We start from the raw sequence: 72,089 nt of genomic DNA, 5'->3' as shown, positions 1-72,089 counted from the left end.
GCCAAAGCAATCTTTTGTTGAAACACAAATGAAAATCACGGTAAAAAACACAAGCACTAATCAGCAGTCCATCGGATAAACTGAAGCTGGCCATACACTTGTGCAATGTTGCGTGATTTCATCAGATTTGATGCATCGGGCCGATAAATCGGATGAAAAGTGGCAAATGCCGAGGCTAAAGCCCAGGGTTATCCCTGGCACCCCTGGTCGGTGGGTGCCAAGTTGATAGCATTGATGTGTAAAAGTAGATTAAATATTGTGTTTGACTGTAGAACTATAAGTACCAGCAAGCCTCTCCCACATGTTAATAATTGGAGAACCACAAGTACCAGCATGCGGGCATTAAAGGGCCTGCTGGTACTTGTAGTTCCACAGTCAAACAATTATTCACATAAATACACATACACACCTTGCAAGTAACAGTTTATTTATCACTCGTACACACATACAAACAACAGAAAACGGTAAAGTCCCAAGGCGCAACCAGAATCCCTGCTGCCGCACCACAAATGAGGACCACAGGAAATCCTCCAACAAATCAACGTAAGGGGTAGGAAGCGGTGAGTGGCGCTGGATTCAATTCTCAAGTTTTTTTCTTCAATGTAGTTCTCACGAATATTTTCGGAGTGGTGGTGCGTGTAAAAAAATCAAAACAAACAGTAGTGAGACAGTGCTCAGATGAAAACGTGTCAAATAATCGGAGGAATAGGTGGGCATACCCAACTCACCAGAAGCGGGCTGAAGATAAGTGCATAAAGTTTTCTTTTACAGGACACCTACAGGTAGGTGATAAGGTGAGTGAAGATTACCAATTTTCTAAGAGATGTTTAGTCAGGTGCGTACCATACTCACACAGCGTTAAGACGCGGTCCTCTCATAAAGGTATCTTTATTTTTCTATTTCTCCTTAGGATATGTTTTCTCCGATAAAGGTTGAGCGGATCGATGAAACCATAGAATGTAAAAGTATTTTCTATATTAGAGTGCTTAATATGAAGAGATAAATAAGGTGACCCTGCTTAAAAAGAGATGCGTACCCTACTCACAAAAAGTGGGGACGTGGATCAACATATAAAGGTATCTTTGATTATCTTTAAAAAACATCACAGGGAAGGTGGATATAACAAATCAGAGGGTTTGGATATTCTCAAAATGTGTACCGTACTCACATAGTACAGGGTGTAGATCCTCACATCAAGGTATCTTTAGAGATCCATCCCAGGTTTTTCTCTTTACTCTCAATGGAGTGAACGTATAGACCAGGGGTCTTCAACCTTTAAGACAGTGTGGGCCACATTAAAAAATTCAACGAAGCCCGAGGGCCACTAAGCTCTACTGTGGTATTTAGCACAGCTCTTAATAGATAGACAGCACAGCCCCCGCATAGATAGTTGGCACAGCTGCCCATACACATAAACCCTGCCCCCAATATATAGTCTGCGCCAGGGCTATTTCTAAACAATTAGGGTCCCAGTGTGAACAGAATAAAAATGCAGCCCCCCCATACATAATTTGGTATTTAATAAATTGCGAGCGGTGTAGGCGTGCGCTCCCAAATGGGGTGTGGCCTAATTATAAGGAATGTGGTCTAATTATGAGTGTGAATTACCTGACACCTCACTTTTGCAACCTGCATGACCAGACATTGGTTAAGGCAGGAATGGTTGTTGTCCTTCCACGCTTAAGTTGGCTGTCTAAAGGCCGCACAGTGACATATAAACATGAAGGCCCATTACACCATGATGCCCATTGCACATTATGCCACACACTGTGATGCCCATTGCACAATATGCCACACATTGTGATGCCCATTGCACAATATGCCACACACCGTGATGCCCATTGCACATTATGCCACTCACCGTGATGCCCATTGCACATTATGCCCCAAACCGTGATGCCCATTACACATTATGCCACACAGTGATGCCATTGCACCTTGCACTATAAGGTCCCTAATACTCCTGCTTATGCATATGATGCCCCCAGCAGTGCCTCTAACAAAATGCCACCAGTAGTGTCGCTCATAAAATGCCCTAGTATTGCTCTCCATAGTCAGCACTGCATTGCACAGCATGCCAGCCCTCCCTTAGTCAGCACCACATTGCACTGCCAGCCCCCCTCCCCCTTAGTCAGCACCACATTGCACTGCCAGCCCCCCTCCCCCCTAGTCAGCACCACGGTAGCTAGCCGGTATCACCCTCTCCTGAGACACTTGCCTTAGTGTCCCTTGCAGAGGCCTCCTTCAAAGGGCTGCTGCTGCTGGCGGCTGTCTTAACAGCCAAGGACCAGGCAGGGACAGGTGCGCGGCTGCCGGCGGTTGTCACACTCACTAACAAAGAAAAATAAAACCTGGGTGTGGTGAAAAAGTGGCCACTTACTACTGCCCAAGATGTCTCACAAGATGGTGGACAGGATATCAGTCAATCACTCCTCGTCAACATGTTCCAACAGCAACTGCTGTCTTTATGTGTGTGTAAGTGTGGCGGCCTTGATACTTACCTATATTGACTCGTGGCCATTGCCCTGTAGAATTCTAGGTGTACCTGCAAAAAGAAAATAATCACCTAAATCCAGTGTAGATTGGTCCTCTTCAGTCCATGTAAAAAAAAAATCCACAATAAATCTGAATTATCCAAACAGATGTTCCCTTTCCCTGGGTGACTTCTCTCCGTGTACCTTACAGCCAATCCGGGAGCACAAGGTAGTATCGCTCGCCTGATTGTCTGAGTCCCCTGTCAGTCAATACAGAGCTCACTGTACACTAAGGACACTTACTACCCTTATTCTGTTAGAGTCGGACGGCTGATGTTTTGTGTTTGCGCATGTACAGAGGCGTTTCTGCGTATGTGCGAATGCCGCGCACGTCTGAATATGGCATGACGTCCGTGCAGAAAACGATCGGTCAGAACTGTCCGAGCAGGGGGTGGAGATGGGGCGTGAAGGGCTGTTTGGGCTCATTACCATATGCGTATGTTCCGAGTTTCATGGGCGTACACATGGTAATCTGGCCGTGACGCACGTGTGGGGGGCGGACATATGACATAGCCAAATGCCAGCGGCCCTCCCATATCCCTGCTTTCGCACGGAGAACTGTCCGAGTGGTCTGGAGCACTCGGGGCTGTCTGACCACTCTGTCCAGCATTCAATGGTCGGTGACCATCGGAGAATGGGGGAGGTTCCCACAGATGGGGGAGGTGTTCACATGAAACATCCACTCGTGGTCCGTTCGCTCGGCGTCTTACCGCATTCGGACGGTGTGAGCGATCCGTACGGTAGGCGGGGCTAAGAACACTCTGTGGCCGTCCGAAATACGCATCCACCCGAGTCAACTACAATAAGGGCCAATGTGTGGGGAATGTTCTGGATTGCTTTAATTACAAAGGTTAGGTATGTGATCTGACCCCAATGTCAATTAGGTCTGGGCTGACTAGTTGGGGGGGGGTTATGCCACAGCGACCAGTATAAATGTGTCCCCAGGCTGTGGTTATTACCATCGATGGTTATCCCGGTTCTTTTAGTGAATTGCATGCAAGCCAATCACAGACTGTCGCTTTGTGGGTGTTGGGGGCGGAGCTATGCTCAGTGTCCTGGCACCGTGAGAAAAAAAACAATTGCTTATTCTGAGCCATCGATGGAGGGAAAACATCTGGTTCTCACACCGATGGCAAATGCATTTGACATCGGTCATAAATCATTGATGGTCGATGGTTGTCCTTAATCTGGAGAGCTGACTCACTGACGGCGGGGAAGGCTGGGGTGCCTGGACCTAACAAATACCTCAGGTCTGATGTCAGTTCATCACACTGCTCCTCCGTGATGTGGGGACACCTCACCTGGGCAGAGCCGGCCTTAGGCATAGGCAGACTAGGCAATTGCCTAGGGCATTTGGAATGCATAGGGGCATCAGCAGCTTCTGCTGATTAAAATGATATGCAGCATGCCAATATTCTGTGTGTGAGTGAGGCTGTATCTGCATATGAAATAGTGTATTCATGGAAATCACTGTAACATAGCATTCTGTATGCAGGTACAGACACAGTCGCACACAAAATATATTCATGCCACATATCATTTTAATCATTGGAAGCTCCTTGTGTGTCCTGGTCACATAACAATGCAAATAAGACGTATTTTCAGCAAAAAATGCACCCAACGTTAGCAGAACTGGCCAGGAGCTGTATGACCTATTGAAGCAAGATGTATGAGGAAACATCTGTATCCAAGCAGAGGCAGAGGTCACAGTGTTAGCGGCTGTGCGAGTGCTGTCTGCGGGTGGGTTGGTTGTGCAATAGTGTTCGGCATATGTGTAAGGGGCATTATGTGTGTCATGTATAAATGCATCAATAATGTGTGACATATGTGTAACAGGCATTATGTGTGTCATGTGTATAAGGGCATTAATAATGTGCGACATATGTGTAATGGGCATTATGTGTGTCATGTGTATAAAGGCATTACTAATGTGCAACATATGTGTAATGGGCATTATGTGTTTCATGTGTATAAGGGCATTAATAATGTGCAACATATGTGTAAGGGGCATTATGTGTGTCATTATGTGTATGAAGGGCATTAATAAAGGTTGGCATAATGTGTAAGGGGCATTATGGTTATAAGGACATTAGTAATGTGTGTCATGTGTAAGGGGCATTACTGTGTGGTATTATCAGGGATGCCGAGAGAAAGGGGTAGGGGTACAAATTACCCAGGCCAACGTCTGATGGAAGGGCCCAGTGGGGGCCCCGGGCCCCCTCCCCTTAAGTGACAGCAGCAGCTGCAGCTCTTCTCCTCTGCCCAGCACACACTGCTTTGTGCTGGGTTGCAGTGTGTCCATGGAGGTGCTTAAAATACAATATTTTCTCAGGATTTTTTTCTAAGGGTATAATGTGAATAATGTGAGGAGTAATGTACATAAGGTAAAGTGGTACTACTGTGTGATGTAACGTGAATAAGGGACACCATCGCATGATATAATGTGAATAAAGTGGCACTACTGTGTGTCATAATTTGAATTGGGGGTACTATTGGGTGGCCATGCCCCTTCCCAGCAAGAACACACCCCTGTTTGGGCTGCGCACCGAATGTGTGCACTGTTTCTATTTAAAATATTGCGGGTAGGAGCACCAAAATGATGACTATGATGAGGGTTGATGGTGCTGGAAAAGGGGAGCAGGGCCATAGGCGGAACTAGTGGCGGTGCTAGGGGGCACCAGCCAAAATCTTGCCTAGGGCGTCATTTAGGCTAGGGCCGGCTCTGCACCTGGGAGGCGGCTCCATGACAGAACCATCGCTCAGCTGTTTCTCCAGCGTTTGGAGCGACCAAGCACCCTGACTGCCTCCTCTGCACTCGTGACACCTCTCACTCAGCAAGATGTACTAAGGCCTTGAAAAGTGATAAAATGGAGAGTGATAAACCACCAGCCAATCAGCTCTTACCTGACATTTTCCAAACACAGCCTGTGACATGGCAGGTAGGATCTGATTGGCTGATGGTTTATCACTCTCCATTTTATCACCTTTCAAGCTTAGTACATCTGGCCCTCTCTCTGTACGAGCACTTGCTGTGGTTTCCCTAAAGGAAGGGACTCGGCACTCTGCTCCCGCTGTCTTCCAGGTTTCTCTGCTCGGCGTCTCCTCTGTGCACATCTATCAGCTCCGCCTCCATCACATACACTCGGTCACATCACCGCAGCTGTCCCATCACACCTCAGTTTAGTTATCCTCTAACTCCGCCCCTGAATTTCTCCCCATACTCCTGGTGTATTCGACCAAGCGCCCTGGGTCCTAGTGTCCGTTGGGTTACTGTTCTTTGGCTACTTATGTTGCCTAGTATTTGGCATACCTTACAACTTATGGTTAGTTAAAATCGGGACCTCCCGCGTTGAAGGCGTGACTGGCCCAAATGAGGGCGGATCTGTGAGTCAGGTAGGCATGGTCCCAGATAGAGGGGGTGTGGTCTAGCGTTATGACCCCTGTTTTTGCCCAGCGCTCCCCGAGCAGCTAGAAATGACCCCGGCTCCCTCCCCGCACTAAGGAGATGCTTGTACGCGGCCTCTCTCCAGCAATCACCGGCTGCTCAGTAGCAAAGATCCCTGGATCCCCCCCCCCCCCCCCAGAGGACATTGCCAGCTGCGGGAGGGGCAGCAGGACAGTCTCCAGTAGCAGGAGTGTCCCACTGTAATCAGGACAGTTGGGAGGTATTGGGAAAGGGAAATGAACTCCCGCAGTCCCAGGACATTTATACTTCATAGTCAGTGTTTTCTGTAGATAATGGGGGAATTCAGGGGTGGTTTACCACATACATCCCATATAACAACAACAAAATAAAGATATACGGTTTGTCCTTTAATCTTTTAATTCATGTGGCTTGGCCCAGTGGCACAGCGCTTGTGATGTCATGCCATGATGAGGTACTACTGCTGTGGGCATTACGTGTAAGGGGCACTATTACTGTAGACATTGTGTATAAGCAACACTACCAGTGGTGGCACCAGACATGGGGCTGCAGCACAGTTCAAAATTCAAAAAGGAGAGCCACACCAACTGCCAGGAGAGCCACACCAACTGCCAGGAGAGCCACACCAACTGCCAGGGAGTCATATTTACAATCTGACGGCAGACATTCCCTTATATAACCCTGATGTTACTAATGCCAAATAAAATATACAATATAGAATTTTATAAACCTTTTATGAATGACTGACGTTCTATATCCCCTTGGTGCACAGCCCCAAGATGCAGATTACTCAGATATATTACTGGACATCTCTTAGGTGTAATTATAATTCATCTCTCCTGCCCGGATCCCCGGAGAGGCTGCCGCAGCCTTATAGTGAGGCCTAGGCTCGTGTCGCAGACTAACGGCTGCGTGTCCTGCGCTCTCTGATGGATCAGACTCAGATATGAACTATAATTACACCTCAGAGATGTCCAGTAATATCTCTCTCCTGCCCGGAACCCCGGAGACCCTGCCGCAGCCTTATAATAAGGCCTAGGCTCGTGTCGCGGACTAACGGCTGCTCTCTGATGGATCGGAACCCGGGTGAGCTCTGACAGCTGGTGTCATTGTCACATCAGAGGACTCATTACATTGTAAGTGTTAGTGCACGCTAGGCTCAGAAGTCATTTTTACTGAAATTATTTATTTATTAGGATTGAAATAATTTTTTTTAAAAATTCCCTGTAACTTTTTGTAAACTGAGCTTCACAAAATGGAATCTCTTTTATTTTTGCTGTATAACAGTATTAGGGGATAGAGGTGATATCTGTCTGCAGACTGTACCCAGCTTCACCTCTGCTGGGTACACACCGGACGATGATATATCATTAACCATATGGATGATATTGTTAACAATAGTGCAAATAATCCAATGTTTGCGCTCAATGTCGTTAAGGATACTTGTGCCGCTCATCATTAACGACCCTCATTAACGTCGGTACATGCAGCTCAATATGTAGTTGATGGGTGACATCACTGATCGTTATTATTACCGATATCGGTCACGATATCGCACTATATAGTCACCCACTGCAGCAGGGGCTGGGAATCACCCATCATAAGAACATAGAGATTATCACTATACTGCTTTCACATTGCATTGCTAGGTCCGACCCGGGATCTGGATCCGCCCCAGTTCCGGCACTTTCACATTTATCTCAGGTTGTTTAACCCTTCTTAACCCAGGTCGAATTGCCGGGTTGGTTGACCTGGCACCGAACTGGCAATAAGAGGGTTTACGGTGCGGTGTGAAGGGGTATAATGCAGTGGTTCCCAAAATGGCTGCCTAGGGTGATACGGATGGTAAGGCAACAATATCTAGGTTGACACCATGTGATCAACAGGGTCAAAAGGTCGACAAAAGCAAAATACCAACATGGCTACGGTGAGCACATGAAAAAAGTCGACATGAGGTGTTTTTGTTGGACTTTTTCATATTTAAGGATCCATGTGGACTACGATTGGGAACGGTAAAGTGTTAGCGGCACGAGGCACCATGGTGTGTGAAGCGAGGCATTGAGTAGTATACGATATGCTAATTGTGGGTCCCCATGCGCAGTGTCAACATGGACACTAAAAAGAAGTGAAAAGTTCATGTCGACCTTTTTCCATTGCGACCTCTGGCTTGTGTCAACGTTTCTTTACTGTGCATGCCAACCTTTCATTGCCGAGCTAGACATTGTTGCCCTACTGTAATATACCACACCCGTATCTAGTTACCAGGGGCGGCAACACAAATCTGATGTCACCAATGTGTGACATGAGTCATGATATCACACGTTCCCATCGTTATGTCGGCAATGCACAGGACACAGAAACCATGTCACTAATACAGTACTTAAATGGCAGCAGTGCACAAAAAACATACAAAAACCACAGACACTTGACACCAATGAAAAAGTCACAATACCATGCTACAAAAGTGAGTAAACAGAAATAAACTGAAAATTAGAAAAAATAGGAGAAATGGGAAGAGAGGGGGAGAAGGAGGGAGGAAGGAGAGACTGAGAAAGAGGGTGCAGGAGAGGAAGAGAGAGAGTGGGGGAGATGGGCGGGAGAGAGGAAGAGAGTATATACGTGATGGAGGGAGAGAGTGGGGGAGATGGGCGGGAGAGAGGAAGAGAGTATATACGTGATGGAGGGAGAGAGAGGGGGAGAGGGGAGGGAGAGAGGGGGAAAGAGAGAGAGAGAGTGTGTGTGATTAAGGGAGAGAGTGGATGAGAGAGAGAGGGGGAGGGAGAGAGTAGACACGTGATGGAGGGAGTAAATGGGTAGGAGAGGGAGACGGAGAGAGGGGGTGTGATGGAAGGAGAGTGGTAGAGAGAGAGGGGAAATTAGAGATTGACAAAGAGTGATGGAAATACAGAGGGGGTGGGGGGGGGGGTGGAAGACAGTGAGAGAGAGAGAGAGAGAGAGAGAGAGAGAGAGAGAGAGAGAGAGGGATGGAGGGTGTCCCCAGCTTGTGTTGGGCTATTGGCAAGAGTCACACAAAGTGGAAAACTTTTTATTTTTAATTGCGTGCAGACAGGGCCGGGGCTAGGGTGTTTGGCGCCCTCCTGCGAAATATAAATTTGCGCCCTTGCAACAACAACAAAAAAACTTGGGGGTTTATTCTAGTTCATTCTTTCTGACAAAATCCTTCTTAGATGGACAAAACCATGTGCACTGCAGGGGGGCAGATGTAACATGTGCAGAGAATTAGATTTGGGTGAGTTATTTTGTTTCTGTGCAGGGAAAATACTGACTGCATGATTTTAAACTTCAATATAGATCTCACTTTGAAGAAAAACCCCACCAAAATCTAATTCTCTCTGCACAAGTTACATCTGCCCCACCCGCAGTGCACATGGTTTTGTCCATCTAAGAAGGATTTTGTCAGAAAGAATGGACTAGAATAACCCCCTCGATCTTTTTTAAAGTATGCAACACAGATCTCTCATGCACACACACACACACATAGGGGGTCATTCTGATTTAATTGGTCCCCTGCGCATTCGCACAGGAGAATGATTTTTAGCGTATGCACTGTGAGAGTGGACCAACTGCATTTTTGCGCCCCCGCTCACACCTAGCAGTGCGGGCGGGGGGGGGGGGGGGGGGGGGGGGGGCGTGGCACAGCCCATGGGAATGCCCAGCGTTCCCATGGTAATGGCCCGGAGAGGCATGTCAGCAAATATTAGCTGCCTGTCCACTTCCTGCTCAGGGTGCTCAGAGATCTGAGACACCACAGAGGTATCTGAAATCTGCAAGTGCTGGAAAAATCATTCGATGGTCACCGACCATCGAATGATTTGTACCCTGCACAAAAGGCTGCAAATGGATGTTTATGCAAATCATCCATTTGCAGCCCTGCGGGGGATCGCGGTGTGAAAAGGGGGGATGGGCAGCCATGTGGGTGATATATAGGACTCGCAAGGCTGCAAAATTCACCTTGCGAGTCAACCAGAATAAGGTCTATAATCCACACACACACTAAACAAGGAATTAACAGCACCAACACCCCCCCCCCCCCACACACACACACACACACACACACACGGAGCAATGACCATGTATTTTTAAACACACACATTTAATGAAGAAAACAACAGACCCTACCCACATATGTACAGTATGCAAGTTACACATAGATTTTTACACAGACATTACTGCACTTCACCCCACCCCCAGCACTATGTTTATAACATAACCATTATGGGCTATCCCCACTCATGTCTCCTCTTATAACTAAAGCACTCACCCAGACCAGCCCGGCAGCTCTTATAATGGGTGGAGAAGGGACTGGGAGGGAGCAGCAGGTTAAGCTGCCCGGGAGGAGAGAAGTGGAGGAGCCGAGGTCGTGACTCGTGAGTGACACAGGAGGGGAGGGGCCAGCCTGCATGGGAGCTCAGCTCATTGGTGGCTGGTCCCAGGGAAAGGGCTGGCTGGCCACAACAACAATCATCCCGGACTACAGCTGCTATGTAGGTTCTGGACTCTGGCGTCTTGGCTGCGACTGAGTGCACTTACTGTGACTCTGACGTGACCTGACTGCTTCAGCCCTAAGCGGCTGTGACAGCAGTCAGGAGCACATGCTGCAATACTTCCCAGGCAGCCACAGGTATGTGTCAGCACAGCACGGCCCCAAACAGTTACATTGCACTGGCTTTGGATGGAGCCGACAGAGAGGGGGAACCACTATTGAAGCTGCCGCCTGCGCTGAGCTGTCAGTCATACAAGTTTACAGGCGCAGCGCGGGCAGAAGTGCACAGCAGCAGGGTCAGCAGAGCAGGGAGAGGCTGGCAGCGCCTCTCCAGCCGGGCGCCTCCCTGCCTTGCAGGCTCCGCTGAGCGGCTAGCGCCGGCCCTGCGTGCAGATTCCCTGGTAAATCTAATTACAACCAACTTCACCCGAATCACCCTGCTCTCATTTCACTAATAAAACCCTCAATCCTCTTCTCCTCCGCTCCCTGGACCCCGCCTCCAACCTTACAGCCATGGCCACGCCACCTCACCTGTCCTCACACCTGGCGCCAGATCCAGGACTTCTCCTGCTGCCTGCAGATTAGAAAAGACGGCCAGGGCGTGAAACAGATGTCCGGGAGCCGGCCGGGAGCGCGTGTAGTACAGGCAGCCGGGAGCAGTCCAGACAGACGAGATTGCGGCCGGGAGCACGCACAGCCACAGCACAGACAGTATACAGCTGAGTGAGCCGGCCCCGGCACAGACAATCACACGCCGCAGCTGGGCACAGACGGGCGGCCGGGGGCATACTACAGATAGAGCACATCATTTCCGCCGCAGCCATGCTCTGCCTCTGGGGCCCTTAAGATCACCAGGGCCTGTCACAGTTGTCCCCCTTGAAACCCCCCCCTGTCGCCGGGCCTGCTAGTTACCCCCAGGGCCGCCAAGAGAAATCCTGGGCCACGGTACAACAACTTCCTGGGGACCCCATGGACAAAACTCCCTGCGGACCCGTTGTTACACCACTGCTTCCAAGGTGGATACAGGGACAAAAATTTACACCGTAATGCCTATTACACATGTCACACACCCATTACATATTATACCACATGCCATAATGCTCATTGCATGTTATGCTACACACCGTAGTGCCCAGTACACATTATGCCATACACCGTAATACCTATTACATATTTTACCACATGCCATAATGCCCATTACACGTTATGCCACACACCGTAATGCTCATTGCATATTAGGGGGTCAGCATTCTTGTTGCCATGGGATAAACCTGCTCTGCCAGGAGTTACATGCTCTGCCAGGGGTTAACATGCTCTGCCATGGGTTACATGCTTTGCCAGGGGTTAACATGCTCGTTGCCATGGAGTTACAGTACATGCTCTGGCAGGTGTTACATACTGACTTCCAGAGTTGGATCTCAGCCCCAGCAACATGCAGGGAGGCAGCAGACACAGAGCAACCAGCCACCCACCTTCCCCTTGGAACACAGTGACCTGGACATCGGTGGGGAACCAGGTCTGGGACTGCTGGGCTGGAGACATGGCACTGGCACCGGCTGCTGCTGGTAGCGGCTGGGATGGGAATGTGGGGAGTGGGGTGAGCCCACAAAATCGTGACAGGGTCAAAATCCCGAATGGGTCAGGTGGTACTGCTGTGGGAGGTGGCCTCTCTTTGACCCAGCTCCTCCCAGCACCCAGGGACTACCTACCCTGAGTATCCTCCTGTCGCCGAGCCACGGTAAACTCCTAAGTCACATGGCTGGCTCTCAGCAGGCCCTGGAGCTGGAGAGCGGAACGATGCTCAAAAGGACCTCTGTAATGCTGCTGCCCCCACGCCGGCCCACGTCCGCCCACATCTGCACTCTCAATGCCACAGCTGAACAGATGACTCCGGCGCACTCAGACCCACTAAATAAAAAAAACCCTGTGTGTCCATACCACGGCCCCCCTGACAGGCCTGGGCCCAGGTAAAGTGTACCTGCCCCCCCCCCCTCTTGGCACCCCTGGTTACCCCAGGGTTCCGCGAGGCACTTGCAGCGGTGCCTCAGGTGGGTGGTCCTGGAACAAATCTAATTATTTATGGTCAAAGGGAAAGGTACAGCCAATGCTAATGGCTGTCAATCATAGCACATGGCCAATCAGAGGCACTGCTGTGCTCCAGCACATTACTGACTGTAAGGGTGCCAATTAGGAGACTATTTATTAAAGATGAGATATTGCTATGGGCAACCAATTGGAATCTATCTAGGTACTATATTATAAGTAGTAGAATCTGATTTGTTGCTATGGGAAACTTCTCATCTTCAATAAAACTCCCTCTTAGTAAATATACCCCTTAGGCACAATGTATCTTTACAATTTTCCAAATACATCAATAAAAACCTTTTATCCTACTGGTGCCATGAAATCACTGCTTATATAGCGCCATGGATCGGGACTGTTTGGGAACCACTGCAGTAACGGGAATGATCACATAATGAGAATAGTCCACAGTATAATGTATTAGGACAGACTGCAGCCCAGGAACATGTCTGACAGAACATCAGCAATCAGCTGGTTTCCTTCACAACTTCCTCTCGGAGCTCCCAAGTCGTTCAGGTTTCTGACGGTAGAACTAGTGGTATTTCCCCAAAGACACAGCTCATCTACGGGAATAATTAGTGACACAAGATGCAGAAATGATTTGCAGCTTTCCACCAGATAAAGGGAACCAGAGACTTTGTGGTCTCAGATGGACCGATTGGGATGTGATACTGATTTCTACTTAGACTTGTGATTAGACAAACAAAAGAAAAAGAGATGAATAAAGAAAGAACATTCAGAGGGGGGTTGTCTGATATAAAATCGTATTATCTCTACAATGTCTTTTTCAGATGTTTTTATTGTGACCTAATTCTCTACTGACCGGACAGGATTTCCCTGCTCATGGTTACAACAGTACGAGATATTTCAAAGTGTTCTCTCACATTTGTATAATGATGTGGTGTAACATATTAATGTTCCCAGAGTAATGATGGGAAGTCTCAGTAGCCCTAACATTAGTGGCTCCACTTTCATCCTGGTTGGAATTCCGGGACTTGAAGGTCTACATGGATGGATTTCTTTGCCCGTTTGTTCCATATACGTGATCACCATCCTGGCTAATATTTGTGTTCTGCTGACCATTAAGACAGAAAAAAGCCTCCACCAGCCCATGTACCTCTTTCTCGCAATGTTATTGTTCACAGACCTTCTGCAGTCCAATGCTCTCCTACCAAAGATGCTACTTCTCTTCTGGCTGAATTATCGGGAGATCTCTTTTGAGGGCTGCTTGGTCCAGATGTTCTTCATAAATGTGTTTTCTGTCATGGGGTCCTCTATGCTCTTGGCCATGGCCTTTGACCGTTATGTGGCCATATGCCACCCACTTAGATATTCCACCATCTTAACAGGTCCACTCATCATGAAAACTGGATTGGTGGTGGCCATCAGGGGAATGATCTTGATGTTCCCTCTCCCGTTTCTTGTGAAGAGGCTGAAATTTTGTGGGAGTCACATCATTGAACATACTTATTGTGAACACATGTCGTTGGCAAAGCTTTCCTGCGGAGACATCAGAGTTAATTATGTGTATGGGTTAGTAGTAGTTGTGCTGGTAGTGGGAGTAGATTTTGTGTTCATCACAGTGTCCTATTTCGTCATTGTGAGGACTGTCCTGAGACTTCCATTCCGCGAGGCCAGACACAAAGTGTGGAGCACCTGCGTTAGCCATGTCTGTGTCTTCCTGGTGGCCTACATCTCAGCTTTCTTCTCTTCTGTATCTCAGAGGCTTGGGCAAAGCACAGCTTCTTCAACCCAAATCATTCTTTCTAACTTGTATCTGATCTTTCCGCCCATGTTAAATCCAATAATATATGGTATAAAGACAAAAGAAATTCAGAGAAATGTGATTAGACTTTTGTATCCTCAAAAAACAAATAAACACAACATTTGATAATATATTTGATATACAGTATTTACTTCTGGTTGTTGGACAGAGATGACATCCACTGGTAGCATCTATTTTCCATCATCTGGATACCCAGCAGAGTAGCCCAGGTTAGCTCTGCAGCCCAACTAGCTCAACACTTGTCATTCAGCCACCTGGTGGGTACTATCAACAATGGCATAGCAAGGTGGGGCAAGCAGGACATCTACACTGGCACTGGAACTGTTGTTGCTCACCGGAGTGGGTGATGGCAGGAGACTTTTCTCTGACTTGGCTACTAACGTTGTTTACTGTAGATCTTTTCTCTCAATAGCTGAGAATCCAGGGGGACCAGCTTCTACAGATCCATGCTGAAGCTGATGGAGGATGGTGAGAAAAGCCTTTTACTGCAATATGGTGAAGAAACCATCAGTGTGACGCACGGAGCAGCCTTAGATTGTGTCCATCCATTGGCTCTACATCTCCTACTTGGAACCTGTATATACTTTTGCTGAACATTGGTCTGAACATATGTTATTGGGAGGTTGGGTTGTTCTGTACATGCTGTAGGACAGCAGATAACTCCAGTCTGTGGCTATGGAAGAGGGAGAAGGTGGTTGCGCGGTCCAAACACAAATGTTGCCATATAAAAGACTTTATTTGCACTAGTAATTCCTCCAGCTCTTGATTGAAGCTGCAGTAATATGTAGTATAACATCTCCTACACTTATTTTCCTGCATAATAGCATAGATGAAAGGAGTAAAGAGGTTCCCCGGCAGGAGGGGGTGCACTCTGAAGCTCCCCAACATGGAGCAGCAGGAAGAAGCATCAAAGATACTCTTGGTCAGTAGAGTCAAAGTGGCAGAGAGTGGGTTAAAGGTAATCATGGTTAGTGAAGTGAGCAGATGGGGTCACTAGAATGATTTTTGTATTGTATAGTGGACAGTTAGATGCTCTGTGTATTGTATAGTGGAGAGTTAGATGCTCTGTGTATTGTATAGTGGACAGTTAGATGCTCTGTGTATTGTATAGTGGACAGTTAGATGCTCTGTGTATTGTTTAGTGGTCAATAAAATGGTCTTGTAATTTACTAACCCTAATATTGTTTTTTATTGTGGTATAGTCATTAAAATGTTCTAGGCACTCTATGGCAGACAGTAACTTATATATAAAGAATAGAGACAGAACAAATCACACACCAGGGCAGTGACCAGATGTAGACTGTGTGGGTCTGTGGGCTTTAAAGGCACTAATAAAAACTCACTGTGTTGTGTTTTCAACCACCAGTTAAAATGAAAAAAAGTTTTGTGTTGTTCAGGCACCCTGTCAAAAAATTATACATTATAATGCCATTACTAGGAGCGCTGTGAATCAATATGGATCAGTCAATAGAAGAGCAGGAGCAGCAACCCAGTACTAGTGTTGTGGCTGCTGTCAGTCATGATAGCACTTCAGCATCTATTAAAGGTGGCCAAGGGACACAGGTCCTTATTCTAATTCACTCTTTCTGACAAAATCCTTCTTAGATGGACAAATCCATGTGCACTGCAGGGGGGCAGATGTAACATGTGCAGAGAGAGTTAGATTTGGGTGAGTTATTTTGTTTCTGTGCAGGGTAAATACTTTCTGCTTTATTTTTACACTGCAATATAGATCTCACTTTGGTACTTGTGTATTATCACGGCGCCACGATATTGAGTCGCACGACTTTTCATCGCATCGCATCGCATACCATACACCCGATGCGATTTTAAATTGTATAAGCACCCTACACGATTTTAAATTGTATAAGCACTCTAATGGGTGCTTGCTATGTTAAATGCACCCCCATGCCACCCCCAGTATGAACGCCAACCCGAAGCGTGGCGAGCACAGCGAGCCCGCGAGGGGCAGCGGTACGCGTCCTCCGACCTTTTCATACCCCCACTATCCACGTCGGCGAGGCATTGATTTTATATAGTGTGGCGAGCGCAGCGAGCCACTGAGCCTGAAGCTCAAATGTTTACATGTATTCCGCGTCCGCTCGCCACGCTTCGGGCTCGGTGGCTCGCTGCGCTCGCTACACTATATAAAATCAACTCCACGCCAACGTGGATAGTGGGGGTATGAAAAGGTCGGAGGACGCGTTCCGCCGCCCCTCGCGGGCTCGCAGCGCTCGCCATGCTTCGGGTTCACGTTCATATTGGGGGTGGCGTGGGGGTTCATTTAACATTGTAAGCCTCCATTAGGGTGCTTATAGAATTTATAATCGCATTGCATCGCATTGTATGGCATTGTATGCCATATACAATGCCATACAATTTTAACATTGTATGACATCGGGGGGACATCGCGGGACATCGCATCGCATCGCATGCCTTATGGTCTGCAGTGCACATGGTTTTGTCCATCTAAGAAGAATTTTGTCTGAAAGAGTGAACTAGAATAAGGCCCACAATATTTTTGAAAGGGAACCACACACATCAGTGGCATAAGTTCATACAAGGTGCCTGGAGGCAAAGTTGGAAGTGACCCCAACACACACACATAGGGTGACATTTAGGGGGAAATTTACTAAAGGAAATTTGTAAAAAAATAGGTGTATTTGTATCCAGAAATACACTTATTTTTGACATTTACTATCCCGAAAATACGGCAATTTGTATTTGTATTGATAGCACATCAATACGAATACGAATTGCCATATTTTTGGGATAGTAAATGTCAAAAATAAGTGTATTTCTGGATACAAATACACCTATTTTTTACAAATTTCCTTTAGTAAATTTCCCCCTTAGTGGGATGCGATTTTTGTTTGTTTGGGATTTTAGGCAAAAAATTGCAGAATTTGCACATTTTCCCGAAATTGCCAATTTAATGGGATGTAAATTGCGGTAAAAAAATCACACTTTTTGCTGCAAATTCGCACATTCTGAAGTGGTGCTTTTTCAAATAAATTTTCAAAATTTCAGATGTTTTCCCATTAAAAAGTATACAAATAGCAAATATTATGGCATGCGAATTCAGGAAAACGTTATTTGAAATCTCCACACAAACAGGTTGCGATCTGTGTGATCTGTGCATGGTTCTGTCCAGAAAATGTGGAAAAAAAAAAGTGGAAAAAAAAAAAAAACGGCGTGGGGTCCCCCTTCCTGAGCATAACCAGCCCCGGGCTCAAAAAGCGTCATGGTTTCAAATCACGGGGCAAAAAAAGTAGAGGTCCCCCGGATTTTTTAAAACCAGTATCAGGCACAAGGGCAGGTCCTGGTTCACAAAATATGGGGGATAAAATGAGTAGGGGTCTCCCGTATTTCAAGAACCAGCCCCAGGCCCAACCAGCCAGCAGGGTAATGCCACAGCAGGGGGGACACTTATTATACAAGTTCCCCTGGCCAAAGCATTAACCAAATCTCCAGCTCCGCCACCGCCTGAAACTTCAGTGAGCAGCTGACAACTGCTTTCATTCAGCGCAGCAACTGAGCAGCCAGTGGGGAGGAGAAGCCACAATCCCCTCTCCTGATTGCTCCAAACAGTGTCTAGGTCTCGTGGAGCCTCTTCCCTTCCCCTTCCCCCCCAGGGAGAGAGAAGCCAGCAAGATAGGAAGCCCTCAGTCCAGGTGAGTTAATTCAGGACGGGACAGGACAGCAAGGAAGGAAGGGGGGGGGGGGTTTAAAGGGATCAGAGAACGCAGAATAGGGATGCACAAATTTTGGGGGGCCACTCTATAGTCTCCGCCTCCGTGGATGTCCGTCTGCGAGGCAGCCTCCCGCCTCTAGTTTTAGCAAAGCAAGGGAGGCCATGTCTCCTATGTGCAGCACTGCCACTCCCCAGCCCAGGTTGGCTTGCTGCGGATCCTTCCCTGCACGGTATCTCTGCAGCACGGGTAGTCAGCAGTCTCCTCAGCGCAGCAGCTCCCGGTAATGCAGCCCACACAGCTTTTACCTTCACACTGCAGGTACCTCAGGAGATAACAGTTAGTGGAATCTCCTTTTAAAATGTTGGGTCTGATGCTGCTGATCTGCTGCTCTACCACTTAGGGCTCCTGCTCCCCCTGAAAGCTGCCTCACATAAACCGCAGTGACAGGGAAGGGACATCACCTAATGTGACAATGGGCCATAAGCCCATTGGTAGCTTGGTTTGTGTAGGTCCAAGCAAACCAAGCACTTCAGCCAGGAAAGTAGCAGTCCCTGGGTGGGTGGGAGGTCCCAAGGACAATTCCATCTGGAGTTTATGGACTAGAATTATGAGAGAAAACATGTTAATATCCCTTATACTCAGATACTCTGGTGCACCTCAAACGTGTACTACAGGAGTGTGTAAGCCAATTAGGGTGTTCTATCACCTACTTATCTCCTCTGCAGATTGGGATTATGTACATTGGTGAACTTGTAAACCATTAGTGATTGGCACTACCCTAGATGCATGTACATCTCATCTATGAGTGACCTCACATTAAATACAATATCTGGAGTAAAAGGAGATAAAACCAGCAATCCAAAGTGATCAGTGTAACAAATAAGAAAACACATAATATACAATCTAGCATAAATTGAAGTGGGAAATTAGTGTTTTATTTTGTAAAATAATATTAGTAACATTTACTATATGGTCTCCAGAGGTAATCTCCAAAACTGTACCAGAGACAGTATCATTTGAAAAAGAAAAGAAAACTGCAGCTTTCATGAGTGTTGGGGTCCCCCCCCCCAAAGTGATATAGACACTGAACGGACCTGTGAGTCCCACACACCCCAATTAACAGTACACTCTCACACGTGGGCTACAAAGATGCTTTATCTTCATAGATCATGAAGAAGAAAAATCTCTTATATATTTAGCCAGATCTGTCACTCAACCCCTGTGTAGAACGTTCCTGTGTAGAACAGTTTCATGTGTATAACGTTCCACCCCCTTGACATCACCTCCCCCCGCCCAGCCAGGGCTACAGTACACGCCCACCATCCACCATTACTCCACAGCCACCATCCACCATCCACCATTACTCCTGCACATCCCTACCCTCTGCCAGGACCCCCGCGACCCCCCTACCGCGATTCGCGGGACCCCCGCGCCCCCCCTCCCGCGATTTGCGGGACGCCCGCGCCCCCCCCTCCCGCGAATCGCGGGACCCCCGCGACCCTCCCGCGAATCGCGGGACCCCCGCGACCCCCCTCACGCGATTCGCGGGACCCCCGCGACACCCCCCCCGCAATTCGTGGGACACCTGCTTTCCCCCCTCCCGCGATTCGCGGCACCCCCGCGACCACCCCCTCCCGCGATTCGCGGGACCCCCGCGACCCCCCCCTCCCGCGAAACGCGGGACCCCCGCGACCCTCCCGCGAAACGCGGGACCCCAGCGACCCCTCCCTCCCTCGAGCCCCCTCCCGCGATTCGCGGGACCCCTGCATCCTCCCCTCCCGCGATTCACGGGACCCCCGCTCCCGGCATTAAAAGGGCCCCCGCGACCCCCCCTCCCTCGATTCACGGCACCCCCCCCACTGCAATTTGCGAACCCCCCTCCCGCAATTCGCGCAGCCCCCTCCCACGATTCACGGAACCCCCCGTAGCGCCCCCCTCCCGTGATTTGCGACGCCCCGTAATTCACACACCACCTCCAGCGCCCCCTCCCGCAATTTGCAGACCCCCTCCCGTGATTCGGGGACCCCCCCTCCCGCGATTCATGCCCCCCTCACGCAATTCACTGCACCCCCCCACACCCCCCTTCCTGCGATTCGCAGCCCCCCACGACCCCCACGACCCCCCCTCCCGCGATTCATGCCCCTTCCCGCGATTCACGGACCCCCGCACCACCCCCCTGCGCCCCCCTCCCTTGATTCACGCCCCCCTCATGCAATTCACGGCACCCCCCACACCCCCCCTCCTGCGATTCGCAGCCCCCCCACGACCCCCCTCCTGCGATTCATGACCCCTCCCGCGATTCACGGACCCCCGCACCACCCCCCAGCGCCCCCCCCCCCTTGACTCACGGCACCCCCCGCGCCCCTCCCGCAATTCACGGACCTCCGCAACCCCCCCTCCCGCAATTCACTAACCTCGACAACCCCCTTCCCGCAATTTGCGGACCCCCCTTCCCACGATTCAAGCCCCCCCAGCGCCCCCTCCCACGATTTTCGGACCCCCGCCCCCTCCCGCTAATCGCGGATCCCCGCACACCACCCCCCCCTCCCGCAATTTGCAGACCCCCCCTGACCCCCTTCCGGCAATTCCACCCCCCAGCAGACCACCGCGACCCCGCTCCCGCATTTCACGTACCCCCCTGACAATGGGGGATCCTGTACCATCACAAGCAGGTACCGCCCCTAGGTGGGAAATCCGGCCCTGGCTGCCACACTGCAGGTTTCCCCACTGCCCTCTGCACCAGCGCCACAACTTTTATCAATGTCTTGCCCACATACCACTATTATACAGCCTCCTGCTCTCATGCACGCTCACTCCCTCCCAGTGGGAGGAGACGCTTACCCACTGCCGGGAGCTGCATACTGTCCCCCACCCTCCTCCAGTTCTAGGGATGCCCATCGACCATCAATGATTTCAAATAATCGATGGTTTATGGCCGATGTTGAATACTTTTGCCATCAATGTGGGAGGACAAGATGGTTTCCCTACAACGATGGCAAAGGAGAACCGATCAAGTTTCAAATTTTTTTAGGCCACCAAGTTCTGATTGACCCACGGCCTATTCAGTCAGATATAATGGATAACCATCGATAGCTACAACAATCGATGGTTATCCAAGTAATATGTTACTACTATCGATGGCAGGGTGCAAAATCGCCATCAATGCCAACCATCGATGGTGTCTGCACCAATGCCCATCCCTACTCCGCAACAGCCAAAAACCTTTATTACCCCTCATTCCCACACACCTATATCACTGCCCTGCCTCCTGTTCTCCTGCCCCATAACTTCCGCCAGTGGGGACCCGCTCACCCTGTGTTGCCCACATTCCCCTATCATGCTTTACCACCCAGCCTCCTGCTCTCATGCACCCTAACTCCCACCCAGTCGGAGGAGACACTGACTCAGGGCCACCGTCCTGTACTTCTGTGCTACCACGCTGGACCCTCACCCACTGGCAGAAGCTGCACAGTGTCCACCACCCTCTTTAGTCCCCCGTATGCCCACACACCCCTATCACTACCCAGCTTCCTGATCTCCTTAACCGTAACTTCCACCACTGGGTAATCGCTGACGCTGTGTTGCCCACATACCCCTATCATGCCTCATATCCCAGCCTCCTGCTCTCATGCACCCTAACTCCCACCCAGTAGGAGGAGACACTGACTCAGGGCCACCGTCCGGTACTCCTGTGCTGCCACGCTGGACCCTCACCCACTGGCAGAAGCTGCAATACAGGGCATCTTTCATACAATTCTAACCATATTTCTCACAATACAAATGTTCACAAATTAAGGGGCGTAGCCCCTTACGCCGGTGTGAAGAGCGCCCGTAGGGCATGATGAATCACCTAGTGTAGCATAAAAGCCTTAGAAAAAGCCTTAGAAAATAAGTGCGAGGCAGCGAATAAGGAGAATCCTGCAGCCTGGAAGCCGCTTTCAGCAAAACTCTCAGATAACAAATGTCAAATGAAGGCGAGAGAGGTGTGCAAGGGAGAGTGACAATGTCAGGGAGAAAAAGAGGAAGAAACAGGGAGTGAGAGAGGGTGTCAGGGAAAGAACAGGGGAGAGACAGGGAGTGAGGGAGAGAAAAGAGAAAAGACAGTGTCAGGGAGAAAAAGGGGAAGAAACACAGAGTGAGAGAAGGTGTCAGGAAGAGAAAGCGAGAAACAGGGATTGAGAGAGGGTGTCAGGGAGAGAAAGGGCCAGACAGGGAGTCAGGGAGAGAAAGGAGAAAAGACAGTGTCAGGGAGAAAAAGAGGAATAGACAGGGAATGAGTGAACATGTCAGGGAGTGAGCAGGGGAGAGACAGGGAGTGAGAGTGTCAGGGAGAAAAGGGGAAGAAACACAGAGTGAGAGAGGGTGTCAGGAAGAGAAATGGAGAGACAGGGACTGAGAGAGGGTGTCAGGGAGATTAATGGGGGAGAGACAGGGAATGAGTGAAAATATCAGGGAGTGAGCAGGGTCGAGACAGGAAGTGTGGGGGTGTAAGGGACTGAAAGGGGAAGAGACAGTGGTCCTTATTCTGGTTGGAGCGGCCGGGCCGTACGCGTACGTCCCGTGATTTTTTATGATCTGCGCATGCGTACATTCGCCAATGCGCAGGCGCGACCACTCACCAACGCTTATGGACGGGGTCTCTACGTGCGAAAAAACCTGTACGCGAGTGTACGGTATTGGGGGCGGCATAGGGGCGTGAAGAGGGGAGCGGCCGAAATAATGAGGGAAAATGGGCGTAAATATGGGCGTACACGGGGGTGTGAACCAAAAATGAGCGGTGCTACTACCGCTCGATCGACTAAGGCACCGTTCATTTCGGACACAAAACAGGCGGCCGCCAACCGCCAGCTCAAACCACCCCTACAGATACCGCATGCCAGCGTGCACCTGAGTTTGCTAATTAACGCTGATTCCTACTCAAACACATACACCTGAATGTAATAAGCAATGCTGCAGTCTATTAAGTCCAAACCATGATTGAGTGATTGATTGAATGAGGGTTCAAATGTTGTTTTATTAGGTCTTTATTAAGGTAGACAATTGAGTTAATAGAAAACAATAATAGATTAACAAATAGATTAATTAATCAATTGTCAGAATTGTAGTTGAAAGGCAAGATTTGCAGGTCCATATATGTGAAGGGTATGGCAGCGTACACGGACGTACGCTCACTCTCACGAGCGGTGACATAAGCTGTGTTTTCCATTGAAAACAATAGGGACCCGTCCGTGCAAGCTGGCGTACGCTCAGATCTCCGCAAGAAGTCGGTGGGAAGACGGACGAAAGACATCCGTAAACGGCGCCGTACGCTCAGTTGTACGCCTGTTGTCGGAGTGCAAGGGCTGAGCCGTCCGCGTACGTTGCCGTACGCTCATTTGTACGCCACTCCCCTTCTACGTTGTTTCTGCCCGTACGTAAGCGGCTGATTTGTGGGTGGACTTAACCCTAACGGCCGCGTACGGCTAGCGTGCGGTAATAGTGAACGTACGCACGTTTGGCCGCTCCGATCAGAATAAGCTCCAGTGTCAGGAAGAGAAAGCGGGAGAGGCAGGGAATGAGTGAACATGTCAGGGCGTGAGCAGGGTCAAGACAGGGAGTGACAGTTTAAGGGAGAAAAAAGGGAAAGAAACAGGGAATGAGAGAGGGTGTCAGGGAGAAAAAAAGAGAAGAAAAATGGAGTTAAAGAGGGTGTCAGGGAGAGAAAGGGGGAGAGAAAGGGACTGAGCGAACATGTCAGGGCATGAGCATGGGAGAGACAGGGAGTGAGAGGGTGTCAGGGAGAGAAAGGGGGAGAGAAAGGGACTGAGCGAACATGTCAGGGCATGAGCATGGGAGAGACAGGGAGTGAGAGGGTGTCAGGGAGAGAAAGGGGGAGAGACAGGGACTGAGCGAACATGTCAGGGCATGAGCATGGGAGAGACAGGGAGTGAGAGGGTGTCAGGGAGAGAAAGGGGGAGAGACAGGGACTGAGCGAACATGTCAGGGCATGAGCATGGGAGAGACAGGGAGTGAGAGGGTGTCAGGGAGAGAAAGGGGGAGAGAAAGGGACTGAGCAAACATGTCAGGGCATGAGCATGGGAGAGACAGGGAGTGAGAGGGTGTCAGGGAGAGAAAGGGGTAGAGACAGGGACTGAGCGAACATGTCAGGGCATGAGCATGGGAGAGACAGGGAGTGAGAGGGTGTCAGAGAGAGAAAGGGGAAGAGACAGGGACTGAGCGAACATGTCAGGGCATGAGCATGGGAGAGACAGGGAGTGAGAGGGTGTCAGGGAGAGAAAGGGGGAGAGAAAGGGACTGAGCGAACATGTCAGGGCATGAGCATGGGAGAGACAGGGAGTGAGAGGGTGTCAGGGAGAGAAAGGGGGAGAGACAGGGACTGAGCGAACATGTCAGGGCATGAGCATGGGAGAGACAGGGAGTGAGAGGGTTTCAGGGAGAGAAAGGGGGAGAGAAAGGGACTGAGCGAACATGTCAGGGCATGAGCATGGGAGAGACAGGGAGTGAGAGGGTGTCAGGGAGAGAAAGGGGGAGAGACAGGGACTGAGCGAACATGTCAGGGCATGAGCATGGGAGAGACAGGGAGTGAGAGGGTGTCAGGGAGAGAAAGGGGGAGAGAAAGGGACTGAGCAAACATGTCAGGGCATGAGCATGGGAGAGACAGGGAGTGAGAGGGTGTCAGGGAGAGAAAGGGGGAGAGACAGGGACTGAGCGAACATGTCAGGGCATGAGCATGGGAGAGACAGGGAGTGAGAGGGTGTCAGGGAGAGAAAGGGGGAGAGACAGGGACTGAGCGAACATGTCAGGGCATGAGCATGGGAGAGACAGGGAGTGAGAGGGTGTCAGGGAGAGAAAGGGGGAGAGACAGGGACTGAGCGAACATGTCAGGGCATGAGCATGGGAGAGACAGGGAGTGAGAGGGTGTCAGAGAGAGAAAGGGGAAGAGACAGGGACTGAGCGAACATGTCAGGGCATGAGCATGGGAGAGACAGGGAGTGAGAGGGTGTCAGGGAGAGAAAGGGGGAGAGACAGGGACTGAGCGAACATGTCAGGGCATGAGCATGGGAGAGACAGGGAGTGAGAGGGTATCAGGGAGAGAAAGGGGGAGAGAAAGGGACTGAGCGAACATGTCAGGGCATGAGCATGGGAGAGACAGGGAGTGAGAGGGTTTCAGGGAGAGAAAGGGGGAGAGACAGGGACTGAGCGAACATGTCAGGGCATGAGCATGGGAGAGACAGGGAGTGAGAGGGTGTCAGGGAGAGAAAGGGGGAGAGACAGGGACTGAGCGAACATGTCAGGGCATGAGCATGGGAGAGACAGGGAGTGAGAGGGTGTCAGGGAGAGAAATGTGGAGAGACAGGGACTAAGCGAACATGTCAGGGCATGAGCATGGGAGAGACAGGGAGTGAGAGGGTGTCAGGGAGAGAAAGGGGGAGAGAAAGGGACTGAGCGAACATGTCAGGGCATGAGCATGGGAGAGACAGGGAGTGAGAGGGTTTCAGGGAGAGAAAGGGGGAGAGAAAGGGACTGAGCGAACATGTCAGGGCATGAGCATGGGAGAGACAGGGAGTGAGAGGGTGTCAGGGAGAGAAAGGGGGAGAGACAGGGACTGAGCGAACATGTCAGGGCATGAGCATGGGAGAGACAGGGAGTGAGAGGGTGTCAGGGAGAGAAAGGGGGAGAGAAAGGGACTGAGCGAACATGTCAGGGCATGAGCATGGGAGAGACAGGGAGTGAGAGGGTGTCAGGGAGAGAAAGGGGGAGAGACAGGGACTGAGCGAACATGTCAGGGCATGAGCATGGGAGAGACAGGGAGTGAGAGGGTGTCAGGGAGAGAAAGGGGGAGAGACAGGGACTGAGCGAACATGTCAGGGCATGAGCATGGGAGAGACAGGGAGTGAGAGGGTGTCAGGGAGAGAAAGGGGGAGAGACAGGGACTGAGCGAACATGTCAGGGCATGAGCATGGGAGAGACAGGGAGTGAGAGGGTGTCAGAGAGAGAAAGGGGAAGAGACAGGGACTGAGCGAACATGTCAGGGCATGAGCATGGGAGAGACAGGGAGTGAGAGGGTGTCAGGGAGAGAAAGGGGGAGAGACAGGGACTAAGCAAACATGTCAGGGCATGAGCATGGGAGAGACAGGGAGTGAGAGGGTGTCAGAGAGAGAAAGGGGAAGAGACAGGGACTGAGCGAACATGTCAGGGCATGAGCATGGGAGAGACAGGGAGTGAGAGGGTGTCAGAGAGAGAAAGGGGAAGAGACAGGGACTGAGCGAACATGTCAGGGCATGAGCATGGGAGAGACAGGGAGTGAGAGGGTATCAGGGAGAGAAAGGGGGAGAGAAAGGGACTGAGCGAACATGTCAGGGCATGAGCATGGGAGAGACAGGGAGTGAGAGGGTGTCAGGGAGAGAAAGGTGGAGAGACAGGGACTAAGCAAACATGTCAGGGCATGAGCATGGGAGAGACAGGGAGTGAGAGGGTGTCAGGGAGAGAAAGGGGGAGAGAAAGGGACTGAGCGAACATGTCAGGGCATGAGCATGGGAGAGACAGGGAGTGAGAGGGTGTCAGGGAGAGAAAGGGGGAGAGAAAGGGACTGAGCGAACATGTCAGGGCATGAGCATGGGAGAGACAGGGAGTGAGAGGGTGTCAGGGAGAGAAAGGGAGAGAGAAATGGACTGAGCAAACATGTCAGGGCATGAGCATGGGAGAGACAGGGAGTGAGAGGGTGTCAGGGAGAGAAAGGGAAAGAGATAGGGAGTGAGAGAGGGTGTCAGGGAGAGTAAGGAGAAGAGACAGGGAGGGAGAGAGGGTGTCAGGGAGAGAGAGGGGGAGAGACAGTGAGATGTGTCAAGGAGAAAGAGGGGAAGAAACAGGGGATTAAAGAGGGTGTCAGGGAGAGAAAGAAGAGACAGGCAGTGAGAGGGTGTCAGGGAGAAAAAGGGGGAGAGACAGGGACTGAGCGAACATGTCAGGGCATGAGCATGGGAGAAACAGGGAGTGAGAGGGTGTCAGGGAGAGAAAGGAGAAGAGACAGGGAGTGAGAGGGTGTCAGGGAGAGAAAGGAGAAGAGACAGGGAGTGAGAGTGTGTCAAGTGAGAATGGGAGAGACGGAGTGAGAGAGGGCAGGACCAATCCCTGCCCTGCGCTGTGCTGGGTGGCCCCACCACATGAATTGCTGTTTTGCAAAATCTGGAAAACCTGCAAGTAAGGGGGTTATTCAGGCACGATCGCTGCTCTGATAAATTGCACATCCCTGCAAACAGGTAAGCACCACCCCGATAGTGACATATCACTCTTTGTAAACCTTTAAAGGGCTTAGCGCGGCTTGTGAAAATTAGCTGGATGGAAGCCGCTCAACATCGAATGATTGTTTCACTGTGTGTAGTCTAAGTGTAGCCCGGGACTTACTCGATGGGTATGATAGAAACAGGCTGATTGGGGCCAGAGGTGATCACACTGGCCGGGTCCATCACACACACACGCACGCACACACAGCTGATCACACTGGCCGGGTCCATCACACACACACGCACACGCACACACACACACAGCTGATCACACTGGCCGGGTCCATCACACACACAGCTGATCACACTGGCCGGGTCCATCACACACACAGCTGATCACACTGGCCGGGTCCATCAGACACACACAGCTGATCACACTGGCCGGGTCCATCACACACACACACACACACAGCTGATCACACTGACCGGGTCCATCAGACACACACAGCTGTTCACACTGGCCGAGTCCATCGGACACACACACAGCTGATCACACTGGCCGGGTCCATCGTACACACAGCTGATCACACTGGCCGGGTCCATCAGACACACAGCTGATCACACTGGCCGGGTCCATCAGACACACACAGCTGATCACACTGGCCGGGTCCATCAGACACACACACAGCTGATCACACTGGCCGGGTCTATCGGACACACACACAGCTGATCACACTGGCCGGGTTCATCAGACACACAGCTGATCACACCGGCCGGGTCCATCAGACACACACAGCTGATCACACTGGCGCCGGGTCCATCAGACACACACAGCTGATCACACTAGCCGGGTACATCAGACACACACACAGCTGATCACACTGGCCGGGTCCATCAGACACACACAGCTGATCACACTGGCCGGGTCCATCAGACACACACAGCTGATCACACTGGCCGGGTCCATCAGACACACACAGCTGATCACACTGGCCGGGTCCATCAGACACACACAGCTGATCACACTGGGCGGGTCCATCAGACACACACACAGCTGATCACACTGGCCGGGTCCATCAGACACACACAGCTGATCACACCGGCCGGGTCCATCAGACACACACAGCTGATCACACCGGCCGGGTCCATCAGACACACACAGCTGATCACACTGGGCGGGTCCATCAGACACACACAGCTGATCACACTGGCCGGGTCCATCAGACACACACAGCTGATCACACTGGCCGGGTCCATCAGACACACACAGCTGATCACACCGGCCGGGTCCATCAGACACACACAGCTGATCACACTGGCTGGGTCCATCAGACACACACAGCTGATCACACTGGCCGGGTCCATCAGACACACACAGCTGATCACACTGGCCGGGTCCATCAGACACACACAGCTGATCACACTGGGCGGGTCCATCAGACACACACAGCTGATCACACTGGCCGGGTCCATCAGACACACACAGCTGATCACACTGGCCGGGTCCATCAGACACACACACAGCTGATCACACTGGCCGGGTCCATCAGACACACACAGCTGATCACACTGGGCGGGTCCATCAGACACACACAGCTGATCACACTGGCCGGGTCCATCAGACACACACAGCTGATCACACTGGCCGGGTCCATCAGACACACACAGCTGATCACACCGGCCGGGTCCATCAGACACACACAGCTGATCCCACCGGCCGGGTCCATCAGACACACACAGCTGATCACACCGGCCGGGTCCATCAGACACACACAGCTGATCCCACCGGCCGGGTCCATCAGACACACACAGCTGATCACACTGGCCGGGTCCATCAGACACACAGCTGATCACACTGGCCGGGTCCATCAGACACACACAGCTGATCACACTGGCCGGGTCCATCAGACACACACACAGCTGATCCCACCGGCCGGGTCCATCAGACACACACAGCTGATCACACTGGCCGGGTCCATCAATCACACACAGCTGATCACACTGGCCGGGTCCATCAGACACACACAGCTGATCACACTGGCCGGGTCCATCAGACACACAGCTGATCACACCGGCCGGGTCCATCAGACACACACAGCTGATCACACTGGCCGGGTCCATCACACACACACAGCTGATCACACTGGCCGGGTCCATCAGACACACAGCTGATCACACTGGCTGGGTCCATCAGACACACACAGCTGATCACACTGGCCGGGTCCATCAGACACACACACAGCTGATCCCACCGGCCGGGTCCATCAGACACATACAGCTGATCACACTGGCCGGGTCCATCAATCACACACAGCTGATCACACTGGCTGGGTCCATCAGACACACACAGCTGATCACACTGGCCGGGTCCATCAGACACACAGCTGATCACACCGGCCGGGTCCATCAGACACACACAGCTGATCACACTGGCCGGGTCCATCAGACACACAGCTGATCACACTGGCCGGGTCCATCAGACACACACAGCTGATCACACTGGCCGGGTCCATCAGACACACACACAGCTGATCCCACCGGCCGGGTCCATCAGACACATACAGCTGATCACACTGGCCGGGTCCATCAATCACACACAGCTGATCACACTGGCTGGGTCCATCAGACACACACAGCTGATCACACTGGCCGGGTCCATCAGACACACAGCTGATCACACCGGCCGGGTCCATCAGACACACACAGCTGATCACACTGGCCGGGTCCATCACACACACACAGCTGATCACACTGGCCGGGTCCATCAGACACACAGCTGATCACACTGGCCGGGTCCATCAGACACACACAGCTGATCACACTGGCCGGGTCCATCAGACACACACACAGCTGATCCCACCGGCCGGGTCCATCAGACACATACAGCTGATCACACTGGCCGGGTCCATCAATCACACACAGCTGATCACACTGGCTGGGTCCATCAGACACACACAGCTGATCACACTGGCCGGGTCCATCAGACACACAGCTGATCACACCGGCCGGGTCCATCAGACACACACAGCTGATCACACATACCAAGCTGGACATTGATGAGGAAACTGGTGCCAGAATCCTGACTGCTGGGATGCCAAATGCAAGTATACACCTAGTGTAACCGTTAGACCGGGTGGGGGTGTTAGGTTTAACCACAAATGTGGGACTTCGGGTTATGCTATTCGGAGGGAGTGTTAGGCCATTAGAAGGGGGTTAGGTTTAGGATGGAGGGCGGGTAATTAGATTTAAGCAGCGGGTATGGGGTTTAGGATTAGGCACTAGCGGGAGTGTTAGGCCATGAGGAGGGTCTGATTATGGAGGGGGCAGAGGAAGGGAAGTAATGTATACTTACCTGTCCCCTGCCGGGATTCCCTCCATCAGGATGCTTGATTTGGTATTTTGACTGCCGGCATCCCCACCGCCGGTCATTTGTTTGTACCCCATACAATTTCCCCTATGCCTCTGATGGTTCCAGAATAAATAACTTATGGCTTCCTGTGTCTGAAGGTCTTTACACCAAGTTTATTCCCTTTTTTAAGACTTATAAAACGTATAAATAACAAACACATTTCTGCACTGGGTCGTAGCATTAGAACGTAATTCCCTTTGGCGCTACAGAGATGGACAGCAGCTATTCCAGCATGACCGTACCACCTAATAATTATTACATGTTACTACAGTGGAACATGCTTTGCACATCATTAGCTATGAATTCAGTCCACATTAGTTGTCCATGATGGCACCACAGCAGGAAGCAGTGGTGACCATCCCAGCTCGTGGCTCGGGGCACAGGATGATGCACTGTGTTCCTTGCGCTCTAGATAGTAGTGTTAGCATTTTGTCCAATGTCCATAAAGTCTTCATTTTGATGGTGACATTCCGTCCGCAGGAGACCAGCTTACCCCGTGCAGTACAGTATATCGATGGTTATCTTGTAAACCCGGGACAACTCTCAGGGCCTCAAAGTTGGTGTTGGTAAATAATAAATAACTTACTGCCGTCTACAAGATATAATAATGCACCATGCAGACTGTTGGGTATAGGCTCGGAACTTGTGACCTTTAGAAACCTATCTTAGGTTTGTGGAACATCTGCCGCAGGCTGTCCTGGATCTGTTTGTTCTTGATGCTGTAAATGATGGGATTGAGCATGGGGGAAATAAACATTAATGTATTGGTCACAATGCCTGAAATAATTGGATTGATCTGAATTCCAAATCGGTTTCCTATGGTTGATGACGCCTGAGGAATATAGAAAATGATAACAGCTAAAAGATGAGAACCGCATGTGTTAAATAGCCTATTCTGCTCAGTTTTTGAGGTGACATCAAGCACACCTTTAATTATAAGGACGTAGGATATGATAATAAAGGCCAAATCCAGAGCAATTGTGGAGAGGAGGGCTACCAGGCCATAAATGATGTTGAAGGTGTTGGACCCATCACAGGCCAGCTTCATAACGTCCTGGTGCAAGCAGAAGGAATAGAACAGATGATTACCTTTACAATACGGCAGAAACAGGAGGCTAGTCACTGGGGGAATGTGGATCAGAGTCCCCCGGAGGACAGAGAACAAGCCAACCTTGGTTATCAAAGAATTGCTGAGAATGGTGGCGTATCTGAGAGGGTGACAGATGGCTACAAATCGGTCAAAGGCCATAGCTACCAATACTGAGGACTCCATGATGACCTGAATGTGGATGAAGAACATCTGGAAGAGACAAACTTCAAATCTAATGCTCTGGAAGTGGAAGAGGAAAATACCGAGCACAGTAGGACATGTGGACAGCATGAGGAGGATGTCGGCGATGGCCAGCATGGACAGGAATAGGTACATTGGCTCATGGAGCTTGTAGTCTCTGATGACCACATAAAGAATTAGCCCATTTCCAACAAATGCTATGATATACATGAAGCAGAATGGAATGGAGATCCAACCATAGATGGTGTCCAGACCGGGGAGGCCCATCAGGATGAACGACGCTGGAATGTGGCTGCTGTTTGGTGGCAACATGGTTACCTGGATGGAGAAGAAATAATCTGAGTACATACAAATAGACCACGTCATACATTCATTTACAGTTTCCCTCAGAAAGTAAGTAACATCTACCGTAACTTATGGATCTGTATCTCTAGTGTTGGAGGTTTTGTTTTTTAGAATAATTACTTAATAGTCCCAAATTGTTCAGTTGACAAGTGAAGCCTTTCGCGATCTCCCCATAGCTGCCCCATATCCGGAGGTTCACTCTGTAAGGAGCAGGGGTAAAGGAAGGAAAGGGGCATTAAGAAGTTATGTACAGTTGCGTCATTGGGGTGCTCATGACCAGAGCAGGTTCAGACTAAATGGGGCCTGGTGCCTTAAGGACTCGAATATCTTTGTCATTCTAACTCTTTAACCCCAAATATCCCAACCACCCTGCCCTTATCTGAGGACAAAGAAATTCTAATTCTGTCCTTTTCCAGTTACTCCAATAAATCATCCTTTTAAATGATGGTTAACCTCATATCTTAGTTTATTCTAATGTGTCCAAATAAGTGACTTCCTGTACAGGTTGTTTAGGGCAGATTCTGTTGGGTTTAAGGGTGACATTAAGCAGAACACCAGAGATACATATGGATGACCAGTCAATATAGCAACACTGGCATCATGAAGGAGAAACTCCCAATAGGGGTCAGGTAAGGATACTTACCCTCCACTTACCCCTCCCCCTTACTCACGTATCAAGAAGCCTAACCCTAGCGCCTACACCCCCACCCCACAGCCTGATCCTAGCCCTCCCCACTAGTGCCTAATCCCCCCACCCAGCAGCCTGACCCTAGCCCTCTCTGCTAGTACATAACCCTAACACCCCATCCAGCAGCCTGACCCTACCCCTCCCCACTAGTGCCTAATCCCCCCACCCAGCAGCCTGACCCTAGCCCTCCCTGCTAGTACATAACCCTAACACCCCATCCAGCAGCCTGACCCTAGCCCTCCCGCTAGTGCCTAACCCCCCCACCCTGCAGCCTGATACTAGCCCTCCCCGCTAGTGCCTAATCCCCCCACCTCGCAGCCTGATACTAGCCCTCCCCGCTAGTGCCTAATCCCCCCCTGCCAGCAGCCTGACCCTAGTCCTCCCTGCTAGTACATAACCCTAACCCCCCACCCCGCAGCCTGATCTTAGCCCTCCCTGCTAGTACTGAACCCTAACCCCCCCCGTCAGGACTGCTGTTGATATCATTCTGTCCTGTAGTACCTGTGGTCTGCCAGAGGTGCTGCTGTCGTGTTTGGTCTGCGGTACCTCTGGGTGGTTTCTGAGAGCAGTCCCGCTGGTGTATTCAGCTGGATCAAGCTGCTCTCTGGATTTCATTGTTTATTTATTGACAGTTTCTAATATAGCGCACACATATTCCGCAGCGCTGTACAGAGAATATTATTACCAGTTATTTATATCGCACACTTATTCCGCAGCGCTGTACAGAGACTATTATTACCAGTTATTATATAGCGCACACATATTCCGCAGTGCTGTACAGAGACTATTATTACCAGTTATTATATAGCGCACACATATTCCGCAGCGCTGTACAGAGACTTTTACCAGTTATTATATAGCGCACACATATTCCGCAGCGCTGTACAGAGGCTATTATTACCAGTTATTATATAGCGCACACATATTCCACAGCGCTGTACAGAGACTATTATTACCAGTTATTATATAGCGCACACATATTCCGCAGCGCTGTACAGAGACTATAATTACCAGTTATTTATATAGCGCACACATATTCCGCAGCGCTGTACAGACAATATTATTACCAGTTATTATATAGCGCACACATATTCCGCAGTGCTGTACAGAGAATATTATTACCAGTTATTATATAGCTCACACATATTCCGCAGCGCTGTACAGAGAATATTATTACCAGTTATTATATAGCGCACACATATTCCGCAGCGCTGTACAGAGACTATTATTACCAGTTATTATATAGCGCACACATATTCCGCAGCGCTGTACAGAGACTATTATTACCAGTTATTATATAGCACACACATATTCCGCAGCGCTGTACAGAGACTATTATTACCAGTTATTATATAGCGCACACATATTCCGCAGCGCTGTACAGAGACTATTATTACTAGTTATTATATAGCGCACACATATTCCGCAGCGCTGTACAGAGACTATTATTACCAGTTATTATATAAATCACACATATTCCGCAGCGCTGTACAGAGAATATTATTACCAGTTATTATATAGCGCACACATATTCCGCAGCGCTGTACAGAGACTATTATTACTAGTTATTATATAGCGCACACATATTCTGCAGCGCTGTACAGAGACTATTATTACCAGTTATTATATAGCGCACACATATTCCACAGCGCTGTACAGAGAATATTATTACCAGTTATTATATAGCGCACACATATTCCCCAGCGCTGTACAGAGACTATTATTACCAGTTATTATATAGCACACACATATTCCACAGCGCTGTACAGAGAATATTATTACCAGTTATTTATATAGCGCACACATATTCTGCAGTGCTGTACAGAGAATATTATTACCAGTTATTATATAGCGCACACATATTCCGCAGCGCTGTACAGAGACTATTATTACCAGTTATTATATAGTGCACACATATTCCGCAGCGCTGTACAGAGATTATTATTACCAGTTATTATATAGAGCACACATATTCCGCAGTGCTGTACAGAGAATATTATTACCAGTTATTATATAGCGCACACATATTCCACAGCGCTGTACAGAGAATATTATTACCAGTTATTATATAGCGCACACATATTCCGCAGCGCTGTACAGAGACTATTATTACCAGTTATTATATAGCGCACACATATTCCGCAGCACTGTACAGAGAATATTATTACCAGTTATTATATAGCGCACACATATTCCACAGCGCTGTACAGAGAATATTATTACCAGTTATTTATATAGCACACACATATTCTGCAGTGCTGTACAGAGAATATTATTACCAGTTATTCTATAGCGCACACATATTCCGCAGCGCTGTACAGAGACTATTATTACCAGTTATTATATAGTGCACACATATTCCGCAGCGCTGTACAGAGATTATTATTACCAGTTATTATATTGAGCACACATATTCCGCAGTGCTGTACAGAGAATATTATTACCAGTTATTATATAGTGCACACATATTCTGCAGCGCTGTACAGAGAATATTATTACCAGTTATTATATAGCGCACACATATTCCGCAGCACTGTACAGAGACTATTATTACCAGTTATTATATAGCGCACACATATTCCACTTCACTGTACAGAGAATATTATTACCAGTTATTTATATAGCGCACACATATTCCGCAGCGCTGTACAGAGAATATTATTACCTGTTATTATACAGCGCACACATATTCCGCAGCGCTGTACAGAGACTATTATTACCAGTTATTATATAGCGAACACATATTCCACAGCGCTGTACAGAGAATATTATTACCAGTTATTTATATAGCGCACACATATTCTGCAGCACTGTACAGAGAATATTATTACCAGTTATTATATAGCGCACACATATTCCGCAGCGCTGTACAGAGAATATTATTACCAGTTATTATATAGCGCACACATATTCCGCAATGCTGTACAGAGAATATTATTACCAGTTATTATATAGCGCACACATATTCCGCAGCACTGTACAGAGACTATTATTACCAGTTATTATATAGGGCACACATATTCCGCAGCACTGTACAGAGACTATTATTACCAGTTATTTATATAGCGCACACATATTCCGCAGCGCTGTACAGAGAATATTATTACCAGTTCCCTGTGGGGAGCTAGGCCATTGATAAGAAAGGTGTCACCACAGGTGATGGCAATCCTACATTACCAGGGAAGTCCAGGAACAGAGCATTGTGTCCCTCCTGGAGAGGGGCATGCTGGGAGGTATGGATAATGTAGGATTACCAGCACCTGTGGGGAGCTAGGTAACTGATAAGAAAGGTGTCACCACAGGTGCTGGCAATCATACATTACCAGGGAAGCCCAGGAGCAGAGCATTGTGTCCTCCTGGAGAGGGGCATGCTGGGAGGTATGGATAATGTATGATTGCCAGCACCTGTGGGGAGCTAGGTAACTGATAACAAAGGTGTCACCACAGGTGCTGGCAATCATACATTACCAGGGAAGTCCAGGAGCAGAGCACTGTGTCCCTCCTGGAGAGGGGCATGCTGGGAGGTATGGATAATGTAGGATTGCCAGCACCTGTGGGGAGCTAGGTAACTGATAAGAAAGGTGTCACCACAGGTGCTGGTAATCCTACATTACCAGGGAAGCCCAGGAGCAGAGCATTGTGTCCTCCTGCAGAGGGGCATGCTGGGAGGTATGGATAATGTAGGATTGGCAGCACCTGTGGGGAGCTAGGTAACTGATAAGAAAGGTGTCACCACAGGTGCTGGCAATCATACATTACCAGGGAAGCCCAGGAACAGAGCATTGTGTCCTCCTGGAGAGGGGCATGCTGGGAGGTATGGATAATGTATGATTACCAGCACCTGTGGGGAGCTAGGTAACTGATAAGAAAGGTGTCACCACGGGTGATGGCAATCATACATTACCAGGGAAGCCCAGGAACAGAGCATTGTGCCCTCCTGGAGAGGGGCATGCTGGGAGGTATGGATAATGTATGATTGCCAGCACCTGTGGGGAGCTAGGTAACTGGTAAGAAAGGTGTCACCACGGGTGATGGCAATCATACATTACCAGGGAAGCCCAGGAACAGAGCATTGTGTCCTCCTGGAGAGGGGCATGCTGGGAGGTATGGGTAATGTAGGATTGCCAGCACCTGTGGGGAGCTAGGTAACTGATAAGAACGGTGTCACCACAGGTGCTGAAAATTCTACATTACCAGGGAAGGCCAGGAGCAGAGCATTGTGTCCTCCTGGAGAGGGGCATGCTGGGAGGTATGGATAATCTATGATTGCAAGCACCTGTGGGGAGCTAGGGCCCCTCCCCCTGTGAGCTAGGTAACTGATAAGAAAGGTGTCACCACAGGTGCTGGCAATCATACATTACCAGGGAAGCCCAGGAGCAGAGCATTGTGTACCCCTGGAGAGGGGCATGCTGGGAGGTATGGATAATGTATGATTGCCAGCACCTGTGGAGAGCTAGGTAACTGATAAGAAAGGTGTCACCACAGGTGCTGGCAATCATACATTACCAGGGAAGTCCAGGAGCAGAGCATTGTGTCCTCCTGGAGAGGGGCATGCTGGGAGGTATGGATAATGTAGGATTGCCAGCACCTGTGGGGAGCTAGGTAACTGATAAGAAAGGTGTAACCACAGGTGCTGGCAATCCTACATTACCAGGGAAGCCCAGGAGCGAGCATTGTGTCCTCCTGGAGAGGGGCATGCTGGGAGGTATGGATAATGTAGGATTGCCAGCACCTGTGGGAGCTAGGTAACTGATAAGAAAGGTGTCACCACAGGTGCTGGCAATCATACATTACCAGGGAAGTCCAGGAACAGAGCATTGTGTCCTCCTGGAGAGGGGCATGCTGGGAGGTATGGATAATGTATGATTGGCAGCACCTGTGGGGAGCTAGGTAACTGATAAGAAAGGTGTAACCACAGGTGCTGGCAATCCTACATTACCAGGGAAGCCCAGGAGCAGAGCATTGTGTCCTCCTGGAGAGGGGCATGCTGGGAGGCATGGATAATGTAGGATTGCCAGCACCTGTGGGGAGCTAGGTAACTGATAAGAAAGGTGTCACCACAGGTGCTGGAAATCCTACATTACCAGGGAAGGCCAGGAGCAGAGCATTGTGTCCTCCTGGAGAGGGGCATGCTGGGAGGTATGGATAATCTATGATTACAAGCACCTGTGGGGAGCTAGGGCCCCTCCCCCTGTGAGCTAGGTAACTGATAAGAAAGGTGTCACCACAGGTGCTGGCAATCCTACATTACCAGGGAAGTCCAGGAACAGAGCATTGTGTCCTCCTGGAGAGGGGCATGCTGGGAGGTATGGATAATGTATGATTGCCAGCACCTGTGGGGAGCTAGGTAACTGATAAGAAAGGTGTCACCACAGGTGCTGGCAATCATACATTACCAGGGAAGGCCTGGAACAGAGCATTGTGTCCTCCGGGAGAGGGGCATGCTGGGAGGTATGGATAATGTAGGATTGCCAGCACCTGTGGGGAGCTAGGTAACTGATAAGAAAGGTGTCACCACAGGTGCTGGAAATCCTACATTACCAGGGAAGGCCAGGAGCAGAGCATTGTGTCCTCCTGGAGAGGGGCATGCTGGGAGGTATGGATAATCTATGATTACAAGCACCTGTGGGGAGCTAGGGCCCCTCCCCCTGTGAGCTAGGTAACTGATAAGAAAGGTGTCACCACAGGTGCTGGCAATCCTACATTACCAGGGAAGTCCAGGAACAGAGCATTGTGTCCTCCTGGAGAGGGGCATGCTGGGAGGTATGGATAATGTATGATTGCCAGCACCTGTGGGGAGCTAGGTAACTGCTAAGAAAGGTGTCACCACAGGTGCTGGCAATCATACATTACCAGGGAAGGCCTGGAACAGAGCATTGTGTCCTCCGGGAGAGGGGCATGCTGGGAGGTATGGATAATGTAAGATTGCCAGTGTCATGAACCATCATTTGGGCACCCCCGCACCTGGATCATGAGGGGGTAGACACCCCAAAATTCCTAAATACAGCCCAGAGACACAGACACCCTCTTAGCTGAATTCATAGACTGCAACCTCCTGGGAGCCGTGCCTCTCACACTAATGGAGCTATCCACAGGACTGTGTGTTCTATAGTAATAAAATGTGACTTTATTAGATACCAGTTGTTTCGGGAAGTAGTCCCTTGTTCTTATAAGTGTTGTGCCTATCAGGGCATATACCCCTGAGCCTGATAGATGTCTGTCTCCGTAATGTACTGTTTATTGCATGTGTGCAATTTCCTGCCATCCAGTGTGTGAGTGATACATGGGAAAGCCAGGACTGACCCCCCCTCTCCCCCTGCGCTCACAACCCCCCTGCACAGGAAGCAGCAATCAGCTGAGGGGGCTGTGACATCACAAATGACTACAAGGGGTTAACATGGCTCATTATACAATCCCAAAGTGGACATTTTCCTTATCAGCATAATTACCTGGCCTTTGTTCTAAGGGCAGTCATTGCAGACTACATGTCTCCAAAACCACAGGGGGTCTCCACATAGCTCTGAGACACCTTCTAAAGAGCAGGATTGAAATCCCTCCAATCAGGACACTCCGTGAGGTCACCAGGGGAGCGGAGCATTCTGGGAGGATGGAAGTTTTGAAGAGGGCACGCACCAGGGGTGGGGGTTGTTGTTGAGTTTGAGAGACTGCAGAGAGAGGCGGCTGCCAGGAACCAAGCCTGTCCGCCTGGTGCTGGTAGATGGGGACACAGCCAAGCATACTGCCCCCACCAGAGCATCACAGGTGCCTGGCTTAAGTGTGCCAGCAGGAGCTGGGTGACTTTTCCAGGGTGCCCTACTCCCAGGAGTAGTGATTGGCGCAGGCCAAGATCAGCAGGACACCATCATCGCCCTCCCAGCAACCAACATCCAGCAGACGCAAGTATTCCCTGAGGTGGATATTCCTGGTATTGGGGGAGGGGTTCTTGCTTTGTGTGGTTCTAGTCATATTGGTCTATTCATAACTGTGTTTAATGTTAATGCTACCTGTATATATATGTACATAGTGTGGTTACGGTTTACATGTTTATTTAGTCTCTATGTAATAAAGGTTCCGTTGGACCTTGCTATTGCGTGCTTTCTGTGTGATCGCAGAATCGTGTGTGGCCCCAGGACCCGTGCAAAGCTCTAAACGCTGCCTTTCTCAAGGCGGAAAATACATGAGGCAAAAGTAATGCACATTATGAGCCTGGGGTCGTCACAGCCAGCACCTGTGGGGAGCTAGGTAACTGATAAGAAAGGTGTCACCACAGGTGCTGGAAATCCTACATTACCAGGGAAGGCCAGGAGCAGAGCATTGTGTCCTCCTGGAGAGGGGCATGCTGGGAGGTATGGATAATCTATGATTACAAGCACCTGTGGGGAGCTAGGGCCCCTCCCCCTGTGAGCTAGGTAACTGATAAGAAAGGTGTCACCACAGGTGCTGGCAATCATACATTACCAGGGTAGCCCAGGAACAGAGCATTGTGTCCTCCTGGAGAGGGGCATGCTGGGAGGTATGGATAATGTAGGATTGCCAGCACCTGTGGGGAGCCGGGTAACTGATAAGAAAGGTGTCACCACAGGTGCTGGCAATCATACATTACCAGGGAAGTCCAGGAACAGAGCATTGTGTCCTCCTGGAGAGGGGCATGCTGGGAGGTATGGATAATGTATGATTGCCAGCACCTGTGCGGAGCTAGGTAACTGATAAGAAAGGTGTCACCACAGGTGCTGGCAATCATACATTACCAGGGAAGCCCAGGAGCAGAGCATTGTGTTCTCCTGGAGAGGGGCATGCTGGGAGGTATGGATAATGTAGGATTGCCAGCACCTGTGGGGAGTCAGGTAACTGATAAGAAAGGTGTCACCACAGGTGCTGGCAATCATACATTACCAGGGAAGGCCTGGAACAGAGCATTTTCTCCCTCATGGAGAGGGTCAGGTAGGTAACCGTGTTTAAATACAAGTTATCTCACATCCGTCCTCTGTTCCTCCAGCGGGTATTATTACTCTTGTCTTGAGTTCCCTGGGACTCCTAAGCTGGTTTCACACACTCCGGCTCCTGCCGGACGGTGAAATCCCGTACGGCCAGGGAGCCGTGCCGCACACATTAGTTGTGAATGGACACTATTGTGTCCATTCACATGGGACGGCCACGGCCCGGCCGCACGGCTGCAGCCGGATCCCACCACAGGAAGGGACGGCTGCCGGGCTGTGGCCATCCCTTCCATTATAAACTAGTGTGTGCGGCACGGCTCCCTGGCCGTACGGGATTTCACCGTCCGGCAGCAGCCGGAGTGTGTGAAACCAGCCTAACACCTCCCACCCGCAGCCTGATCTAGCTATTGGGGGTGCAGTGATATTTGCAGATGATGAGCCTGATTCCGAGGAGGGAGAACCTGGACAACCCCAGCTGCAATACAGGGAGGTAAGTGCAGGTATCTTGTATTCTACCTTCAGCAATGCACTATAGACATACTTACCTACCCTCCCGCTTTCTGCATGAGCCTCCCGCTGCCCCGCAATTAGGGTTACCAACCCTTTAATCCGGGACACATATTTATTACACAGGTTGGTACTTGTGTAGTTTCACGGAGCCACCGCGCGCACAGTCTGTGTATGAAACTTGGCAGCCTGCCAGACGCTCTGTTTAACTGTGCGCGTGCCGCTCTAGCTGTTCTCAGCGCAGCGCGTGGCTGCTTTCCTTATGTAAGCTACGTTATCAGCGTATGCTGCCCAGCGCTAACAGGTCACTGTGGTTCTTGTAGTTCCACAGTGAAATAGGCAGTCCGGCGCACCGCTGACAACGGGGGCATGTAAACTGGACACCCCGGCAATTTAGACGCTAATGCGTCTACATCCACACTCCCTGAACTGGACACCCCGTACACTATTAAAGCTGTTCACAATGACACTAGTCGACGCAACAGCTGTCGACCTTGTTAATTCCACTATCCACGCCAACCCGAAGCGTGGCGAGCGGTGGAGGAACGCGTCCTACGACCTTTTCATACCCCCACTATCCACGTCGGCGTGAAGTTGAGAAAAGAAAGTGTGGTGAGCGCAGCAAGCCACCGAGCCCGAAGCGTGGCGAGGGGACGCGGATACCCTCACAGGTATCCGCGTCCCCTCGCGGGCTTCACAGGTGACCGTGTCCCCTCGCTGCGCTCGCCACACTTTCTATTCTCAACTCCACGCCGACGTGGATAGTGCGGGTGTTAAAAGGTCGTAGGACGCGTACCGCCGCCCCTCGCGGGGCTCGCCATGCTTCGGGTTGGCGTGGATAGTGGAATTTACAAGGTCAACAGCTGTTGCGTCGACTACTGGCATTGTGGACAGGTTTTAATCGTGTACCCCTAGACCCAGCTAAATCTGCTTATGCGTCTGAATCCAGAAACCCCCCGGCTTCTTAGCATCTTGCAAGGCACCTAGTTTCAAATGGTTTTGCGTCTGAATCCAGGCACCCCCACGGCTTTTTACTGTGGAACTACAAGAACCACAGTGACCTGTCAGCGCTGGGCAGCGCTACGCTGATAACGTCGCTTACATAAGGAAAGCAGCCACGCGCTGCGCTGAGAACAGCTAGAGCGGCACGCGCACAGTTAAACAGAGCGTCTGGCAGGCTGCCAAGTTTCATACACAGAGTGTGCGCGCGGCGGCGCCGTGAAACTACACAAGTACCCACAGGTTCTGGGGCTGGCTTTCACCTGGTTTTAAACTGCCACAGAACCTGTGTAATTAATATGTGTCCCGAATTAAAGGGATGAGTTGGTCACCCTACCCGCAATCCCCCTCCTTCCTCCCGGTTTTTGGTAATCCCCCAGTGAATTTTGGACTGCGCATGCGCGCGTCCGTAACTAGCGGGGGGCGGGGCCTGTATCGGGAAGTTACAGCCAGGCACCGCAGGGTTGAGCGGAGCGGTTGCCGAGCAGCCGCTGCTGTTGCTGTCACTGTGCACACAGACCGGAAGCAAGTCTGTGCATTGAGAGGAGAGCTAGCAGCCGAGGCTTCACTGAGGCTAGCCCCGCCCACCACAGGCTCCGTGTGTCAGCCCTGCTCTCACAGCTCCTCTGCCTGGGCTGTGCAGTGTGCTGACTTCCTGCACAGTGCACAGCCCTGGAAGGAAGAACAGAACACAGGCATGTGAGTGCTGCAGGCCTGGGGGTATAAAGTGCGTAATTGATATAGTGTGTGTGTGGTACTCACTGGTTGTAATATGGGGGGGGGGGGGGTCTCTGTATAATTTACTTTTGTGTTGTGTGCAATGTGCTGTGTGTATTGAGTATAATATGGGGGGGGGGTGTCTGTGTATAATTTACTAGTGTGCAATGTGCTGTGTGTAATATGAGGCTGTGTATAATGTACTATGTTGTGTGTGAATGGACTGGGTGCAATATGGGGGGGTGGGGGTTGTATATTGCATACCTCCCAACTTCTGTCCGTATGAAATAGGGACACTTCGCCGCGCGAGCGCCCGAAAAGGGGGTGGGGCGTATGCAAATGAGGGTGCGGCTTATGCTAATTAGCCGCGACCTCATTTTCATGGGAGAATAGACGCTGTGCGCATGCGCACAGCGTCTATTCTACTAGATTGGGGGTCTCCCAACTGCCACCCCCCCGCAGCGGGACAATGCCTGCCGCGGGTGGGACAGCGGGACAGGACCCGAAAATCGGGACTGTCCCGACGGAATCGTGACAGTTGGGAGGTATGTATTGTATTGTGTGCTGTGTGTGTGTGTGTACTATATAATGTACTATGGTTTTTGTGTAACATGGGAGGCAGACTTCCCACTTTTAGCCCAAGTCCCCCGCTGTCCTGCAAATTTTATGGAAATTGGCTTGAAAGGAAGGCTGGTAGTCCCGTGGGAACAACAGAGCATGTGGCCTTGCCCCAAGCGGTGTGTCTGTTACCATGCTTACATACAGCCCTATCTCATAGTTACCTACCCTCCTGCATTCTGCAGGAGACTCCCTGACATAGCAGCAATCTCCCTCTCTCTCTCATTAGTCTAGCAATCTCCCTCATGTCACCTAGCCCACATTACACTGTTACATCATAGTTACCTCCCTGCCTGCATTCTGCAGGAGACTCCCTGACATAGCAGCAATCTCCCTCTCTCCCTCATTAGTCTAGCAATCTCCCTCATGTCACCTAGCCCACATTACACTGTTACATCATAGTTACCTCCCCTCCTGCATTCTGCAGGAGACTCCCTGACATAGCAGCAATCTCCCTCTCTCCCTCATTAGTCTAGCAATCTCCCTCATGTCACCTAGCCCACAGTACACTGTTACAGCATAGTTACCTCCCCTCCTGCATTCTGCAGGAGACTCCCTGACATTGCAGCAATCTCCCTCTCTCCCTCATTAGTCTAGCAATCTCCCTCATGTCACCTAGCCCACATTACACTGTTACATCATAGTTACCTCCCCTCCTGCATTCTGCAGGAGACTCCCTGAAATAGCAGCAATCTCCCTCTCTCCCTCATTAGTCTAGCAATCTCCCTCATGTCACCTAGCCCACATTACACTATTACAATTTGGGGATAAAAGGAATGAGAGACAGATACATTTACACTGAATCATCAGCAACATTTCCCAGCACTTTACCAAGTATAGTATCTCTTGGTAACGGCTTTGGGGCTCATCTACATTTGGATATAAGTCATTATAACAGATTCCTCTCAGATGTAGCAGTACACACCCACGCTTCTAGGTGCCAAATTCACAATCTCTCTATATATGGAACTAGACACGCCCTTTGGGAGGAGCATGACACGCCCCCTCAATTGACCGCTTTGCAACATTCTAGTTCCAACTTTAATCTCCCTGAAACTAGTTTTCAAAAGTAGTCAAGTATGACTATAGAGAATATACCATGGTGTATACGGCATAGTTGGAGAGTAGATGCTGCTGTGCACTTCGGGGGCTGCGGTGGGCGCTCATGTCCAAGGCCACCCCCCATTCCTCTAGAAATCCATCAATTTGTTGGTCTATAAAGAGGTGACATTAAGTGACGCATATTAGCCCCTCCCCCCAAGTTCTGTGATATCTGTGATTTAGGGGTGCTGCCCATTTGAGAAAAAAAAATGTAAACACTGGGCGGACCCCTGATTGGCTGAGAGAGCAGCCAATCTGAGGGACACCCAGTGTTTTAATCTGTTTTTTTTTTTTAGATACTAGCTAGCGCTCGTTCGCAGCGTTAAGATGCTCAGACGCATACCGACAGCAGTCCCTCCGGACGGGTGTGGATCGTATTGTCGACAGTCATTAGGTCGACAGACAGCAAGGTTGACAGGGTTCTAGGTCGCCATGGTTGAAGGTCGACCGGTGTCTAGGTCGACATGGGACAAGGTTGATAAATTCGTTAGGTCGACATGGGTTAGGCCGACAGGTTGCGAGGTCGACATGGGTTTTTTCACAGTTTTTTTACCTGAATGTCGACACAGTCGACATGGACACAGTTGGAAGTTAACCGCAGCCCCTCGCATCACTTGTTTCGCTCGCCATGCTTCGGGCACGGTGTCTCGCTGCGCTCGGCACACTATTTTATTCTCCCACCACACCCTAGTGGATTGTAGGGCATGAAATACCGCCTGTCGGCTTAAAAAACAGTGAAAAAACCATGTCGACCTCGCGACCTGTCGACCTAACACATTTGTCTAACTTGTCCCATGTCGACCTTGTCCCATGTCGACCTAGACACCTGTCAACCTTCATCTATGTCGACCTTGTTGCCTGTCGACCCACCGGTGTCGACCTAATGACTGTTGACCTAAATAATGTCAGCCAAGTGGAGGATAGATTTTGCCAATGATCTGCTAATAGGTGGCAGTGTGAGCAGAGCATTGGCAAAATCTATCCTCCATTTGGCTGACATCATTGGATTGACTCTTCAAACATCCACAAAGTGTTATCCACCACCTAATCGGGAAGCCCCACAAAGTCCTCGATCTTCCTCCAGCGGTCCCTTACCAATATTGCACAGCCGCACCCTAGTGAGGACAACTGGACCCAATCTGGAAAATCCCTTACAATCGTCAGTGGTGAGATTCATACACAAGTTGTTTTATACCATCAGCCGTTCTTTATTGAGGATCTAGCCTAACATTTCTCTGCCTACAAAGACGGCTCCATTCTATAAGAAGATACATCATTGTTTTTTAAAAATTGTTTTAATAAATTGTAATATTTTCTCCAGACAATCCCATGGCATTTACTGAATGTAATGTAAATTTAATTTGAATGCAATTAAGCGCTGCTTTACATATATATATATTTGGAATTCCGCACTCCCAGCCAGCATTGAAAAATAATGTGGGGTGCTCCTTTAAGGCAACACAATGTGTCCCAAATGTAGAGCAGGGTAGGATATGGTTAATCCAATAAGGGCACTCACCAGTGTCTCATCATGAAAGGTTTATTGGTACATTACCAGTCAAAAAAAGTGGTGTAGGTCTACGTTTCGGCCACCAGGTGGCCTTTCTCAAGACACATCAGCAGTTGACGTCTTCCTGACTCTTGTGCTGTGAAGACGTCAACTGCTGATGTGTCTTGAGAAAGGCCACCTGGTGGCCGAAACGTAGACCTACACCACTTTTTTTGACTGGTAATGTACCAATAAACCTTTCATGATGAGACGCTGGTGAGTGCCCTTATTGGATTAACCAGGTCCTAGGAGGTGCACTGTACACCTCTCCCAAGCACCCGCTCATTTCTAGATTGAAACAGCCCACATCAGCCCTGCCTGGTTCTTTTTCTTACCTTGGTAAAATAACAGTTACAATCCTGCATGTATCTCACAGATGCCGTACAGCTTTATTCTTACACTGCAATATCACCCATCTCGTACAGTATGTAAATCTCTATGTGCGTTACATCTGCCCCCTGCAGTGCAGCATGGCATTACCCAGGTACACATTATATTTACCCCCCCCCCCCCCAGCAGTGCAGCATGGTGTTATCCATGTGAACATGTTACATATGTCCCCCTGCAGTGCAGCATGCCAGGTGCACATGTCACATCTGCCCCAGCTGCAGTGCAGCATGGTGTTACACAGGTACACATTACATTTACCCCCCAGCAGTGCAGCATGGTGTTACCCAGGTGCACATGTTACATATGTCCCCCTGCAGTGCAGCATGGTGTTACCCAGGTGCACATGTCACATCTGCCCCAGCTGCAGTGCAGCATGGTGTTACCCAGGTGCACATTACATTTACCCCTCAGCAGTGCAGTATGGTGTTACCCAGGTGCACATGTCACATCTGCCCCAGCTGCAGTGCAGCATGGTGTTACCCAGGTGCACATGTCACATCTGCCCCAGCTGCAGTGCAGCATGGTGTTACCCAGGTGCACATTACATTTACCCCCCAGCAGTGCAGCATGGTGTTACCCAGGTGCACATGTTACATCTGCCCCAGCTGCAGTGCAGCATGGTGTTACCCAGGTACACATGTCACATCTGCCCCAGCTGCAGTGCAGCATGGTGTTACCCAGGTGCACATTACATTTACCCCCCAGCAGTGCAGCTTGGTGTTACCCAGGTGCACATGTTACATATGTCCCCCTGCAGTGCAGCATGGTGTTACCCAGGTGCACATGTCACATCTGCCCCAGCTGCAGTGCAGCATGGTGTTACCCAGGTGCACATGTCACATCTGCCCCAGCTGCAGTGCAGCATGGTGTTACCCAGGTACACATTACATTTACCCCCCAGCAGTGCAGCATGGTGTTACCCAGGTGCACATGTTACATATGTCCCCCTGCAGTGCAGTATGGTGTTACCCGGGTGCACATGTTACATATGTCCCCCTGCAGTGCAGTATGGTGTTACCCGGGTGCACATGTTACATATGTCCCCCTGCAGTGCAGCATGCCAGGTGCACATGTCACATCTGCCCCAGCTGCAGTGCAGCATGGTGTTACCCAGGTGCACATGTTACATATGTCCCCCTGCAGTGCAGTATGGTGTTACCCTGGTGCACATGTCACATCTGCCCCAGCTGCAGTGCAGCATGGTGTTACCCAGGTGCAGTTGCCTGGTCCTTTTTTCTTTACTCACAACTAATGCTGGGTACGCACTGGGCGATTTGCAGTGCTGGCCATATTGTAACTATATCGGTGGTGCTGTGGACGACTGAGACAACATTGTGCAGCATGAACAGATGGGGAGAGGTGCTGGAGTGGGTAATAGTAACGATATGTGTGATCTATCCATGACAATATTGGTATCATTCATATCATTAACGATATATCACCCAGTGTGCTCAGCATTATTAGGATTAAGGTCCAATATGAACATACAGAATATCAGAAATGTATTCTAATATGACCTCATGTGGGGTTATAGGGTGGGATGCATTGGCGGATCCAGAGGAGGGGCTGCAGCAAAACACAAATAGAGGAGCTGCACCACCCGCCACTGAGTGCCGGCAGGCGGTGGTCGCTGTGGCCTCATGCTTTGGATTTTACACTACGCTGCAGCCGCCACCTAAGGAGGCACCACTAGTGGGATATACTATACTAAGCATAGTATCTGTCATGTGATACATCCTACCGCTTATATAATATGGATGTGTCCTCATACATCCAGCCTCAGTACACAATGCAGCGCATCATACACCCAGCCTCAGTACACCATGCAGCGCATCATACATCCAGCCTCAGTACACCATGCAGCGTGATATACCTCATATATCCAGCCTCAGTACACCGTGCAGCGTGATATACCTCATACATCCGGCCTCAGTACACCGTGCAGCGTGATATACCTCATACATCCAGCCTCAGTACACCGCGCAGCGTGATATACCTCATACATCCAGCCTCAGTACACCGTGCAGCGTGATATGCCTCATACATCCAGCCTCAGTACACCGTGCAGCGTGATATACCTCATACATCCATCTTCAGTACACCGTGCAGCGTGATATACCTCATACATCCAGCCTCAGTACACCGTGCAGCGTGATACCTCCTACACCCAGCCTCAGTACACAGTGCAGCGTGATATACCTCATACATCCAGCCTCAGTACACCATGCAGCGTGATATACCTCATACATCCAGCCTCAGTACACCGTGCAGCGTGATATACCTCATACATCCAGCCTCAGTACACCGTGCAGCGTGATATACCTCATACATCCAGCCTCAGTACACCGTGCAGCGTGATATACCTCATACATCCAGCCTCAGTACACCATGCAGCGTGATATACCACATACATCCAGCCTCAGTACACCGTGCAGCGTGATATACCTCATACATCCAGCCTCAGTACACCATGCAGCGTGATATACCTCATACATCCAGCCTCAGTACACCGTGCAGCATGATATACCTCATACATCCAGCCTCAGTACACCATGCAGCGCATCATACATCCAGCCTCAGTACACCGTGCAGCGTGATATACCTCATACATCCAACCTCAGTACACTGTGCAGTGTGATATACCTCATACATCCAGCCTCAGTACACCATGCAGCGTGATATACCTCATACATCCAGCCTCAGTACACCGTGATATACCTCATACATCCAGCCTCAGTACACCATGCAGCGTGATATACCTCATACATCCAGCCTCAGTACACCGCGCAGCGTGATATACCACATACATCCAGCCTCAGTACACCGTGCAGCGTGATATACCTCATACATCCAGCCTCAGTACACCGTGCAGCGTGCTATACCTCATACATCTAGCCTCAGTACACCGTGCAGCATGATCTACCTCATACATCCAGCCTCAGTACACCGTGCAGCGTGATATACCTCATACATCCAGCCTCAGTACACCGTGCAGCGTGATCTACCTCATACATCCAGCCTCAGTACACCGTGCAGCGTGATATACCTCATACATCCAGCCTCAGTACACCGTGCAGCGTGATATACCTCATACATCCAGCCTCAGTACACCGTGCAGCGTGATATACCTCATACATCCAGCCTCAGTACACGTGCAGCGTGATATATCTCATACATCCGGCCTCAGTACACTGTGTAATATACCTCATACACCCAGCCTCAGTACACCGTGCAGCGTGATATACCTCATACATCCAGCCTCAGTACACCGTGTTATATACCTCATACATCCAGCCTCAGTACACCGTGCAGTGTGATATACCTCATACATCCAGCCTCAGTACACCGTGCAGCGTGATATACCTCATACATCCAGCCTCAGTACACCATGCAGCGTGAGATACCTCATACATCCAGCCTCAGTACACCATGCACCGTGATATACCTCATACATCCAGCCTCAGTACACGGTGCAGCATGATATACCTCATACATCCAGCCCCAGCACACCATGCAGCGCATCCTACATCCAGCCTCAGTACACAGTGCAGCGTGATATACCTCATACATCCAGCCTCAGTACACCGTGCAGCGTGATATACCTCATACATCCAGCCTCAGTACACCATGCAGCGTGATATACCTCATACACCCATCCTCAGTACACCGTGCAGCGTGATATACCTCCAGCCTCAGTGCACCGTGCAGCGTGATATACCTCATACATCCAGCCTCAGTACACCATGCAGCGTAATATACCTCATACATCCAGCCTCAGTACATCATGCAGCGTGATATACCTCATACATCCAGCCTCAGTACACCATGCAGCGTGATATAACTCCTACATCCAGCCTCAGTACACCGTGCAGCGTGATATACCTCATACATCCAGCCTCAGTACACCATGCAGCGTGATATACCTCATACATCCAGCCTCAGTACACCGTGCAGCGTGATCTACCTCATACATCCAGCCTCAGTACACCGTGCAGCGTGATATACCTCATACATCCAGCCTCAGTACACCGTGCAGCGTGATATACCTCATACATCCAGCCTCAGTACACCGTGCAGCGTGATATACCTCATACATCCAGCCTCAGTACACGTGCAGCGTGATATATCTCATACATCCGGCCTCAGTACACTGTGTAATATACCTCATACACCCAGCCTCAGTACACCGTGCAGCGTGATATACCTCATACATCCAGCCTCAGTACACCGTGTTATATACCTCATACATCCAGCCTCAGTACACCGTGCAGTGTGATATACCTCATACATCCAGCCTCAGTACACCGTGCAGCGTGATATACCTCATACATCCAGCCTCAGTACACCATGCAGCGTGAGATACCTCATACATCCAGCCTCAGTACACCATGCACCGTGATATACCTCATACATCCAGCCTCAGTACACGGTGCAGCATGATATACCTCATACATCCAGCCTCAGCACACCATGCAGCGCATCCTACATCCAGCCTCAGTACACAGTGCAGCGTGATATACCTCATACATCCAGCCTCAGTACACCGTGCAGCGTGATATACCTCATACATCCAGCCTCAGTACACCATGCAGCGTGATATACCTCATACACCCATCCTCAGTACACCGTGCAGCGTGATATACCTCCAGCCTCAGTGCACCGTGCAGCGTGATATACCTCATACATCCAGCCTCAGTACACCATGCAGCGTAATATACCTCATACATCCAGCCTCAGTACATCATGCAGCGTGATATACCTCATACATCCAGCCTCAGTACACCATGCAGCGTGATATAAATCCTACATCCAGCCTCAGTACACCGTGCAGCGTGATATACCTCATACATCCAGCCTCAGTACACCATGCAGCGTGATATACCTCATACATCCAGCCTCAGTACACCGTGCAGCGTGATATACCTCATACATCCAGCCTCAGTACACCATGCAGCGTGATATACCTCATACATCCAGCCTCACTACACCATGCAGCGTGATATACATCCAGCCTCAGTACGCCGTGCAGCGTGATATACCTCATACATCCAGCCTCATTACGCCGTGCAGCGTGATATACCTCATACATCCAGCCTCAGTACACCGTGCAGCGTGAGATGCCTCATACATCCAGCCTCAGTACACCGTGCAGCGTGATATACCTCATACATCCAGCCTCAGTACACCGTGCAGCGTGATATACCTCATACATCCAGCATCAGTACACCGTGCAGCGTGATATACCTCATACATCCATCCTCAGTACACCGTGCAGCGTGATATACCTCATACATCCGGCCTCAGTACACCATGCAGCATGATATACCTCATACATCCAGCCTCAGTACACCATGCAGCGTGATATACCTCATACACCCAGCCTCAGTACACCGTGCAGCGTGATATACCTCATACATCCAGCCTCAGTACACCGTGCACTGGGCGGGATGCTATATAGCAGAAATGCGGTAAAAACCCCGTTTTCGGGGTTTCTACCGCATTTCTATATGCTATATGGCGCCTCCGCAGTGTCAGCGCTGCGGAGGGAATCGCCAGCTAAAGCTGGCGAATCCCTGCAGAAGCCTATGGGCTTCTTACCGCAGCGCTGTTTGAGGGATCCGTCACGGATCCCTCCCAGCGTGCCCTGCGGCCGGCGCCGGGGTCTGCGCATGCGCAGATGGACTCCCGGGTCACAGACCCGGAAGTCCAGCGCCGGCACCGCATCGCAAGGGACAGCTCTTACCGCAAGAGCTGTTCCTTGCATGAATAACGGCATATGTTATAGCATATGCCGTTACTAATAATGCGGTAGCCGGCGATAATGGGCGCGGATGTTACAACATCCCGCCCAGTGTGAGATACCTCGTACATCCAGCCTCAGTACACCATGCAGTGTGAGATACCTCGTACATCCAGCCTCAGTACACCGTGCAGCGTGATATACCTCATACATCCAGCCTCAGTACACCATGCAGTGTGATATACCTCATACATCCAGCCTCAGTACACCGTGCAGCGTGAGATGCCTCATACATCCAGCCTCACTACACCGTGCAGCGTGATATACCTCATACATCCATCCTCAGTACACCGTGCAGCGTGATATACCTCATACATCCATCCTCAGTACACCGTGCAGCGTGATATACCTCATACATCCATCCTCAGTACACCGTGCAGCGTGATATACCTCACACATCCAGCCTCAGTACACCATGCAGCGTGATATACCTCATACACCCAGCCTCAGTACACTGTGCAGCGTGATATACCTCATACATCCAGCCTCAGTACACCGTGCAGTGTGAGATACCTCGTACATCCAGCCTCAGTACACCGTGCAGCGTGATATACCTCATACATGCAGCCTCAGTACACCATGCAGCGTGATATACCTCATACATCGAGCCTCAGTACACCGTGCAGTGTGAGATACCTCATACATCCAGCCTCAGTACACCGTGCAGTGTGAGATACCTCGTACATCCAGCCTCAGTACACTGCGGGATGTGTGTGCGCTATAATTTTTTTTAGTAACAAATAAATAAGCGTCTCGCGCCGCTATGCGTCCTTACCTGTGACACAGCCCTGAGGTCAGCCAATATGTACAGTATATATATTACAGTATGTAACGCTATGTACTAAAGTCACCTGTACTAATCCTCACCTTGGCCGTCTTGGGGATGCTGGGAAGCTCCAGTAACGATATCCAGACAATCTCAGGGCAGCATCCCCGGAAGAGCCTTTTATAGCGTCCATGTAGAAGGATGAGCCTGTTGGGAATCCGTGCAGCCATTTACTAATTGGTATATTTATAACCCGTGCTGTCCATGGTCAGTCCTCTGGGCCATTATCCTTATAGATGGTTCTGTCTCTATAGACTGGTCCACAGTGATCACAGAGGGGGAACAGAAAGGACACGAGAAAAGCCCAAATAATATCTGTCACTTACATAGATCACAGGTAGGATGGCCATCGACCATCGATGATTCAAAATCATTGATTGTTTATGGCCGATGTCAAATACTTTTTCCATCGATGGGGGAGAACCAGTTGGATTCCCTAAATCAATGGAACTTCAAAACCGTTTTTTTTGTTTGTTTGTTTGTTTGTTTTAATCAAGGAGCCGGGACACAAACCTGATGCCCCACATTTTGATGGGCCAGTCAGTCAAAGAAAATGGATGACCATCAATAGGTAAAACTATTGATGGTCATCAATCACAACTATCGATGGCTGGTTGCAGTATCGCCATTGATGGCAACCATCGATTGCAATTGCAACGACGGCCATGCCTAATCGCAGGATGTATGTATTATCTCTATGCAAATGAGGAGGTTACTGGTAACTGATTGGCGCAACTGATAAGAGTGGCAGCAATCGCGCTATATATATATATATATATATATATATATATACACACCACACAATAGTGTCTTCAGCGCCCTTTTCTTGTAATGTCCATATAATTTATACAATAAAACAATAATAAAATCAGTAAATAGAATAAAAAAATTCTTTCAAAGTAGTTCTTTTAAAGAAAATTTATTTTTTATTTTGAAAACCGTGATCAGTATCCAACGCGTTTCGCCTCCAAAAGAAGCTTCATCAGGGGGTTGTGATCTTTTTTTTGGAATACAACATTTTATGCCCTTCAAAAGTCAGGTCAAATTTGATTGTGGACAGATAGAAATATCCATGAAGGTCCGATAAATTATGGACCAAAAGATAGAACCTTATTCACAAAATGTATAACATAAAATGAATAATTTTCTTTAGAAGAACATCTACAGGAATGCGGCGGAATTTCTCCTAGAATTTAATTGGAAGCACATTCAGTGGTAAATGCAACCATACTAGATCCACAGGTTAATTAGATCCACAGATTAGTTTCACAGATTAGTTTTCATAAACCGTGGGCTTCTGGGGTTAATCACCATACATTTTTTGGAATAAATCCCTCAGGTGTGGGGAGATGTGCTCTCCTAGGGATCCAAGCATATATATATATTATCCTTAAGGGCGGGATGTATTAAAATACTTCGCCGCCCCCCCGCCGCGATGCTGCCGCTTATGTACTAACATATGCGGCTGGCATCGCCGTGCGGTGACGGAGGCCCCCCGCGATACCTGTACTCTGGTGTGCGGGGGGTCTCCGTCATCTCCCTGCCACCACGCTCTCCCAAAATGCCGGGGACAGCTAAGCATGCTGTCCCCGGCGCCTCCTCCTCCCCCCTGCAGCCGGAAGGATGTCCGGCTGCTTCACTAGGGGGAGGAGGAGTTTACCTTCCAGGGTCCAGGAGGACCCTTCAGGAAGGTAAGCCAGAGGGGGGTCGGCGAGGCAGCGGGTTTGCGTCGGCGGGCGGCGAAAAGAAGCCCATAGGCTTCTATAGGGAATCGCCACCCAAAGGTGGCGATACCCTGCCCTGCGGTATCATTTTTGATACATTGGAAAATGCGGTAAAACCGGGGTTTTACCGTATTTTCCATTCGATACATCTCACCCTAAATATTTTTCCTGGGAAGTTCCGAGCATGGTAGGTGCACCGTCCCATGTAATAGTGCAGCAGGACCACCAGTCTCTATAGATGGTACACGTGTCTCGCTCCATGGTCCCCACCAGCAAGTTCTCTATGTTGGGAGGTATGGTGGGTTCTGTGGATCTGGTGAGATTATCCCTCCTCCTCATATGTTAAATATTAATATCAGACAGCTGTACTAGATTGTAATTATTACTGATTGTCCCTACTGTGTGACCAGCCGCCACTCGCCCGGTCTCAGGTCATGAGAAATGTGTGCGTCCACATTAATGTAGTGAGAAAAGGTAAAACATGAAGACCCCATGGGCTTTTTTAAATATACAATTCATATTCGTATGTCATCCTCATTCTTATTTTTCAACGTCATATCTGTTCGTATTGATTCGTACTAGGGGGCCGCCAAATGTGTACATAGCGGTAGCATCGTGCGGATGATCAGGCTGTCCTGTGGGCGGGGAGTCCCCCCGTCCGGCTATAACCAGCCCCGGGCTCATTGAACCGGTCCTGCTTTTAGTAGTTCAGGGGGACAAAAAGAGGGGTCCCCCCTTATTTTTAGAATGAGCACTAGGCTTAGGGGCCGGTCCTGGTTCCCAAAATAGGGGGGACAAAATGAATAGGGGTTCCCTGTATTTTGGCAAAAAGCACTGGGCCCAGCGAGCCAGCAGGGTAATGCCACAGCTGGGGGGGGGGGGGGCTTTTTATACAAGTTCCCCCGGCCAAAGTATTAACCCTGACTGGTCAGCCCGGACAGGGAACCTGGGGGACTGAAAACCCTCCCAATAAAGGGGTCCCCCCCTTTCAGGCTATCCCCTTCCCAAGCTGAAGCCCGGGGCTGTCACCGGTGGGCACAGGCTGATTTTTTTGGTGGAAAATAAGATGAATAAATGTTAAGCTGTAGAACTACAAGTCCCAGCAAGTCTCACCCACATGCAGGGGCTTGGTGAACCACAAGTCCCAGCATGCAGGGCATTAAAGGTACAGAAAGAACACCCTGAGTCTGCTATCACTGAGGTGGGATATATTTAGACACACAGCGCGACACCAGAAACCAGGGATATCGGGCGCATGCAATTAAAGGATATTATAAACAGGTTGTGGCAAGTGCTGCTCTCAGGAGTGATTCTGGATCACTCAGAATAAAGACACCACAGATAATTGAAAAACAGAGAGCGCAGTTGTCAGTATAAAAATGTATTAATTACGCATAATTAACACATCTATATTAAATATAACAATTCATTAAGCACTGAAGCACAACAGTTCTCTTGTAAACTTGGTATCCCTTTTGATTTTTATGCACAGAAGTTCCAGATGGAATAGGGTTGCCTCCTCCAGAGTCTGCCGTGTACACACCAGGCAATTTTCATATTTTGTGTTTCCACAATATGTTGGTAGTTTTATAATCCAAATGCCTTTTGGAGTGCAGCTGCCCGGGGGAGTGATAAAGGGCTGGACAGGGGCTGAGGGACCTGCCGTCTGTAGGTAACTTCTGAGGAAACCGGTATTTTGCTACACCAGAGAAACGCGCCAAGAGCCTCTATCCCTTAGCACTGACACTGCGGGACATTTATCCCTAACTACTATCCAAAGCCACTCCAATTGCTTCTAAGTCTTACCGTGACCTTACAACTGCCAGCACACCCCTCCGGACGACCTACAGTAATGCATCTGACCCCACACCGTAATGCCCCTGACACCATATTATGCCCCACACAGTAATGCACCTGACACCATATTATGCCCCACACAGTAATGCCCCTGACACCATATTATGCCCCACACAGTATTGCCCCCTGACACCATATTATGCCCCACACAGTAATGCACCTGACACCATATAATTCCCCACACAGTAATGCACCTGGCACCATATTATTCCCCACACAGTAATGCACTTGACACCATATTATTCCTCACACAGTAATGCCTCTGACATCATAAAAATGCCCCACACAGTAATGCACCTGACACCATATTATTCCCCACACAGTAATGCACCTGACACCATATTATTCCCCACACAGTAATGCCCCTGACATCATAAAAATGCCCCACACAGTATTGCCCCTGACACCACATTATGCCCCATACAGTAATGCACCTGACACCATATTATTCCCCACACAGTAATGCCCCTGACACCATATTATGCCCCATACAGTAATGCACATGACACCATATTATTCCCCACACAGTAATGTCCCTGACACCACATTATGCCCCACACAGTAATGCACCTGACACCATATTATGCCCCACACAGTATTGCCCCTGACACCATATTATGCCCCACACAGTAATGCCCCTGACACCACATTATGCCCCATACAGTAATGCCCCTGACACCACATTATGCCCCATACAGTAATGCCCCTGACACCATATTATGCCCCGCACAGTAATGCACCTGACACCATATTATGCCCCACACAGTAATGCCCCTGACACCATATTATGCCCCACACAGTATTGCCCCTGACACCATATTATGCCCCACACAGTAATGCCCCTGACACCATATTATGCCCCACACAGTAATGCACCTGACACCATATTATGCCCCACACAGTAATGCACCTGACACCACATTATGCCCCACACAGTAATGCACCTGACACCACATTATGCCCCATACAGTAATGCACCTGACACCATATTATGCCCCACACAGTATTGCCCCTGACACCATATTATGCCCCACACAGTATTGCCCCTGACACCATATTATGCCCCACACAGTATTGCCCAACACCATATTATGCCCCATACAGTAATGCCCCTGACACCACATTATGCCCCATACAGTAATGCACCTGACACCATATTATTCCCCACACAGTAATGCCCCTGACACCATATTATGCCCCGCACAGTAATGCCCCTGACACCATATTATTCCCCACACAGTAATGCACCTGACACCATATTATTCCCCACACAGTAATGCCCCTGACACCATATTATGCCCCGCACAGTAATGCCCATGACAACACATTATGCCCCGCACAGTAATGCACCTGACACCATATTATGCCCCGCACAGTAATGCACCTGACACTATATTATTCCCCACACAGTAATACACCTGACACCATATTATGCCCCGCACAGTAATGCACCTGACACCATATTATGCCCCGCACAGTAATGCACCTGACACCATATTATGCCCCGCACAGTAATGCCCCTGACACCATATTATGCCCCATACAGTAATGCACCTGACACCATATTATGCCCCACACAGTAATGCACCTGACACCATATTATGCCCCACACAGTATTGCCCGTCACCATATTATGCCCCATACAGTATTGCCCCTGACACCATATTATTCCCCACACAGTAATGCACCTGACACCATATTATTCCCCACACAGTAATGCCCCTGACACCATATTATGCCCCACACAGTAATGCCCATGACAACACATTATGCCCCGCACAGTAATGCACCTGACACCATATTATGCCCCGCACAGTAATGCCCCTGACACCATATTATTCCCCACACAGTAATGCACCTGACACCATATTATTCCCCACACAGTAATGCCCCTGACACCATATTATGCCCCGCACAGTAATGCCCATGACAACACATTATGCCCCGCACAGTAATGCACCTGACACCATATTATGCCCCGCACAGTAATGCACCTGACACTATATTATTCCCCACACAGTAATACACCTGACACCATATTATGCCCCGCACAGTGATGCACCTGACACCATATTATGCCCCGCACAGTAATGCACCTGACACCATATTATGCCCCGCACAGTAATGCCCCTGACACCATATTATGCCCCGCACAGTATTGCCCCTGACACCATATTATGCCCCGCACAGTAATGCACCTGACACTATATTATGCCCCGCACAGTAATGCACCTGACACCATATTATGCCCCGCACAGTAATGCCCCTGACACCATATTATGCCCCGCACAGTAATACCCCTGACACCATATTATGCCCCGCACAGTATTGCCCCTGACACCATATTATGCCCCGCACAGTATTGCCCCTGACACCATATTATGCCCCGCACAGTATTGCCCCTGACACCATATTATGCCCCACACAGTAATGCACCTGACACCATATTATGCCCCGCACAGTATTGCCCCTGACACCATATTATGTCCCGCACAGTATTGCCCCTGACACCATATTATGCCCCACACAGTATTGCCCCTGACACCATATTATGCCCCACACAGTAATGCACCTGACACCATATTATGCCCCGCACAGTATTGCCCCTGACACCATATTATGCCCCGCACAGTATTGCCCCTGACACCATATTATGCCCCGCACAGTATTGCCCCTGACACCAAATTATGCCCCGCACAGTATTGCCCCTGACACCATATTATGCCCCGCACAGTATTGCCCCTGACACCATATTATGCCCCGCACAGTATTGCCCCTGACACCATATTATGCCCCACACAGTAATGCACCTGACACCATATTATGCCCCGCACAGTATTGCCCCTGACACCATATTATGCCCCACACAGTAATGCACCTGACACCATATTATGCCCCGCACAGTATTGCCCCTGACACCATATTATGCCCCACACAGTATTGCACCTGACACCATATTATGCCCCGCACAGTAATGCACCTGACACCATATTATGCCCCGCACAGTAATGCACCTGACACCATATTATGCCCCGCACAGTAATGCACCTGACACCTTATTATGCCCCGCACAGTAATGCCCCTGACACCATATTATGCCCTGCACAGTATTGCCCCTGACACCATATTATGCCCCGCACAGTATTGCCCCTGACACCATATTATGCCCCGCACAGTATTGCCCCTGACACAATATTATGCCCCACACAGTATTGCCCCTGACACCATATTATGCCCCACACAGTATTGCCCCTGACACCATATTATGCCCCACACTGTTCCCGTTGTCTTCTGAGCTGCCTGCACATTACACATGGCCAGGGCCGGCAATAGAAATCTTCGGGCCCCCCTAACCCCGCCCCCTTGAGCAAAACATTTTTTCTATACTACATATTGAATGGTTTTTTTTTTATTGTTACAATATTTCACTAATACCGGAGGAGGGTCCAAGTAAGTACCCTTACAGGAACCAGGGGGGGGGGGGGTGCCTTTATAAACCATTGCTAAGCATAGCTGCGGCAGTGCAGTGACAACAGCCCCTGAGCACCTTGGGGCCCCTAACAAGCTTGAGGCCCGGTACAGGTGTCCCCTTTGACCCCCCCCCTGTCACCTGGCCTGCACATGGCTGCCAGCCTGCTCAGGGATACACCGGGCTGCCACCGCTCTGGACGGATGTATCTATCCTTCCTACACCCTATTATATGGCGCCACTGCTGCTCCAGAGTATTTCTGCGAATCAGACCCACAATCTATGGTAGGAGCGCTGGCCTCCCTTATCAGGAACGTTCACGGTCCCACCACACCCGCATCAGTGATAACTGGGACCAGTACACATACTGGTCTCTGCGGAATTCTCACTCCCAAGATGGGAGAAATCAGTCCCCATATATTTCAGCACTTTTCTATGATTTCCTACATAACACTGCTCCTCAAATCTATGGGGGGGATTCAAGTGTTGTCGAACACTCGCTGGCACCTATCGGAAGCAATTCCAGTGTTGTTCTGTACGGGGGGGCACACAAACGTTGGCACCGCAGTTACTGTTGTTCCGGGCTGGGAGCCAGTCTCCTTATAGTTACCATGGAAATGATGTTTAGTTTTAGGATGGATACCGGTGCCAGTAGATTCCCAGAATGGAGCATTATGGCCTCATTGTTATATCACCTAACGTGACCCTTCCTGCTGTTTATTACTGTACTAGAACTGCTGTGTATTTCCCCAGAAATCTCACACAGGAAAAGGGGACTGTGAGCCCTGTCCCTGCGCTGTGCCCCGAGGTCCCGGGCGAGACGCCCCTACAACACTTTCCTCTCATAGTAAATGAAACAGAGAAATGTACGTTCCACCTCGTAAACCAATAGCGATCAGGTGTGTGGAAAACATCTTTCATCTCCACAGTGATATATATCTATCAGATCCACGGGCGTCGGTGGTGGTGATAGAAGGTGTGTGTGTGCGTGTGTGTGTGTGCGTGTGTGTGTGTGTGTGTGTGTGTGTGTGGGGAGGCTTATTCGGCCACACTGTAGAAGGGATTGCCGCTCTATTCAGTAGGGATCTCTAAGATCCGCTTCCAGTGCTGACATATCTTATAACGCAAAGTGTTTGATGACATGGGCCCAAGTGTAACAGTCATCAGGGCCCAAGTGTAACAGTCTGCAGGGCCCAAGTGTAACAGTCTGCAGGGCCCAGGTGTAGCAGCCTGCAGGGCCCAAGTGTAACAGTCTGCAGGGCCCAAGTGTAACAGTCATCAGGGCCCAAGTGTAACAGTCTGCAGGGCCCAAGTGTAACAGTCTGCAGGGCCCAGGTGTAGCAGCCTGCAGGGCCCAAGTGTAACAGCCAGCAGGGCCCAAGTGTAACAGCCGGCAGGGCCCAAGTGTAACAGCCGGCAGGGCCCAAGTGTAACAGCCGGCAGGGCCCAAGTGTAACAGCCGGCAGGGCCCAAGTGTAACAGTCATCAGGGCCCAAGTGTAACAGCCTGCAGGGCCCAAGTGTACCAGCCTGCAGGGCCCAAGTGTAGCAGCCGGCAGGGCCCAAGTGTAACAGCCGGCAGGGCCCAAGTGTAACAGCCTGCAGGGCCCAAGTGTAGCAGCCGGCAGGGCCCAAGTGTAACAGCCGGCAGGGACCAAGTGTAACAGCCGTCAGGGCCCAAGTGTAACAGCCGGCAGGGCCCAAGTGTAACAGCCTGCAGGGCCCAAGTGTAACAGCCTGCAGGGCCCAAGTGTAACAGCCGGCAGGGCCCAAGTGTAACAGCCGGCAGGGCCCAAGTGTAACAGCCGGCAGGGCCCAAGTGTAACAGCCGGCAGGGCCCAAGTGTAACAGCCGGCAGGGCCCAAGTGTAACAGCCGGCAGGGCCCAAGTGTAACAGCCGGCAGGGCCCAAGTGTAGCAGCCGGCAGGGCCCAAGTGTAACAGCCATCAGGGCCCAAGTGTAACAGTCTGCAGGGCCCAGGTGTAGCAGCCTGCAGGGCCCAAGTATAACAGCCTACAGGGCTCAAGTGTAACAGCCTGCGGGGCCAAGGTACAGTGTAATAGCCTGCGGGGCCAAAGTATAACAGCCTACAGGGCCCAAGTGTATCAACCTGCAGGGCCCAAATGTAGCAGCCTGCAGGGCCCAAGGTGGGTAATTTGGTTAATGCACATCCTTGCGAGTGACCCAGATCCCCCGTTGCGAATGGTGGTACGCCGGCCCACCATTCGCAAGGTGCGTACATTTGCACCGGCTGCAATTAGATGCTTTACATAAACATTCATTTGCTTGCCATTTGATGTGGAAGAGGGCTGAGGCAGCTGACGGGGTAGGAAAGGGGCGGTGCTATAAAGGTATCATGTGTTTGGGGGTGTGGCCAGGGGATTGGTACAAAATTCCGGAGGTCGGAATCCCAACAAGGGGGGGGGAAGTGGATCACCCCCCCTTGTGGGCTCGCTGTGCTCGCCATGTGTGCGGCTTGGACCCTCGCTACGCTCGGCACACTATTTTATTCTCTCCCTCTATGGGTATCGTGGACACCCATAGAGGGACAATGTGCCGGGATTTCGGCCTATGGACCCTCTGCCGATGGTGGAGGGGGGGGGAGGGGGGCATGGAGGAAGGGCACAATTCTGGGAGGTTTGCCTACCTTTCCGGGGGGCCGGGATGGGAATCTGATTCCCGGGACCCTCCCGGCCATTCCAGGAGATCCTGTACAGAAACAATATACCCCACCTAAATCATTCTATCTCTGCACCTGTTACATCTGCCCCCCTGCAGTGCAGTACGGTTTTGCCCATTTTGAGAACACATTTGTCCTGCGATAAGGTCTGAATTAGGCCCATCGCCCTGTGAGCACGTCAGCCACTTCATGCATTGACCATAGTCATGTGGACATTTGCTCACGTTGCAGCGGCCGGCAGCGATGTGGATGGGGCGGTATTTCACACCTGGTGCCAATACAGCCGCAAGTAAGGAATGCCACCCGCGGCGATTTCAAATTCCCACCATTTGGAGCCAATCACAGCTCCAAACTGGCGGCCAATGGTAAACGGCCACAGTAAGTCAATCAGCACTTGCCTTGCCGTGCTCGGCCCCCGCCCTGGTGTCTGATGTCAGACCCCGCCGGAAGGTGGAAGAAGAGAGTCCAACGGTGGAGTGGGAGCACAGGAGCGCTCCTGAAGATCCAAAGATGGCGGAGGTGGTGGGAACAGCTCTGGTGGCTGCCAAAGAGACCCTAAGTTCCCGGATCAACAAAGAAGATTTCTAGATGGGCAAGCGACAGAATAAAGATGATGATGAGGCCTTCGGGGGTGGCAAACAAAAGAGCTCCCCCCCCCCCCCCCCCCCATAGCCTCTTCCAATTACAGTTAGGCAGCTGTGGGCCATCTGCCCCCTCCTAGACCACCGATTGTTTGGGCCCCTGGGACACACAGTTGTTATTATTACAATAGTAATTGTCAGGCATAAGAACTGTGGGGTTTTGTTCCAGGTGCTAGGCCTGAGGCCCCCCAGCAGCCAGTTGCTAGGCCATGTGTTCTTGTTGGGCCCCTTGGTCTGTGGCCCCCTTAAGGCCCACATAAGGCCACACATGATGCCCATTACATACTTATAACAAACCGTAATGCCCATTACACATTTTACACATAAGTGTCACTTACCTACATGCTCATTGCTAGGAACTTCATGCTCGTTGCCAAGGGTGACTGAAATCGCTCGCTGCTAAGGGGGACTGCACGGCTCGTGCTCCGCCGGCTCCGCCCTCGCTACGCCCCTGGGTTAGTGTCATCTCTGTCCTTCAAGCAATGGGTGTCTGTCTCAGTCTATCTCCCTTACTTCTGGGCGGACCGTGGACCTTGCACACCGGTCCAAGAGTGAGTTGTCACCTATGTGTGCAAGTACTAGTAGGTGTCTCCTATTTGTAGTATGGTCGCTGGAAGGAGAGCGCATCGGTCAGCGCTAAGGAAGGATGGGACTCACCTCCTCTCCTTCCTCCTCCCAGATCCTTGTGTCCGGGTTCAGGAACACACGTTCATTTATCAACATGGACACCGTATGAGTACCGCATCCTCCCACAAGGGGCGCTGCACTCGCACGCTAATCTATTCTCACTTGGATGGTAAAGAATGAACCAAATTGGTCTAAACAAAAAAAAAACATGAAAAACTTGTCGACCTATAGATTTACGGGTACGGTACCAGTCTGACCGGCACTGTCATGTACAGAAGACCGTGGGGCTGTCAGTGCTGTATGGGGCAGAGGAGAAGACAGGCGGTGGCAATCCTTTCCTTGTGCGACTTTCTATGATTGTCGTCAGAACTATTGTTCATGTGGCTCCTTGCTGGTTAATCGTAGACCCAATTTAGGGTAACGGTGGTGTGGGGTGCGGTGCTCCTGGACTGGATGGGCTGGGTGGCTTTAGTGCGGCAGTGTTTTCCCTCACTAACACTATCTCTATCCTATTTTAATTACATTCATTTATCTCTCCCTTTTATATAGCTTCGGCTTCCTACCACTAATTATTAACACTTAGTATATCACTGGCATGCCGCACTGGGCTTCCCAGCTTATGATGGTTTTTGGGGTGCCGCACCCTGCACCTAGATATAGCGCTAGGGACCCCCAATATACAGAGAAGCCTTGACACGGCTTGGGGGCATATCATACACCTGCGCAGGTATATGTAACCAATATCTCTGAATTCTATTATCATGTAGTGTTCTAGATTGGTTACTAACACCACTCAGTGTGCCGGGGGAACCAATGTCTTGTTACTTACTCAGTATTAACCCCTCCCTCATGCACCTGAATGGTATTACTGAACTAATTTGAGCATCTACCACTATCTGTATGTATTACTGACACCTGGGTTTAATCCAAATAAATATGAATAAAAGCCAATTCTTATGGTAACTGCTTAGATGACCGATCTCCGGCTCATCGAGGCTGTCGCCTGGTAATAAATATGTTTTGTGGTTATTAGATGTGGAAATAATTGGAATCAGTTGAGAGGTTAGTGTTTGTGAAGTCACAGTGCGCGGTGCACACGAGGACACCTGACAGCTCAGCAGGATAACGACCCCAAGGGCTACGCAGCGAATCCTCCTGCGCAGGTCCCTAACTGACTGATGGCCTTTATAAGAAGCTCTGCAGAAATCTCTGCTCATAACTGGCCTGAATTGTGTCTGAGCTTCCAGTGCCCCCGAGACAGCGCAGGTGAGTTTATTAGACTGTAATATAGCATTGAGTGCTTCATATAAACCTGGACTAACGATGCTGCGATGCAATGAAAGCACATACATTTATATTTGTTCTGTGCAGGGTAAATACTGGAGGCTTTTGCATGCAGCCCACACATGTTACACAGCAGGATTCTTATAATTATAATATATATTTAGGATTTAGCTCGGACACTGTGGGTCACGACTTCGCCTTTTGCCGCAATGCGCCTGCATTATTATGCTAATGCCTCTTGCCGCACGCCGCGTCTCCCCCTGGCCAACCACAGGAACCACTCCACAAAACCTACTGAACGCCACAGCATATCTGGGCTGCATCTCCATGCAGTAAGACTCAGGACGCATGTGCTGTGCGACTCATGAGGAGGCCTAAATCATTGGGTAGCTGCGAGCGGTGTTGGCGCTGGGTCTAGATGCGAATCAGGCCCTGTGCATGCCTATAGCACTTATATTTATGGCTTAGCTCAGCGACGTGTAACAGACTCAGTGAGTGGCAGACAGTGACATTATGCTACAGACACTGTACAGTAGTTTCCTATTATACCACAGAATACAGTAATGTGGGTCCATATTATACCACATTATACAGTAATGCGGGTCCATATTATACCACATTATACAGTAATGCTGGTCCATATTATACCACATTATACAGTAATATTGGTCCATATTATACCACATTATACAGTAATGTGGATCCATATTATACCACATTATACAGTAATGCTGGTCCATATTATACCACATTATACAGTAATGTGGGTCCATATTATACCACATTATGATGTAATGTGGGTCCATATTATACCACATTATACAGTAATGTGGGTCCATATTATACCACATTATACAGTAATGTGGGTCCATATTATACCACATTATACAGTAATGCTGGTCCATATTATACCACATTATACAGTAATATTGGTCCATATTATACAGTAATGTGGATCCATATTATACCACATTATACAGTAATGTGGGTCCATATTATACCACATTATACAGTAATGTGGGTCCATATTATACCACATTATACAGTAATGCGGGTCCATATTATACCACATTATACAGTAATGCTGGTCCATATTATACCACATTATACAGTAATATTGGTCCATATTATACAGTAATGTGGATCCATATTATACCACATTATACAGTAATGTGGGTCCATATTATACCACATTATGATGTAATGTGGGTCCATATTATACCACATTATACAGTAATGTGGGTCCATATTATACCACATTATACAGTAATGTGGGTCCATATTATACCACATTGTACAGTATTGTGGATCCATATTATACCACATTATAAAGTAATGTGGATCCATATTCTACCACATTATACAGTAATGTGGATCCATATTATACCACATTATACAGTAATGTGGGTCCATATTATACCACATTATACAGTATTGTGGATCCATATTATACCACATTATACAGTAATGTGGGTCCATATTATACCACATTATACAGTAATGCGGGTCCATATTATACCACATTATACAGTAATGTCTAGAACGCAATGATAGTAAATGATCTCTGGTCCTTTAGAGCAGCAATTATTGTGCTAAGAAGTAGGTTTCAGACAGAACATTTGGGACCTATTGAATGGATCTGTAGTTGAATACCAGTAAGGCGGCTGCCACAGGTTCAGGGATACATACAGATGACCAGAACAGAGGGAATCCTGACAGGGGTCCAATAAGCATACGTACCTTCCACCTGCCCCACTGATCCTAACCCTCACCCCTACAGCCTAACCTTAACCCTCCCTGTAACTGTCTATCCCTAACCTTCTTACCCTGCTGCCTACTCCTAACCACCCCTCAAAGCCCCCCCCCCCCCCCCCGCATCCTCACTTTAAGTCCCCCGCTTTCTCCTCGATGTCGGCATTCCAATGCAGGTCCTGATTCCATGCTTTGGTCACAATGCCTCACTGCGCTTGCCGTGCTTTGGGCACGGTGCCTCGCTGTGCTCACCATGCTTTGGGCACGGTGCCTTGCTGTGCTTGGCACACTATAATATTCTCCCTCTATGCTCAATACAGAGGAGAGTTCCAATTTGTTATCTTCTGCGTAGAGATGAGACTTAAATCCTAACAAGATTTAAAGTTTTCCAAGAAATGTGGTTTAGAGAACAAAGGGGACTTCAGGTGCCCATACACTAGGAAGAGACCTCTTCAAATGACCCAGCAGCTGGATCACATGCATCGAAATGCATCAAAGTTGTGTTGAAATGTGTTAAATCGTACTATTGTATGGCCAAAAGGATGGAGCTGTGTGGTCTCTAACGGACAGAGGAAGAGGTGAATCCAGGGAGGGGAACTCTGAGATAGTGATGAGATAAGTACGATGAGTCCCAGGATAGGGCAGTGAGGATATGGTGATTGTTGCAGCTTTATGAGAACAGATGTTAACAACCGAACTCTTCCTTCTATCTTTGTTTGTTACCAGTAGAATCTCTAAATGCGTGGCAGCGGTGGGGCGAGTGCGAAACGCGTCTCTTGTGACCTCACCTTATGTTGGACTATCAAGTTCCTTTTTCAGACAGCAGATACAGATACATAAGGTACTGTAGAAATGACTTAGTTGGGATGGGTTATGCTTTAAGATGATAATTAAGTATTCATTTTTTAATTTGTACGTACTCCTATTACTTTTACTAACATTACACCTCCAGGTAACCATGTTGCCACCGAACAGCAGCCACATTCCAGCAACGTTCATCCTGATGGGCCTCCCCGGTCTGGAAGCCATCTATGGCTGGATCTCCATTCCATTCTGCTTCATGTTTATTACTTCCGTTGGTGGGAATGGGCTAATTCTTCATGTGATCATCAGAGACTACAAGCTCCACCAACCAATGTACCAGTTCCTCTCCATGCTGGCCATCACCGACATGTTCTTTTCTCTTTTCACATGTCCATCAGTGCTTCCTGTATTCTTATTCCACTCTCCGAGCATCAGATCTGAAGCATGTCTCTTCCAGATGTTTTTCATCCACTCCCTGTCCATCACTGAGTCCTCACTGTTGGTAGCTATGGCCTATGACCGATACGTAGCCATCTGTCACCCTCTCAGATACACCTCCATCCTCAGCAGTTCTATTATATCCAAGATTGGCTTGTTCTCTGTCCTCCGGGGGGCTCTGCTCCATGTCCCACCAGTGACTAGCCTCCTGTTTCTGCCCTATTGCCATAGGAATGTCCTGTCTCATTCCTATTGCTTGCACCAGGACGTTATGAAGCTGGCCTGTGAAGGAACCAACACCTTCAACATCATGTATGGCCTGGCCGTCATCCTCTGCACCTTTACTCTAGATGTGGTCCTCATTGTCCTATCCTACGCCCTGATAATGAAGGCTGTGCTTGCCGTCACCTCGGAGACCGAGCAATATCGGCTCTTTAACACTTGCGTTTCCCACCTCTGTGCTGTCTTCATGTTCTATGTTCCTATTGTGGCATTATCCATTGTACACAGATTTGGGATTCTGGTGCCTCCGGTATTTATTCAGTTCTTGGCCAATACTTACCTGTTTGTTCCCCCAATGCTCAACCCCATCATTTACAGCGTCAAGAGCAGACAGATCCGTGAGAGCTTGCGTCATATGCTCCACAAACGTAGCACACATCTGATGCATGTTCCACGTAGACATTTTGTTATTAGACCCATCTATTCCCAGTAGTCCACATCCATGGTTTCTTCAAGTACCAGCAACAGGTCATGTTTTCTGGATTTCTCTAAGCATCCACTGGTGAGTTCATCTAATTTCATGGGTCAGTTAAATATTGAGAAAGAATGCAGGTGCACTATTCAAACATTACTACCAGGGGCGGATCCAGAAAAAAATGACAGGGGGGCACCATGATAGGGGAAAGGGTGGATAGTGGTGCCAGGGTGCACACACTTTCAGAAAAAGGGCATGGGAGCATGACAAAGGGCATGGCCTCACAGGATCATGAATGGTGGAAGTATATAGAATGGCAGTGAGAGGCAGTGGGGATGGGGAGAGGGTGACAATCAGGGGGTGACTGATAAGCTGTGGAGGAAAAAGAGGATAACAGGAAGAGAGAGATGTGACAGCAAGCAAGCAGTGGGTAATAGGGAGAGGCAGAGGATGACCAAGAGTGGGATGAAGCGAGAGGTAGAGGGTGGATAATGGTTTAAAGAGAGATGCATTAAGTGGCAGTGCATGAGAGGCAGAAGGTATCTGGTCTCTATGTGAGGGAGTACAGGGGTTTAATTGGGCTTATTGGGCTCGCTAAGACATGAAGGGAAAGTATAAGTGGGAGAAACAGGCAGAAAAAAAACATGGGGGTTTAACAGGAAATCCGATAGAGGGAGAAAGAAAAGGGGAAGGAGAATGGGAAGGAAGAGAAAGAGAAACGGAAGGTAGAGAGAGAAAGAAAAGGAGAGCAGGAAGATTAAAGGAGAGTGTAGATGGAGACTGGAAAGATGGAGAGATATAAAGAGTGAAAAGAGAGAGTGTGGACATAGAGAGGGAAATTTACTAATATGAATTCGTAAAAAATAGGTGTATTTGTAGGCAGAAATACACCTATTTTTTACACATTTGTATTTTCGGGATTTACTATCCCGAAAATACAGCAATTAGTATTCCTAAAGATGGCACATTCGTATTTGTATTTACAAATACGAATGTCTACACCATCGATAGAATACGACAGGAATCACCATTCAAAAGAATGGTGGTTCCTGATGTACTAAGCAGCCGTATTGATAATACGGCTGCTAATTGGTGTAAAACAGGCACGAAAATACGGCAGGAAAATACACCTTGATGTTCCTGTCGTATTTGCTTTAAGTCTGCACGGATCAGTCAGATCCGTGCAGGCTCTAGTGTAAAAAATTTTTGAAAAAGAAATAAATAAAAAAATAGCGTGGGGTCCCCCCCACAGCTATAACCAGCACCAGGCTGAAAGAGCCGGGGCCGGTAATTAAAAATCAGGGAACCCGATTTTTAAAAACCAGCCCCAGGCTCCAGGTCCGGGGCTGGTTACCAAAATACGGGGGACAAAATGACTAGGGGTCCCCCGTATTTTAAGAACCAGCCCCAGGCCAAACCAGCCAGCAGGGTAATGCCACAGCCGGGGGCAGACTTTATATACAAGTCACCCCGGCCAAAGCATTAACCCTCTGACCAGGGGCCCTGGGGGAGTGGGGACCCCCCCCCCCCAATAAAGGGGTCCCCCCTCCTCCAGGACTTACCTGACCAGGCTGAAGCCTGGTGCTGTCCCCGGTGGCCCTGTGCGGTGGCCACCGGGCTGATTGAAGTGTAAAAAAAATAGATGAAAAATCTATTGTTTTAAACTGTGCAACTATGAGTCCCAGCAAGCCTCCCCCGCAAGCTGGGACTTGGAGAACAACAAGTCCCAGCCTGCGGGGCATTAAATTTTCTAGTTCACTCTTTCTGACAAAATCCTTCTTAGATGGACAAAACCATGTGCACTGCAGGGGGGCAGATGTAACATGTGCAGAGATAATTAGATTTGGTGAGTTTTTTTGTTTCTGTGCAGGGTAAATACTGGCTGCTTTATTTTTACACTGCAATATAGATCTCACTTTAAAGTAAAACCCCACCCAAATCTAATTCTAAATTAATAAGGCCCTATACTACTACTACTAATAATAATAATGCTACTACTAATGCTGCTACTACTACTACTAATAATAATAATAATGCTACTACTAATGCTGCTACTACTACTACTAGTAATAATAATGCTACTACTACTGCTGCTAATGAAACTACTACTACTACTAATAAAAATAGTAATAATAATCTACTACTACTTATAATATACTAATAATAATAATATACTACTACTACTAATAATAATAATAATCTACTACTAATGCTGCTAATGATACTACTACTAATAATAATAATAATTTACTACTACTACTACTACTAATAATATTAATAATAATCTACTACTGCGACTACTACTACTACTTATAATATCCTACTAATAATAATAATCTACTACTACTACTACTACTACTACTACTACTACTACTAATAATAATAATAGTAATAATAATCTACTACTACAATTTATAATATACTACAACTAAAAATAATATACTACTAATAATAATAATAATAATAATAATCTACTAATACTAGTAATTCTACTACTACTACTACTACTAATAATGATAATAATAATAATAATAATAATAATAAACTACTACTAATAATAATAATAATACATATAGCATTTAAATTGATTTTTTTGCAATGTTAGGGACTTACTCAATGATGAGGTTACCTGAACGTGATAGGTAGTAGTGTTTGTATAGGCAGTGTATTACAGGTAGTAGTGTTTGTATA

The 72,089-nt window shown here is 49.4% G+C and overlaps 3 protein-coding genes and 1 long non-coding RNA gene across 4 annotated transcripts; 2 read left to right on the top strand and 2 right to left on the bottom strand.

Moving 5' to 3' along the window:
• Positions 1 to 438: 438 nt before the first annotated feature.
• Positions 439 to 10,644, bottom strand: LOC146059274 (uncharacterized). The gene is made up of 3 exons (XR_014470210.1): positions 10,241 to 10,644; positions 853 to 1,273; positions 439 to 776 (listed from the first exon to the last, which is right to left on the bottom strand). It is a non-coding gene; the product is annotated as an uncharacterized LOC146059274 (long non-coding RNA).
• Positions 10,645 to 13,472: 2,828 nt separating this feature from the next.
• LOC146058635 (olfactory receptor 52P1-like) lies at positions 13,473 to 21,935 on the top strand. The gene is given in 2 exon segments (XM_083170908.1): positions 13,473 to 14,401; positions 21,905 to 21,935. Coding segments are annotated over 2 exon segments (960 nt in total).
• Positions 21,936 to 30,802: 8,867 nt separating this feature from the next.
• On the bottom strand, positions 30,803 to 53,691 carry LOC146058325 (olfactory receptor OR51C1-like). Its single transcript, XM_083170592.1, has 2 exons — positions 53,468 to 53,691; positions 30,803 to 32,267 (listed from the first exon to the last, which is right to left on the bottom strand). Exons 1-2 carry the CDS (start codon positions 53,594 to 53,596, stop codon positions 31,311 to 31,313), a joined length of 1,086 nt encoding a protein of 361 aa, XP_083026718.1. The 5' UTR covers positions 53,597 to 53,691; the 3' UTR covers positions 30,803 to 31,310.
• LOC146058326 (olfactory receptor 51G2-like) lies at positions 38,919 to 70,695 on the top strand. Its single transcript, XM_083170593.1, has 3 exons — positions 38,919 to 39,894; positions 68,189 to 68,300; positions 68,412 to 70,695. Exon 3 carries the CDS (start codon positions 68,418 to 68,420, stop codon positions 69,414 to 69,416), a length of 999 nt encoding a protein of 332 aa, XP_083026719.1. The 5' UTR covers positions 38,919 to 39,894; positions 68,189 to 68,300; positions 68,412 to 68,417; the 3' UTR covers positions 69,417 to 70,695.
• The last annotated feature ends 1,394 nt before the right edge of the window (positions 70,696 to 72,089 follow it).

The sequence above is a fragment of the Crinia signifera genome, chromosome 2, assembly GCF_055691185.1.
Source record: "Crinia signifera chromosome 2, ASM5569118v1, whole genome shotgun sequence".
Classification (NCBI taxonomy): domain Eukaryota; kingdom Metazoa; phylum Chordata; class Amphibia; order Anura; family Myobatrachidae; genus Crinia; species Crinia signifera.
The sequence above is the reverse complement of the archived record's forward strand: the minus strand, read 5'-3'. Positions and strand labels throughout refer to the sequence as shown.

Coding starts and splice junctions, on each gene's coding strand:
- LOC146058325 (XM_083170592.1), bottom strand. CDS start 53,596: ATGGCTGCACGGATTCCCAACAGGCTCATCCTTCTACATGGACGCTAT. Junction 32,268..53,467: donor GCATCCCCAAGACGGCCAAG/GTGAGGATTAGT, acceptor TTCTCCATCCAG/GTAACCATGTTGCCACCAAA.
- LOC146058326 (XM_083170593.1), top strand. CDS start 68,418: ATGTTGCCACCGAACAGCAGCCACATTCCAGCAACGTTCATCCTGATG.